The sequence below is a fragment of the Melitaea cinxia genome, chromosome 8, assembly GCF_905220565.1.
Source record: "Melitaea cinxia chromosome 8, ilMelCinx1.1, whole genome shotgun sequence".
NCBI lineage: Eukaryota > Metazoa > Arthropoda > Insecta > Lepidoptera > Nymphalidae > Melitaea > Melitaea cinxia.
Genome location: NC_059401.1, coordinates 7,128,559 through 7,188,156, shown reverse-complemented (window position 1 = coordinate 7,188,156; position 59,598 = coordinate 7,128,559). Strand labels below are relative to the sequence as shown.

Genomic DNA, 59,598 nt, shown 5'->3' with positions numbered 1-59,598 from the left:
CCCGCAACCGCCAACGCAACAGGTATAATCCATAGCTGTAACAGTTGCGTCAACGCGGCGTCTAGTAGCTCGTCTGTTTAAACAAAATTTTAAAATGGGCTATCATTTTTTTTCACGCGGGACGTGATCTATTACACCTACTGAACCCTCCCCCGATTTAAAGGTAAGCAGTTATGAGTCGTACAGGTTATACTAAAATAAATAGAAATTGTTGCTTGTTGTTATGAAGCTTATGACACTATTTAACCCACTTGATAAACGGAGAAGGTATTTCAATTCGTATATACATTTATGTGTGGCGACTAGTGCGTTTGTAAATTCTTTTCGTTCACTTACGTTGTATTACTTGTCGATGTAATTCAAGTCAGTTTTTTTGGTTTGCTAGCAAACAATGTTTCCGAGATGTATATCAGTGCAAAAAGGAAGCAATTAATATTTTAATTATAAGTGGTTCATTGCGCAGTTAGCAGTGAGCTTGCTTTCCGCTCCAATGTTGTTGTTTCGATTCTCCTGAGTCAAAATGTTAGTGTAAAATGATAGTGTTAATGTAAATTGGCAAGAAAGTAATTTCGGTTTGCACCATTAGATAAGTTTATGTTCGTTTTAAAATTCTGCTTACGTAATGTATGTATCGTTTAATTGCGTGGGCTAGAAATTTGATTTTTTCACAGCTCTAAGGGACAGTAGACCTTAGTATTATGAATTTCAGTTTGATACCTCCACGCGAGAAAAAGAGTCTTGACAGACAGACGGACAACAAAAGTGATCCTATAAGTGTTTCGTTTTTTCCTTTTGAGGCACAGAACCTTAAAAAAAGTGACTTTAATTATAAATTTTCAGTGATGAGGCCGCCTTTGTACCTTATGATACTGTGTTAAAATCAATCTGATAGGTATGAATTATTTCTGTTTTGGTGTAAAATAAAGTGTATTGTTATGTTATGTTATTTTCCTAAACTAGTTGTTACATATTTTTTTATTTCTTCTCGCCTGTGTTTGTTTTAAGTCACATCTAATGAGTTTATGAACTTTATTTCTAATGTCGTGTGGTCTAATCTTTTGTCCATATTTGTATGAAACGATTCCCAGGTCCTAAATAATAGGTACCTATGTCTCTGTATTTAGTTTATATTTTTCTTTGGTTCATTTACCCACGGCTGGCAATTCTACCAATTTTCGATATTTTCTGCAACTTGATGATGATAATGAAATATACATATACTCTTATGTGTTACATTCCCAGATTAGTTTATGACCGGACCAGCGAGCCGGTGAAGAGTTAATTCAGCGACGAATGCTATCGATCTTCTCGCTTCCATCCTGTAAAGGACACTTATTCATAGTAGTTTCTTAGTTTTAACAGAAATATTAAAATTAATTATTGTTTTAATCTGTTGTTAAATAAAGTGATTTTGTTTACCAAGAGCTTTTTAATAATCTTTTTACTGAAACAGAGTCTGTTGTGTTGTGCAAAGCAAAATTTCGTCTACACCAAAAGTACGCAAATGTAATTGTTGAGTTGTTTTTGCATCTATTGAATATTTTTAACAAATAAAATTTAATTAAATGTTAGTAAGTTAATTTGTTAAAAATACTTTTGAAGATATGCTTCTTTTAGCGCGTTAAGGAAAAATGATGAAAACAATTTTTTACGATGCGCGCGCACACCATCACAAAAAAACCGACACCCTGAAATTAGCTAGTCAACGAAGAAGGAGTTAGCAACGTGAAGTTAGCTAGCCAGTGAAATACTTTGTCATTAACAGGAAAAGATAGAATAACATAACAAAAAAAAAACATTTGGGAAATTAGAATGTTTGAAGGTACTTGGAAGCAAATTTAATATTCAAATATAAGAGTAAAACTTATAACAACTAGCGAGAAGCATTAAATATAATCATATTAACCAGTATTTTAGGCACTAGATAAATTCATAATCTGGGTTGTTCCACGAAAAAAATAATATAATGAAATTAAAAGTCCTGACTATGAATACCCTCATTCGTCTTACGATATCGTGTACGATATAAACTTCGTTCCAATTTACGTTTTCATCTTGGGCTATCTATCGTCAAAAATTTGTTCAAACCATAATTTTTTGTATTTGTGTTCTTAAAATAGACTTAAAACATACTACTTTTCTGATACATTATTTTACAAAAAGTTGTACAGTCATAAGTGTTAGCGGTTTGAAATTTACGTTACAAATTATAATCATAAAAGGAATGTTGCATGAACCATTGTGCCATTGGATTGGAAATACGAAAATGTCAAAGTTCATTTGTATAGTATAGTAGAGTAGTTATGGTTTTGTGAAAAAAATGTCTTATAATGTTTCTATTTCATAGTCGGATGAATGAAAAATAGTATCAGTTTGTAAAACATGGCTGTGTAAACAATTATTGTCAAAATACATCAGGTAATGATTTTATATTTTCTTTGCAATTGTAGAAAACAATAACGAATTTTGTTGCGCAGCTTTTGCCAAATATTTAATTAAGTTAATACAGTATTATTATTAAATATCACACGGTTACAGGTAAATTACTCTTAATGTCAAATTAAAAAGAGTTTCTACCCTTTCTATTGAATTTGTCATTTAATAAATTGAATTAGTGTGATAGGAATGTTCGATGTTCATAATGTTTTATTTATTTACGTATTAATAAATTTAATATTATCACTATTGTTATAAATATTAACAATTATTTTTAAAGTTAAACAAATCTTATTAGTGATTAAAATGAAAATAAATTTTTGTTTCAGATTATTTTATGCGATAATAACATAAATATTTATCCAAAATGCTGATAAAAGAATACAGAATACCTCTTCCTTTAACAGTGGAAGAATATCGAATAGCTCAGCTTTATATGATTGCTAAGAAAAGCAGAGAAGAAAGCTCTGGTGAAGGCAGTGGTGTTGAGATAATTGTAAATGAGCCTTATGAAAATGGCCCGGGTGGAAATGGTCAGTATACTCAAAAAATTTATCATGTTGGCAGCCATTTGCCAGGATGGTTCAAAAGCTTACTTCCTAAATCAGCCTTGACTGTTTCTGAAGAAGCCTGGAATGCATATCCCTATACAAAAACTAGATACACCTGTCCTTTTGTTGAAAAATTTTCACTGGAAATAGAAACCTACTATTTTGCTGATAATGGCCATCAGGACAATGTTTTTAAATTGTCTGGAAGTGATTTAAAAAATAGAATTGTTGATGTTATTGACGTAGTGAAAGACCAGCTATATGGTGCTGATTATGTAAAAGAAGAAGACCCAAAGCTTTTTGTTTCTCATAAATGTAACAGAGGGCCACTTTCTGAATCTTGGCTAGAAGAATATTGGCGCGAAGTACAAGGCAAACCTCAACCTCTACCAAATGGGAAGTCGCTCATGTGTGCCTATAAACTTTGTAGAGTGGAATTTCGGTACTGGGGAATGCAAACTAAATTGGAGAAATTTATTCATGATGTGGCTTTAAGAAAAACAATGCTAAGGGCTCACCGGCAAGCCTGGGCTTGGCAAGATGAATGGCATGGTCTTACAATGGAAGATATTCGAGAAATTGAACGCCAGACTCAACTTGCATTACAAAAGAAAATGGCTGGTGAAGCAGCTGAAGAAACTGACGTTTCAGAAGAAAATTCTAAATCTTTGGCTGCTACTATGAGCAGCCTTGAAAAGAATGAAGAATCAGCAAGTCCATTTCCTACAAAGAAAAATAACACAGAACAAAAAATTCAAAAGCATTTAAGTCCTGAAAGCACTCCACCATCTGAATCAAAATCAGCCTTAAAATCAAGCCTTAGATCATCTTCTTCTGGTTCCCTCAAAAGTATACAAACCCAAGTGGCAAATTGGAGAATGGAGACATTAGTTAGAGAATCAGAGACTGAAACTGGTTCAGAAGATGAATTTTATGATTGTGAATCTTCTTTTAATAAATGGTCATCTATGTGTTCTCTTGATGAAGCTGATATTGATATATCTCCTACTCAAGACAGAGATCATAATCAAGATGACAGCATTTTTAACCCATCCTTCTTGAAGCGTGTAACTTCGGAAAGAGGTTCTCGAAGAGTCATAACTTTACATAGTCATCACAGTATAGATGGCTGCCCAGAAACACCTGTTCATAGTACATGCCCTACAACAGTTCTAATTCTTGTATTCCATGCTGGAAGTATTCTTGATGCAAATATTGATATGACAGCTAAAAAATCTGATGTTACTACATTTAAAGGGGCCTTCGAATCTGTTATGAGGCAGCACTATCCAACATTAGTTGGTCATATTACTATAAAATTAGTTTCTTGTCCATCAATTTGTACTGAAGCTCTCGGGGTACTATCAACTTTAAGCCCTTACAGTTTTGACTGTTCACCCTCAACAAGTGAGACACCTTCCCTAACAAATGATCTTATACCAATTGGTGCCATACCACTAATTGCAACATCATCTCCAGAATATACTGACCATGTAACTAAAACTATTTTATCTGCAAATATGGTTTACAATGAATTTATAAAATCAGATGATGGAAAAGGCTTTAATGGGCAGGTGTGTATTGTTGGTGATTGTATGGGTTCTGTGCTTGCTTATGATGCACTTTGTCGGACTTTGCAGTATCAATCGCGGCATGACAGTGAAAACAGCATTCTTGACACTGAAATAACTATTCCTAATGAACCCACAGAACATTATTTGAATAAATCCCATCTTCAAGCTCCTACGCCTAGAAGACGGTCATCCACAGCTAGTGACAATCAGACTAAATTAGAATTTGAAGTTAGTGACTTCTTTACATTTGGAAGTCCACTTTCATTAATATTGGCCTCAAGAAAAATATCTGATGATAAATTCAAAGATATTGTAAAGCCACCTGTCCAACAAATATTTAACTTATTTCATCCTACTGATCCTGTGGCTTCTAGATTAGAACCATTACTATCAGCCCGATTTACAAATCTTCCACCAATAAATGTTGCTAGATATGCTAAATATCCTTTAGGAAATGGGCAGCCCTATCATTTAATGGAACTTATTCAAAGCCACCCAACCTTATTTGGAGACCATTTACAAATGCCACCTACTCCTGTTCTTAGAAGACTATCAGAAGCATCAGTTCAGAGTACCGTTAGTGGTTTAGCTGATAATATTCCGTTAATTACTATGAATGCTCTCCAACAAAAATGGTGGGGCACCAAACGACTTGATTATGCCCTATATTGCCCTGAAGGTTTGGCCAATTTTCCGACAAATGCATTACCGCACCTGTTTCATGCAAGTTACTGGGAAAGTTCAGACGTTATAGCTTTCATATTACGTCAAGTGGGTCATTTTGATTTAGCTCTATATAGTCAGTCTGAAGACAAAGAGAGTGCAATGTTTAAACCCGGTCAAGATAAAGAAAAGTGGATGAGAAAAAGAACTTCCGTTAAATTAAAGAATGTTGCAGCTAACCATAGAGCAAATGATGTTATTGTGATGGAAGGCTGTCCTCAAACGTTTGTAGCGCGATTTATGTATGGGCCGCTTGATATGATAACTCTGACGGGGGAAAAAGTAGATATACACATGATAAAAGATCCACCTGCAGGAGAATGGACTTTATTGTCTACAGTAGTTACTGACAAAACTGGAAGAATTACTTATACATTGACTGACAAACAAAGCGTCGGATGTGGTATTTACCCAGTAAGAGTGGTTGTCCGAGGTGACCACACAAGCTGCAATTTTCATCTAGCAGTGGTTCCGCCACAGACCGAGTGTGTTGTTTTTAGTATTGATGGCTCATTCACTGCCAGTGTATCAGTTACTGGTCGAGATCCTAAAGTGAGAGCTGGAGCTGTTGACGTAGTACGCTTTTGGCAAGATTTGGGGTACCTAATTCTTTACATAACAGGAAGACCAGACATGCAACAAAGAAAAGTTGTGTCATGGTTAGCTGAGCACAACTTTCCTCACGGCTTAGTATTTTTTTCGGATGGATTTTCAACCGATCCCTTAGGACATAAAGCTGCACATTTGAATAATTTAATTACCGAACATGGTGTAATTATACATGCTGCTTACGGCTCAGGAAAAGATATAAGCGTATATCACAATTGTGGATTATCACAAAAACAGATATATGCTACAGGAAAAATAAGTAAAAAATATAGCAACATGGCTACGACTTTATGTGACGGGTACGCATCTCATTTAGCTGATTTGAAACAGCCAGGTGCCGTTAGACCGGCCAGAGGAAATGCCCGTCTCCTTGTTCCACGACGTTTGCTGGCACCAGTGAACACTTCTGTTGCTACTCGAGGTCGCCGTTAAACACCGATCTACATCTACCATGTCCCCTATCTGTGTGAGGTAAGTGAAAAACCCATTGCAGAAATGTAGAATTTCATTAAAACGTTTCAGTAACGAAAAAAAAATATTTCTTAAATATATTAAAAACTAGTATTTATCATAGGTATATATTTTCAAAAAGAATATCTTAAGATGATATTTTATCATAGAATTATTCGCGTATTCGAAATTATTGTAAAATCATAGCTTCACTAAAAGAACATCTTAACAATCAAAACGATTTAGTTAGTTTTATCGTCACTGTGTACCTTATATATATATTCTTTATTGCACTTTAAAATAATCACAATTACAAGTCATTTTTACAAAAAATGTTGGCAAGGGCGAACTTATCTCTGTAAGAGATCTCTACCAGTCTACCCATGGTGGTGAGAGAAGATGTTATCGCGGGACTCATAAGTGCATTTGTGATAAAGTGAAAAAAAAAACTGAACAAAAAGTTAAAAATAATAATAAAATGCCATATACTTATTTTGCTATATATACATTCAAAATTAGTGAAATAAAAAAAAAAAAAAAATACATATATACTTAAATACATACATAGTTACATGCACATATACATGCATACATACCCACATACATACCCACATACATACCTACATATACACACACATAAATACATACATACATACATACATACATACATACATACATACATATATTGAGAGTACAACAATTATGAGAGGTTCATAGCTTCGGAGAGAAGATGTTTCCTTAGCCTGTCCTTGAAAGCATAAATTGAAGTGCTGTCTTGGATCACCCTCGGTAAATGATTCCAAAGTTTTGCAGCGCGTATTGTGAATGAATTGAGGAGGAAGTTGGTGTTATGTCTGGGGACTTCGAGCATCGATGTGACGCAAGACCTTCTGGATCGTGTTGGGGTAGGAGAAAGAAGGAAACGGGACCGAAGGTAGGAGGGAGCATTTTGGTCATGGAGTATGTTATAGAGAAAAGAAAGGATATGCATATCACGGCGAAGTTGGATTGGGAGCCACTTAAGTTGAGTGCGAAATTGGGTGATGTGATCGTATTTACGTAAACCAAAGATGAAGCGTATCGCAAGATTTTGTAGACGCTCTAATTTATTAAGAAGCTCCTTTGTCACATCTAAATAGCACACATCTGCATAATCGAGGATAGGTAAAAGAAGGGATTGCGCAAGCAGAATTTTGGTTTGAAAGGGAAGAAAGTGTTGGAGACGCTTAAGAGAGTGGAAGGTGTGGTGCATCCTTCGGCTGACTTCGTTGACATGAGCTATCCACGATAAGTTGTTGTCCAAAATCAAGCCTAGGTTTCTAACTTTGTCGCAGTATGGTATCGGTGTGCCACAGTACAAGACTGGAGGTACTGTTTCCCAGGCAATACGGTTTCTCAAACGGCTGCTACCGATAATTATTGCTTGAGATTTTACTGGATTTATAAGAAGTCCAAACGAATTGGCCCATTGGTAGATTGCAGCTAGGTCCTTGTTAAGGAGATTGATAGTCTCATGCAACTCAGCCAGTCCAAAGTGACGGTAAATTTGTAGATCGTCTGCATACAGGTGGAAGGGAGAAGAAATAGCACTGGAGATGTTGTTAATAAATATAGAAAAAAGTAACGGGGAGAGTACGCCGCCTTGTGGGACACCAGCAGTAAGGGTCAACCAATTCGATGAGTTAAAATCAGTCCTTACAGACTGCTGACGTCCCGAAAGATATGAGTGAAACCAGTCAATGCAAGTGGGGGAGATGTTAACTGCACGAAGAGTGCCAAGAAGTATGTCATAGTCTACAGAGTTGAAAGCGCTACTGAAGTCTAACAAAATCATTGCAGTGAGCTTGGTGCTATCCATAGCCCACCGAATATCCTCCGTCACATTCAAAAGCGCTCCAACAGTGCTGTGGGAAGGACGGAAACCGGATTGATAGGGGCATAGTAGAGAGTTGGAAATAAGGTAAGAATAGAGTTGTTGGTGAACTATAGATTCCAGGACTTTGGATAAAATGGGAAGGATAGATATAGGACGATATTGAGCACCTTACTATTAATTATAAAATATTAACTATGTAACGTTATGTAATTTAACTCGGTTACTTATGAGCTAAACGTTATTGTACGTAAATTCTATTGTTAATCAATTTGTAAGGCTGGACATTTTAGTATTCTATGATTTTAATAAATTATATTTGTAAATCTAGTCTTTCTAATTGATATATTAAATAATATTACCTATAATATCTTTGCTAACTTAACTCATGCTTATCTAAACGTTATAAGTAATTTAAGCTTTGCTATTTGGGTTTTATTATAGATATATGATAATATTTCTAGTGTGTTATAAAATTTACATCAAAAGAATACTGTATTCCTTCGAAACGTTTCAACCTGAACCTGTGGTACTATTTTTGGATCTTTTCTATACTAAGAAGATTATTGATTATGAAATAAAAGTTATGTGAAAAATAATTGGCTATTTGACACATTTTTATACAACTCGAATATAAGTTCGAATTTTTTGTATTTACTTTTTAGTTAAAACAAAATGAAGCCAATTTTTCTTGATGTTAAGATAAAAAAAATTATATATAAATAATATTTGAATTTTTATAATACATCATATATGTATTGTGTCAAATAGCCCTGTCATAAAATAAAAATTAAATATAAGCTATAACAAAAATGCTCCATTAAGTTATTATAATTTGTAATACAAATTATTCCTACAACTCCATGTTACCATAGTAGTTCCTGTAAAGTAATCGGTAGCTTAAGATAGCCTGAATATTGATCTAATTATTCATAATTTTCCATTTTGAAATTTTTAAAATAATTTAAGATAGTAAGATATATTGATATTACATCTCGTTATTTATTTGTATTTGATATAGAGATATTTAATCTATTCACAAAGTTTTTTAGAATTAAAGTTAACATTTTTTCAAAACGCTTATTGTCTGACTGCATGATTGACAGTTTCGACTATAAAGTATTTTAATTGATATAATTATGTCCTAAATCTGTCTATACCTATTTTATGTAGTAGGGAATTACTTTTAGTAAAATTATTTTTTATAATTTTTTTATAGGTAAAAAGTAATTCCGAGGTAACATGCAATATTAATATACCTACCATAAATTAATTATTGCAATATTTTAATTCATAAAATATATAAAAAATATCTTCGAACAATTGAAAGTAAAGTAAAACTAAGTATTAATTTTATGGTAAAATGTTTTTTTTTTTTTATATATACTCTCCTTAAATACAATGATCGAATAATGTAATACGAAAAAATATATTCCAGTCAGATCATAAAACTTACTGTGAATTATTAAATCGATGTTTATTGTATAACATTTTGTACGGTTTCGCCGTATGTGGAAGAAGTATATTTTACAAATAAGTTACGAATTGACTGTAAGAGGACCTGTTTCTCCTCAATTAATTAACGCCTACTTTTAGATTCATATTCGCAAATAGTAATATCTATACAAATATAGTGGAATTATAATATTAAAAAGAATGATATATTAGAAAGCTTTATCTGTAAGATACCGCCATCCGTCAAATAGCGTTCTCCACAACCGGTGAAACAGACTCTTAGAGTATTTTTAAAGCTTAATAAATTATATGTGCATTCTATAACTTATAATTTATAAATTATTCGAATAAATTGATATTAAAACTAGGGAATCGTGATCATGTAAGTAATTTCGCTAAATGGTCTGATTTGAAGTTATAAATTCTAGATGAATTTAAATATAAGAGTTTTTATTGTTATATTCGTCTCTGACAATTGGAGTTATATTAGTATATACGTAAAACATACGTAGAATTCTTTTTTAGTAGATACATACATAATTATTTCGTAATAGTTTGTTATATAACATTCCTGTTTTAGTGTTTTTCTAAACACGTCACTGTTGATAATTATCTCAACAATTTAAGAAATGGTTTGATAATTTATTAAAAATATATATTTATGAAAAAGTAAAGGCAATAAAATGCTACTGCACCGAAACTTAATTTCTAATCTTTTACGAATTATTTATATTATAGATCTGAAGAAACTATTTTTTAAGTTGAATTGTAGTAAAAGTATAGATATTTTTTTAATGTTTATATTTCTTGTGTTATTTTTTTATTTATAATAGTATTTTTTTATTATTAATGAGTATTGTGTATCTTTGCACTTTCGATGCGACTCAGCACCGTTTTAAACACCTTCATGCAAAAACAGTCAGTGTGAGAGAGTAGTACCGGATGGTGTCAATTGTTTTCAAAAGGCATTCTAGTATAATAAAAAATGACAAAATGATATAATTTATGGTGATTTAATATACATTCATTGTGTATCAGTATATTAAGTCACATTAGGGTTAAATTTCGGATATACGCCGAAAAATTTAATTTAAGTGCATGTAGATTCAGACCTGCTAATCTTAGGCACACCACGTTTTTGACAATCACAGTGAAATACCTATATACCGACTATGTTTATGTTCACTAAAGCTGGGTTCCTATATTCCAATAACGATTCGTTTTACGAAATGTTTTATTTCGAAAACAAATTGATCGAAATTTAAATAAAACGAATTGATTTTTTTTTTGAGGAACGGGCTTAGTAATGTATGAACAGATTTGTGGAAAACTGAAACTAAATATGGATGAACTAAAATAGGTTATGATATAAATTGTATACATTAACGCTCAAAACACGCTAATTGTTTACTGCAGACTAACGATAAACCTATTTAAATTCTAAAAATATTCTTTCAGAGGATTTGGAAAAGATTAAATGCTTTAGGAAGTTTTTTCCTTTATTATAGTTTGGAAAACTCAAGTTTTAAATAAGTATCTAACAATCTCTGATTATTAATATCAAACAATATCTTATCTGTATTTGAATAGACAAAAAATAATTATTCAGAAGCAAACAAAAGATGTAATAAATTGTACACGTAATAATTTATACGGTGTTTGTCCTATTTATAATGAAATGACAGGGTTGACCATGGTTGCTGTAAAGTATCCGAAATGTCGGGCATTTAAAAATTTTTATAAACCGCAATAAAATTTGTTTCATTATAATGAGTCAAAATCTCGTAAAAATTAGAATTTTCGACTATTCGGGGTCAAAATACGAGGTACATTACGTATACACAGAACAAGTTTTTTTTTTCTCAAAACAAAATTTTATATATCCAAATATAATCCAATTTATATTTTTCGGCTACTGTGGATAAAAAATACTTATATAGATTTTTTAACTGTTCGTGTGAACGCGTCGATCTCAAAAAGTACTGTACTGATATACCTAGATGAAAATATTGATGATGACATCTCTTGATTTGTTATCACGGAAAGATAGGGTACCAAAATAGAACAAAATTTTTGCAATGACATTTTTTTAAAAAGATTTTTAATGCATTTCGCTTATAAGTTTTGCCTCCTAGAACTGCTATAAAAATATATATATATCTATACTAATATTATAAAGCTGAAGCGTTTGTTTGTTTGTTTGAACGCGCTAATCTCAGAAACTACTGGTCCGATTTGAAAAATTCTTTTAGTGTTAAATAGCCCATTTATCGAGGAAGGTTATAGGCTATATATCATCTCGCTAAGACCAAAAGGAGCGGAGCGACAATGAAGAATGTTTCAAAATCGGGAGTTATTTTTTCCTTTTGAGAGCTTCCGCTGCGTGCGCTGTGAAAACAGTTAAAGTTTCGCAAAAATCATGTACTTATGACAGAATTGATCCTCTTTAAAAGTTCTAAAAAAAAAGTCCGGGACAGCATATATCTATCTTTTAAGGTTGGCTCACTATAACCTTTTTTATGCTAACCAAGTTTGTTCTAAAATAATGCATTATTTGCGAAGATGTTTTTATAAACATGATATTAATCCTTATTTAAATAAATACGTTATTCATCACAAGTATTTAATTTAAAACAAAATAGCCCTTTACATAATTCGATTTTAATGAGTGTCTCGTGAGATATCGCAGTTTTTAAATAACATCGCAGCAAATTAATGATCAAGTATTGCGCGCGCCTCTGTTCCACGCGGACGAAGTCGCGCGCAGAAGCTAGTCTTAACTAAATCTTATTCTAGACCACTTTAGACTGACACCGCAAGTACAATTTTCATTATGTTCATTATCAGACTTAATAAAGAACGATGTTCTCAATTCTATTGTATTTTTATGCGTGTTCATGGCGGAGGCGATTTGAAATAATTTTTTGTCAGTGGAAAAAAAAATCGTGGTGATTTTGCCCCCTTTCGTGTGCTTCCCGGGTCATGACCCCAGCACCCCCAATCCTACACTACTGCTACATCGAACTAGTTTTTTTTATGTCACTATTTCGGCAAATAAGCGTACAGCTCACCTGATGGTAAGAGATTACCATAGCTTATAGACGCCTGCAACACTAGAAGTATCGCAAGCGCGTTGCCGACCCAATCCCCAATCGCTCCATCCCCCCAGGAGCTCTGGTCACCTTACGCATCAACAGGAACACAATACTGCTTGAAAGCAGTATTATTTAGCTGTGATCTTCTGTAAGGTCGAGGTACCACCCCAGTCGGGCTGCTCCATATTTATCCTTCGCATGTTCTCCAGTTTATCTTTCGCATGTTACCTAGGTAACTTATATGCTTAGGTGTAGGTATAAATTTTATTTTACATAGGTGTAGTAGTTTAATTAGTTTGATCTAGGATGAACTCGGTAATTGAACAAAATAATAATTAAATTAAGAATTAAATTGAATCGTATTTCAATTATACAACTATGTTATAATACGAGAATAGATAAGGGTAAACTACTACTCTTATCAAAAATAAATCTTTTCAAAAATGAGTTAAAATGGATTTAAAGGAAATCGGTACCATTCGTTTTAATAAGATTTTCCATTGGCTTCAAAATGTTTGAAATTGTTAATTTAAATGACTTTAACACTTTTAAGGTACTGTCAATTAATATTTAATTATGTTATTCATTAATGTGTAGGTACAATCTTGTTTTTTAAAATGTACCAATATCATTGTCAGGATTTAATTTAGAATAGGGGGAAGAGTGAGTAATTTGGATTCAATTGTTAGGGAACAGTTTAACTGAGCGTAATTGCAAAATTGTTTATGGTATTGGAGGCCAAAACACTAAAAAGGAATTTACTCGAGCCTCGTGGGGATTTATTTTAGTTTATGAAGATTAAATAAAAAAAGGTTATATGTTGTATGGCCTTTTAATGTGGGCAGAGCGTATACAAGTTTTAATGGTCGATTCATGACAATGCAAAAATTTTACCTGTGACCTTTTTAAATTTTTTTAGTTTAAGTTTTCTAACAATTACTTTTATTTTCGAATAAAAGTAAGTACACACAGTTTTTATTTTTCGGACCGTCAGATTAATAAATTTCGTCCACATAAATTAGGATGTCTTAAAGACCTTGAATCGGGGGGAATTAGGTATCAACGTCAACGGCGAATACATCTCTCACCTTCATTTCGCCGACGATATCGTCAACTTCAACGTATCGTTGCGGAGACGTTGGATGAGCTAGGCCAAATGCTGGCTGGCCTAAACGAGTCCTTCCAACGAGTCAGTCTCGGTATGAACTTGGACAAAACGAAAGTTATATTTAACAACCAAGTCATACCGAGACCGGTTTCGGTCGATGGTACCCTTCACGAAGTTGTTCAGGATTATGTTTACCTAGGCCATACCATCCAACTAGGTCGCAACAACTTCGAGAAGGAGGCCGATAGGAGGATTCGGTTGAGCTGGGCGGCGTTTTGCAGGCTTCGTTGAACAATGCATCCTGCCTCTGTTAACATATGGAGTTGAGACGTGGACACTGATGATGAGACTGTCCCACAAGCTTAAAGTCGCTCAACGTGCAATGGGACTGGCTATGCTTGGGGTTTCTCTCAAAGATAGGATTAGAAATGAGACTATCCGCGAAAGAACGAAAGTAACCGACATGTCCACAGAATTAGCAAGTTGAAGCGGCAGTGGGCTGGTCATCTGTGTCGCAGAACCGATGGCTGTTGGAGCAGATGTGTCCTGGAGTGGAGACCGCGTCTGGGCTAATGTAGTGTAGGACGTACTCCGGCCCGTTGGACCGACGATCCAGCAGTGGACTGCAATAGGCTGAACTGGCTGACTGACTGTCTCCACATAAATGCCAGACTATGGGTCACAGTACGTCAGTCGACGAGAACATCAAGATGAAACGTCTGTATAGCATAATAATTGACGAGCTCGAGTTTTTCTAACAGTTGATCGGCTGCTCTAGACATGCGACACTATACACAGAGCCCAAATATGGTTGAAGTACTTCACAAGCTACAAGACTACCCACATTATCTTATTCTGACGCTCTCGATTAATTACCAAAATCCCCGGTAGAGATTTCTTGCCATTACCTACTATTATTTGATCGATTTAGATTTATTGTGAAAAAATCACATCACACTTACACACTTTCTACAAAGTACACATTTGTCTATTTTATGATTTTCTGTTTCAAAAAATAGTATAGTTTTATTTAAGGCTGCCATAATAATAGAGTTTCTGATGAAATTGATAAAGTTGAAAATGTACTCATGATATTTTTTTAATATAGTAATATTGAATATTAACAAAATAAGATTAAAGATATCTTTAAACGTAGTTATTGATACTTTTAAATATGGCTATTAAGATCTCACTCGTTTTCGTTTTTGTACGGCTTCTTATGCGAGGCCGCTCGATATTTATATAAAAAGGTATCTCTGCGAAGAAGTACGATCGATAAAGATTTGTAATTGAAACCTTATTCCACTTTTAATCTACTCGCGTGTTAAAATAACAAAACATGTTTTTTGTAGGATATTGATGTTGTACTAGACTAGAGCCGAATTGACCGTCTAAATCTAAAAGGCTACATAATGCAAAATTTCTATATATTTTTTATTTACTCGAATAGTATTTTGTATTAAACGTATGAGTGGAATTTACCAACTGGCTTATGTATGTGTAGATGTGAGTCGAGATTGTTACTTTGAATTAGAGATTTTTGATGTTCTAGTAAATTTATTTATAGGTAAAACGTATATGTGTCAGTAAAGTTATTCTAAATAATTATAATGTTTAGATTTATTTTATAAAAATGCAATATTGTTTTATTTACACGGTTAAATATTGTACAGTTAGGGATGTGTTAAGTCTTTTAAAATAAGAATCAGGAATCTGGCCAGTGAAAAGATAGGCAAATGCAATCTACATACAGTGTTATAATGTCTGTGGTCAGGATGCTGATTATTATTTTAGAGTGCATATTACAAATTAAATAAATTATTTTTTTCAATTTAAAAAGGTAAACATAGTCTATAATGTGCAAAGCATGAAAACGTTTTGTATCACATACATTAATTTATGCTATTTAAATTTTTATTCAAATAAATATTAAACTTTATGTAAATTAAAGATTATATATAAATACATGATTATTTGATCTTTTAATAATTGATGCGCTAGTTCTAACTCATTTTGTAATTTGATGTATTCATTATAACTATGTGTGGATAAATAAACTATTGTTGTTGGCTCTAAAAAGGTTTTTTTTGTCCTTGTACTATAAAAAAATTGTCATTTCAAAGGTGTAAAATAAAAATCCAAACTGCCTATAACATTTATTTATAAAAATGTTTGTATAATAAAATATATCTAAAAATGCAAAAGTTAAATGATTTACTTTAATATTTTATCTACTATTAGTCTATCGGAATAAAAACATTTCCGAATAGTCACACAAATATGACAAAAATACTAATTTAAAACTATTACGCTTATTCATCTAAATAACAATATTACCATATTATCTAAATATGTATATTATTTATTTCACTTAAAACATATGAAATAAAAATAACATAGGTACTGTAATTGGGAATCCTATCTCAATATAAATCTTAATTTACAAAGCACACGATACCATTATTTGATATAAATATATTTTTATTTATTTATGTAAAAATTATTTGCAATTAGTACGCCTTAAAGCATATTTTATTTAGAATTATTTAAAAACACAAATACACAAGAAAATAGATTTCAGTACAGTATGAAAATAGATTAGTTTTACATTATTAATAATATGTTATAGTTTTGGTTATCCCGATAGAATATGTGCGATATCAACAAACGACTTATGTAACGCCTCAACAAACTGTGTGCTGCTGTTATGTGCCTTGTAACTTGTTACCGCTGCTCCAAGTTTATCAGGAAAAGCAGAGTACCTATAATTTAAAATAATTTTTAGATATATTATATAGACATAAATTACACAACATAAAGTTACTGTTAAAAATGTTAAAGTCAATGTGCTAAAATTTCAAAAACTAGAAGCAATATTTATATTAATTATTAAAACTCACTAACAAAATTAAAGTCACAACTATAGTTATGTCAAAAAATTTATAAATCTTTTAAAATAACTTAATTTTTCTAAATATCAATATATTTTAAACATAATTGAAAAACTGACAAGTAGGCAATAAATATTTAAAAAAGTATGTTACCCGATGCCAAAGCCTTCTTTCACAACTGGACCGAAACCGCCAGCCAAAACACTCGGTGCGGACAGAGTACTTGTACTTAGAATAGATTTATTTAGATATTTATATTCATAGGAATCATATATTTCCGGTCTGGGCATATTATTGTCTTCTGCAATCTTCATTAATGCGAACATGTGACGGTCGAAACCTTGACCCAACGAAGCCTGTTTCACTAATTCAGAGTGGCCAGAGGAACATTCCTGCATAATTGCACGAAGTTCTTGCTTGGACGGATTATTTGAGTGAAGTTTTTCACAAAACGCCTGTAAAATAACATAATAATCTATATAAAAGGAGAGAAATTACTTTCCAAGATTTACTTGTCAGATTTTAGAGGTTCATTTTACATTAGAAAGTTTGAATACTGAGAAATATTATCGGGTTATAAATACTATGATTAGAAGTAGAAAAGATTTAAAAATAGAAATGTCCTACTATTAACAAAAACGTAAACATGACAATATAAAATCACTTATATATTATTCATATTAATATTTATTTATTTATACGAAGTAATTTTTAAATGAAGATCGTATTTTTTTTTCACTAATTTTTATCACAGAAATGACAACAAAAATCTCTTCGCCAAATGTGCTTATATTACATTGCAGATTGACAGTTAAAGGAATTTTTTTTTTATTACATATTAAGCAGCATATTAATTTAAAAGAACAACTAAAGACTCAGAGACACTAGCTTAAATGGATATTTGCGATTTTTTACGATACGGTAAAAAGCTACAAATAGAATTTAACATTTACCTTTGTTTTATCAGTGCAAGGCCTCATTGTTTCTGTTCTTCCGTGCTTGAAGGCGGATGTGCTGCATGATTCATAGGTGCCCACAAATTTACTGTTTATAAGATGATAAGCAGCCTAAAACGATAACTTTTGTTAAGTAAGTTAGTTAAATAGCTTAATTTGTTACTTTAATACAAATTAAGGGCCATAGTTTTTAGTAGTGTTTCAATTTTTTTTTTATTATTATATATGTATCTATATTTCTTATATTTCACGACTAAAAAATATAAGAAAAATCGTTAAAAATCGCGATTAAAAACCAGTCTATCGATTCTTTCTCCGTGTACAAGAAGGGTTGAGCTTAATCGACCACGCTACGGGTACTACGGGTACTACGGTACTACGGGTTAGCGGATATATTCTTTACTATGAGTAAAGATTGCTATCAGGTGTCTATGATAACAATCGGAACAACTGCTTAACGTGCTCTTCAAGGCTCGGTGAGGAGACCCACAAGGACCGACCCAGACCGGTAAGAAATATTTTGTACAAATACAAATATCCGTTCCGAACAGGAATCGAACCCAGAATCGCCGGTGTTTGAGCCCATACACGACACACGCACTACTACACCAGAGCGATGAGCGAGAAAAACCACTCTGTTAACTTAATATTGTAGACTACGATGTAATTTTATTAACATCTATATGAATGTTTTTATGTTTATATGTTTAGCAAGGAAGACATTAGTATGAGTTGAATATCCTAATCTTTATAAGATGTTTGAGTTTACAAAAAATGAAACCAACCAACTGTTGGCATAACAAGGAAGATATAACAGAAAACGTAACAGAATTCATAACAGGTTCAGGTTTCAATGATATTATCACTCAGTCCATAATAGGGTTGCCATAGTTATGCTTTTTGTGTCCAGTTTTTATTAAGCTTTTTAATTTTGACCAGTCACCTCGCTATCCCCCTAATCCAAATGTAAATTCAGAACTGATTCAGAAATAAGTTTCCCTAGTACAAGGAGGTCTTGGGTAGAAATAAGTAATTGATTTTTTTTAATTAACCTATTTTAATTTATAAAAATAATTTTTTGGCTAATAGTTTTGTTCAATAGTTCAGTAGTATCCTATATCTTTATAATAAAAATGAATGTTGCTAAGCGCATAACTCGAGAATGGCTTGACCAATTCCGCTAATTTTTTTTTATATGTTCCTCAAGACCCACAGAAGGTTTTTATAGCAAACAAAATAATAATAATAATAAAAAATTAGTCATCACTCGGAAAACGTTACATTTATTTTAGTATTAACTATTAATAATAATAATAATAATATCTTTATTTCACAAACTTAGAACTATATTACAATGATAATGTGGCAACAATATTAGAAGTAATGAGATTAGCATCTGTAACCGAACTAGGCATAGCCTGTATTTCGGCTATCAGCACCATTCCTAATCCGAATGAAATTCCGAATCGTTCCATGTCGCCGAAATGGAGGTATTTACTTAAGGTATTAACTTCCCAACGACAGACAAATTGGATAATTCTTTTTTTTTTGTATTTGCTATTATCTGGACAAGATTTATACAAAGGAAATATATTAAAAAATGGCAGTACGAAGTTTGCTAGCTAGTTATATAGTACTAGTTATATTGAAAATAAGACCATTACTATCCTTACTTAATAAAAAAAATTATATTACCTGAAATCCCAATTGCATAATACAATCAGGGCTAACTTTAAATTTCTTACAAGCTCCTTTTGTTAAGCCTTCGAACAAAATGTAGTCAATGCTTAAAGAATTACACCAATCATTGTATTCCTTTCTGGCCTTATTGATAAAACTTTTTGATTTATCATCAAGGTTAAATTCTGAAAGTATAAATATTTTGTTATAGTAAGTATAGATAGTAGTCATACAACTTGTTTATTAATGTTTTTTCCAATTAAATCCTATTAAAGTTTAATTAAACGAAATGTAGGACTACTAAAACATAAGTTTATTGTATTGTTTTATTTATTAAACTAAAAAAAAAACATAACTAGTCTAAATATTGCTGAAAAATGTGCATCAAGGAATATTTCTTCTGTCAGGACTTATTTGGAAATTGGCTTTAAGAATGTGTATTTAATTTTTGATAAAAAAATTCAAATTACAAAAAATTAAAAAATATATCTACTTAATATAATGTTTTAGAAATTGATTTTGTTTTTTATTTCAATCTTCACAATATTGTTTTATTGCCTACAAAATGGTAACTACATATTAATATATTTTTGTACAAAAAATATAATCTTATCTCCGCTATATATTAATACGTGAAGCAAGAACTTTGTACACCTTTTTACGAAAATTGTGCAGATGTAGGAGAATGAAATTTCGCACACTTATAGTTTATATAGAGAAGGAGTGCAGAATGCTAATATTTTTTTCAAATTATGCATAAAAAATACATTCAATCAATAAAAAGCATTACACATACTACCATATATTTGACACACACGCGGCAATCAAATTGAGAATAGATTATAGACTATAGATTAATATGGTTTGTCTTTACTGATTGTCAAACATAATAACTAATATATATATGTTCAAACACAAACCCACACACATCAGCCTATCGCAATCCACTGCTGGACATAGGCCTCCACAAGTTCGCGCCAAAAATGGCGTGATGTCATGTGTTTTGCCCATAGTCACCACGCTGGGCTGGGCGGGTTGGTGACCGCAGGCCTGGCTTTGTCGTCGGTCTGTCTATTTCAAAGCCAGCAGTTGGATGGTTATTTTTAAGTTCCAAGGTGGTAGTGGAACTGTGTTATCCCTTAGTTGCCTCTTACGACAACCACGGGAAGAGAGGGGGTGGCTATATTCTTTGCTGTCGTTACCACACAGCTTGCCGAAACCACACAACTTATAGCTATATGTTCAAAATTATAATTTGAATTAATTATGGTCGAATTTCGACCACTGAGCGACTACTAGTTGTTATAAAAATATATCACATGTAATTTAAATAATAATTGTGTTTGCAGGCAAACGAAAAAAAACTGACTTCAATTATATCGACAAGTAATAGAAAGTAGGTAGACAAAAAATTAGTCAAGTAAATACGCATCATCAAAGATTACTCTAAAAGTTGTGATCAGATCTCGATGAAATTTAACTGTGACCACATGATATATATGACTTTTTTTATTTTTTATTTTTTTTTATTACTATTATTGATATATATGTATTTGTGTATGTATGTGTATGTGTATGTATATTTATGTATGTGTATATGTATATGTATATATTTGAATGTATGTATATGTAAGTAAGTATTATGTATATGTAAGTAAATGTATTTGGTGTTCATGTACGTTTGTGACTATAATATGTTCATATGTATGTTACATAACATTTTTGCGCCCCATCCCACACTTCTTATTTAGTCCTCTGCCCAAAGGTTGCCTGGAAGAGATCGCTGTATTAGCGATAAGGCCGCCTGTTGCAGCTGATGCAAATTTTATTTTTATATTTCATTTGTTATGCTATTAAAACCTTGTATTAGTGTGCGAAAGTGTAAATAAATAAATAAATAAATAAATAAATAAACATCGGCTTTCGATTAAATCAAAAATTATCAAAATCGGTACACCGAGTAAAAAGTTATGCGGATTTTCGAGTGTCCCTCGATTTCTCTGGGATCCCATCATCAGATCCTGGTTACCATATCATGGTACCAAACCAGGGATATCTCCTTTCCAACAAAAAAGAATTATCAAAATCGATTCATAAACGACAAAGTTGTCCCCGAACATACATAAAAGTCGATTAAGAAATAAGTATAAGAAACAAGGAAAGTGAAATATACAAGTGTTAAAAACTTAAGAAGAGGAAGCAGATACATACGTAACTTCTGAACCGTAACATTATTACTTGAAGGCTTCAAGTCTGGACTGACAAAAGGTTTAGTTATAGTTTCTGCATAAATATCTTGAAAGAATCTCAGAACAGCTACACCATCGCCCCATGAATGTTCAAAGTTAACACCTGCCACTCCATCTTTTGTTACTATAAGACTAAATGACTTATCAAACCATCTGTAATAAATTATAATTAATAACAATTTAAATACAATAAATAAAATATTTAAAATAAAATATTTAAAATAAAATTAATATGCAACTCAGTCTGTGAAGGTACTGTATAAAATAAAACCTCTTTCAGTTAAGATTCACACACATTCAACTAAAACATGAAGACAAGTTAACTTTCATTGGGAAGCCAATGCTATTCAGAGAATGTATCTGGATCGAAATCGATGTGCGGTGATAATTAAAATAAATTAGTTCTAATTATACATAAAAATGTAAATTAATAATAAAAATAATGTTGACCTGTTTGTTCCATCCGAATGTAAAAACTCAGACAAAATTTTGTGTTTATTATTTTCAATAATCGTATCATCTAATACTAAATTGAAAATAGCTGTATCAATCTTCCTTAATACATCATGATTTCCAATTTCTTCCAAATGTATTCTTTGTTTAGCCCATTGATCTCTGTTTTGAGTTGTTAATACACCTAATGGATACTCTGCTTTTGGAGTATTATCATTAAGAATTTTTGATAAATTTGCTAAAATTTCAGAAGGTAGCAAAAGATTCCCTGAAAATAAACAAAGCACATAGTATAGTGTTAAAGTAAACAACATTGAAATATATGCAAATAATGTATTGTGTATACACATTTACATAAAAGGTAAAGAAACTTTGATGGTACGAGTGACCTGGTAGAACTTTAACATAAATTTCTTTTTTTTAAAGCATAAAAAATAAGTTTTTACAAAAACATTATTAAAATATTTACCGTCAGAATCTAAAACGTCAAATATATAAAAATTGCCATTCCTTTGAACAACAACATGATTACAGCTATGATCACTAAATATTTTGTCTTTGTTTAACATGGGAATACGAGTGGCATTGAATAAACCACCAAATTGACTCATGTCTAGAGGAAAAGCCTTAAACAGGTATGCACCATACCTGAAACATTTAAGGATGATTTGAGTTTTTTTTTTAAATGTACATGAAAAGTTTTTAATTTTTTAAATATTTTTTAATCTATAAATTTTCAAAAAAAAGATTACCATGATAAGCTTTCAGGAAGTAAACCTGTAATAGTTCTAAATAATGGTGTATTACTTTTTTTTGGTTGCATGTGGAATACTTCAGGTTCAAGAATTTGGTCTCTCAAAGACAACATAAATCTTACAGCACTTACTAATAAATTTGCTGTTCTAACCAGCTGATCATTGTATTCTGGTTTAGTATCATTTTGGAATACCAATATGGGATTATAGTTTATTGGAAGAGAAACACGGTCTCTTAAATAGAGATTAAACCAGTAGTCAGAGATGTAACTTGTATGTTTGTTAGCTTTATCCTTGGCAATGAGTTTTGATTGTAATTCTGCTCCTTCTTTTGTTACAAAATTATCAGTTCTCTTGATAGCTTCAGCGTACTGGTCACTGGTAAGCAAAGGTCTCAGAGCATTGAGATATCTGTCTCGAGTATCATTTAATTGTGGTACTGGTAGTCGTGGTAGTGACTTTTGAAAATGCATCGTAGGCAATTTACTTCTTTGCATATATTGATAGGCGATATCTCTAATTTTTTTCGATTTCGTCGCAAGGTTTCGTAATTCTTGTACATTTTTAAACGTACTATTATTACTTTTTAATATTTTACTGACTGAGAGCATTTTACTTAATATTTAAATTTATATACTTATTTAATGTATCATAAGAAATGATAATTAACAGGCACTTATTTAACTTTCACTCATAATATTAAAATTCAAACACGTCCAGAGTGCAGATACTTATGTCTGTAGTATCAATTATTAATACGTATAAACCGTGTATGATATCAGAGACGACCCTTCCAAAAGATATAAATTACGAAAGAATTCAATGAAATTCTTTCCAAATATTTGTTACATATATAGTTACTTAGTCAGTTATAGTTATAAAAGTAAAAAACAGAAGACTGTAACGTTACGAACGTATAGGGCAAAGGTAAATAACAAGTAAATAACTTATTAATCATATAAAAATTTACCCATTGACGCGTGACAGACGTCACTTTAATGTTGCAAGTTTGCAACTAGGCGATCTGAAGTCGATTCGGTAGACGAAAGAATAGTCAAGTAAATACGCATTATCAACGATTACTTCAAAAGTTGTAATCAGATCTCGATGAAAATGTCAAAAATCATCAAAATCGGTACACCCAGTAAAAATTTATGCTGATTTTCGAGGGTTGCCCTCGACGTCTCTGGGATCCTATCATCAGATCCTGGTTTCCTTATCATGGTATCAAACTAGGGATATCCCCTTTCCAACAAAAAACGAATTATTAAAATCGGTTCATAAACGACGGAGTTATCCCCGAACATACGTTAATATATATATATATATATATATATATAATTGGAAGTTGGTGAGAATAAGGAACTTTTTTTGGAAACATAATATAAAGTCTTTATACAGATCAACCATTGTTTTGTCAATGTTGAAATAATAATTTAAAAATCATTGTATCATAATTCTATTGGAAATATCATTTGTTAAAATGTTAAATTATACTACACTTTAAAGATTTTAGCTTATTTCTGTAAAATTTTTAAAAGTATATAAGCTTTAAATTTATAATTTTGCCGAAAGAAAAAAAAAATTAACTATAGCATTATAGAGCTTAATTCCACCACGCTGCTCCACTGCGGGTTTGCGGATATATTTCCCCACTATGAGTAACAAGTGTTTTATATGTTGTTGTATTTTAAATAAAAGACTTCTTGCAACGAGCCATCTTTATTACGTCTTGTTATACATAGTGTTCATATTCTAACTCTTATAATGTTGCCAGTGCCATCAACCTTATTATTAACACTAATAATAATAGAGGTGTGTTGCCATATACAACATCCCCCCTTTTTAGTTTTAAATTTAACTTAAACATAAATTCAACTTAAATTAAATTAACAAAATAAAATTTTAAGACAAGACATATTTTTTTTTTTTTTTTTAAACATTACTATTGTGTGTAATCTTTGAAGTATGAGGGTTGTTTTATTAATCTACCATACCTACTGACTTTATGACCAACATTTTCAGAACTCTTACTATTTTGTGAAGGAACAGTAATCAACGGAGTATTAAATATTTCTGATTTGACATTAAATTGATTAGGTGAATAATTTATGTGCTTTTGATTCCTCCTGACTTCTGTTCCATCCTCCCTTTTGACAATAAAAGATCTCGGGCCCTCTGGCTTTATAATTTTGCCTGGATACCACACCCTGTTTGGTCTATTCTGCACCACAACATTTTGACCTGGTTTAAAATTTACATTTCTAACTTTACAAGTTTTATTATAATAAAATTCTGTTTTTTGTTTGTTGAGTGACATTTTTTCCTGCACATTAACAACTTTAGGTTTTAAATGATCTTTAGTACAAGGTAAGTTAGTTCTCAAAAGTCTAGACATTAATAATTCTGATGGACTATAATCCAATCCTGCAACTGGTGTAGATCTATAATGTAACAGAGACAAACAAAAATCATAGTCATTATTGTTTTCACATTTTTTCATCATGTTTTTTACAATTCCTACTGCTTTTTCACTTAAACCATTAGACTGAGGATATCTAGGACTTGAATAAATTAATTGAATATCTAATGAATTTGTAAACTTTTTAAAAGAGTAACTTCCAAACGGCATATTGTCACTTACAATATATTTTGGTATGCCATGAGTAGAAAAAATAGTCAATAAATTTTTAATTACACTATCAGCTGTTTTATCATTTAAATATTTTACTTCTATCCATTTTGAATAGTAATCAACAACAACTAGGTAATCTTTTCTGCTGTAAGTACATATATCCATACCTATCTTGTAGAACGGTAAGCTAGGAATATCATGAGACACAAGAGGTTCTTTACTATTAGACGGTCTATACTTTTCACAAGAACTACATGACAACACAAACCTCTCTATATCTTGTGACATTCCCGGCCAATACATAACATTTCTAGCTCTCTTTTTACACTTCACTATACCTGCATGTCCTGTATGTATAATCATAAGCATTTCTTTTCTTACATGTTTTGGTATAACTATTTTATCCTGTAAGTACACTATATTATCTTTTACATGTATATATTCTTTTAAACTGTAGTATATTTTTAATTCTTTATTATGTATTAGTTTATTATTTTTAGGCCAACTATTTTTATACCAATAAATTACTTGTATTAAATTTATATCATTTTTAGTTTCTTTTTGTAACATTTCTAATTTACTATCTGTTATAGCTAAATCTGTTTCAAAGCAATGCACTGTCTCCTGTGTTGTTGGATCTATCTCAGCATTATTTTTTATATAATTTCTTGACAAGTAGTCTGCAATATACATTTTATTACCTGGTATATACTTTATATTTATATCGTATTTTAACAATTTCAAGATCATACGCTGTAGTCTAGCACTTATTTTATTTATATCTTTATTAATTATTGTGACCAAGGGTTTATGATCAGTCTCCACTGTTATGTTCCTGCCGTACACGAACTGATGATATTTATCTAATGCAACACAGATAGCGAATAATTCCTTTTCTATTGGTGCCCATCTAGTTTGACATTCGGTATAAGCCCTTGAGTAAAAAGAAATAGGTTTACCATTTTGTAACAAACACGCTCCCATGCCAGATTTAGAACTATCAGTTTGCAACACTATAGAACCTTTACTGTTTAAGACAGCTAGTGTAGGTGTATTACTTAACTTGGTTTTTAATTCTTTAAATGCTTTATCTTGTGGTTCAGACCACTCCCACACAACATCTTTTTTAAGTAAGTTTCTTAAAGGTTCTGTAATTACAGAATAATGAGGTATAAATCTACTCAAATAGTTACACATGCCTAAAAATTTTTGTAGCTGTTTTACATTACTAGGCTCCTTCAACTCTAATATAGCTTTTACATTATCGGGATCAACTTGTATACCTTCCTGTGATACTATTAAACCCACATACTTAACATGGTCCGACTTATATTGTATTTTATTTTTATTAAATTTTACATTATATTTTCTGGCTCTTTCTATCACTTTATTTAATATATCATCATGCTCAGAGTTATTTTTCCCTGCTATTATTATATCATCATAGTATATTTCTACTCCTTTAATATCTCCAAAAATGTTAGTATTTGTTCTTTGCATAACTTCTGGAGCAGATGATATACCAAACGGTAACCTCTTAAACCTATATCTCCCATATGGAGTGCCAAAAGTACACAATTTATCCTTATCACTTAACATTATCTGAAAAAATCCATCTTTCATATCTAAAACAGTAAACACTTTCTTACCTGCTAAGTTATTATAAATTTCTTCTGGAGATGGAATAAAATATCTCTCTCTTACTATATACTCATTAAGCTCTTTAGGATCTAAACATAACCTCAAAGATTTATCTGGTTTTTCCACTATAACTAGGTTATTACACCACTCAGTAGGACCTTCTACCCGCTCTATAATATTCCTGTTTTCATAATTATTTAATGTTTCCTTAAGTCTATCTTTTATGGCTAAAGGTATTCGTCTTATAGGTTTAACAACAGGTTTTGCATCATCTAAAATTTTTATTTGGTAAGTACCTATCGTCCCTAGACCCTGAAAAATATCTTTATTATCTTTTATAAATTTTTCCTTTTCCGTCAACTTATCACTTTGTATTTCATCAATCCTTTTTAACAAGTTTAACCTAATACAATCTGGTAGTCCTATTACAGGTTGTACATCTAAATCAATTACAGTAAAACATACCTTTTTATTTATCCCTTTTACAACACAGCTTAGTTCTACTTGTCCCGCTGTCTTAATTCTCTCTCCATTATAAACAACAAGAATAGCAGGTGTTTGTTTCAAACTTAACTTATTATTTTTATTAATACACTTGAACAACTTTAAAGACAATGTATTACAGTCCGCACCCGTGTCTAGCTTAAACTCTATATTTAAACCTAGAATATTTATTTTTTCTCTCCACTGTAACTTAATATTGTCTATATAGTTTAAACTTCCTATTGTATAATTATGATCGCTGTCACTTTCACTTTTATTTTCCTCCTTTTCCAAGCTGTACGCCTGCTTCTTCTTCCTGTGTATGTTTTTATTCCTACACATCACAGCGAAGTGATTCAGTTTATTGCACAACACACACTTTTTACCAAACGCTGAACATTTTCTCGGTTCATGTACTTTACCACATTTCCCACAGTTATTTCTGTAGTTCTTCTTCTCCTTCCTGTAGTTTACTCTCTGTTTATGTATACTGTCTATTTCTTTCTTTTCATTTAATGCTCCTACCTGTATCTTCCCTATTTCTGCTGCTCTTCCAAACTGGATGGCTTGATCCAAAGTTAAGTCACTCTCCCGTAGTAACCTTTCTTGTACACCTTTGTCCTTTATTCCAATCACTATCATGTCCCTCACAAGCCTGTCTTCTTCTTTGAACTCACATAGTTTAGCTTGTTTCTTTAATTCTGTTACATAGTGCTCAAAGGTCTCCCCTTCGGCTTGCGACATGTTAAAAAACTTATAACTGTTAGCGATTATGTTTTTTCTCGGTTTTATGTGCTTTTCAAATAATTCTAAGAGTTTTTCTAAGCTTTTTACCTTTAAACATTCCATCGACGTGGTATAGACATCCATGGCGTCATCCCCCGCTAAATTCAGAAACAACGCCATTTTTCGCTCCTCTGACTTTTCAGTCAAGCCCGCAGCTTCTATGTAATTTAAAAATTTTCTTTTAAACGTATAAAAGTTTTCTGATGACCCTGATAAAATCAGATTAATTGGCGGCCTTAACCCCTCCATCTTTGCGTATATTTTTACACAATTTTAACTGTTTCTTTCTCCTCTCTATGTTTCTCCCTGTCGATTTCTTGAATGTTCGGCTATTATTTCTTTTGTTTTTACACCTGACACCATGTTTTATATGTTGTTGTATTTTAAATAAAAGACTTCTTGCAACGAGCCATCTTTATTACGTCTTGTTATACATAGTGTTCATATTCTAACTCTTATAATGTTGCCAGTGCCATCAACCTTATTATTAACACTAATAATAATAGAGGTGTGTTGCCATATACAACAAATTCCACCACGCTGCTCCACTGCGGGTTTGCGGATATATTTCCCCACTATGAGTAACAATCGCTATCCGATATACAACCGGGACAGACAGCTTCACGTGTTCTCCGAGGCAAGGTGGAGAGACCCACAAGGACAGACATCCAAACCGGAAAGAAATATTTGTATCCAGCGGGATTCGAACCCGCGTCTCCGACTGACCGTGTCGGCGCTCTAGCCAATTAAGCTATGGAACGATGTACCCGCCAGAGCGAAATTCTTGATGTGATGATTTTTATTTTTCGGTTTAAGCGAACTTTTTGAACATATACTATTACTAGCTGTGCCCGCGGCTTCGCCGGCGTTGAAATCAGTTTGTCACAAAGTTTTCCCGGCAAACTTCCAGTGAAACTCTCATCAAAATTGGCTTAGACATTCCGTAAACCTTCCTCTTGAAGCCCTCTCCATTTGTGAAACCGCATGAAAATCCGTCCAGTAGATTTTGAGAGAATCGATCACATACGCTTTTGGGGACTTTGTTTTATAATACACTAACTGTTGCCCGCGACTACGTCCACGTGGTTATGAAGATATGCATTACTATTAAGATGTTTAACGCAAATTATTTTTTTATTTCAGTCACTTGAAATGCTTATCACTCTGAGTAACTTTTTCAAAGGCACAATTTAGTATAATTTAATAGTTATTTTTATAAAACCTCTCTATACACCACATTTTTAGTTTTATTTTAATGCTGCTTAAATAACCTATCAGTCGAACTTATAGCTGCTGTATATGTTTCATATAAACTATCAACTCCAATTAAACCTCCTTAGCGGTGGAATATCGCAAAACCCATTCTTAGCGGACGTCTAGTAACTATAATCTACCTCCCTGCCAGATTTCATCTTTGTCCATATTGGATGGATGGACCATCCAGCGGTTTTTGAGTCCTCGTGATGAGTGACTCAGTGACCTTTCTCTTTTATATGTATTTAGATTACGATGCATTATTTAGACACCTCCTCACCATCTATAGAGCATACATTTTAAATTTCAAGTACATACATACATATAATCACGCCTCTTTCCCGTAGGGGTAGGCAGAGACCACTTCTTTCCACTTTCCACGATCCTTACATACTACATACTATTTCAAGTATCTTACCTTAAAAACATAGAACTTTCATACAAACTTCCAACCCCCGTTTTATCCCTTTAGGGGTCGAGTTTCGTTAAATTCGTTCTCAGCGGATGTTTACGTCCTATAAGGAACCTATCTGCAAAATTTCAAGTTTGTAGCTGTTGTAGTTTCGGAGGTTTTGTGATGAGTGAATCAATCTACCATCCCCCGTTTTAACCCCAAAAGGGAGTTTCTTTCTAAAGATACATTATTCGGACACCTTCTCACCATCTAAAGAGCGAACATTTTAAATTTCAAGTCTCTTACTTCAAAAACATAGGACTTTCATACAAACTTTCAACCCCCGTTTTACCCCTTTAGGGACCGAATTTCGTAAAACCCGTTCTTAACGAATGCTTACGCCCTATAAGGAGCCTATCTGCCAAATTTCAAATTTGTAGGTGTTATAATTTCGGAGATTTTGTGATGAGTGAGTCAACCTACCATCCCCCGTTTTAACCCCAAAAGGGAGTTGATTTCTAAAGATTTTATCAATTAATTAAGACATTATTTGGACACCTTTTCATCATTTATAAGGCATACATTTTAAATTTCAAGTCTCTTACTTCAAAAACATGGGACTTTCACACAAACTTCCAACCCCCGTTTTACCACCTTAAGAGTCGAATTTCGTAAAATCCGTTCTTAGCGGATGTCTACGTACTATAAGGAGCCTACCTGCCAAATTTCAAGTTTGTAGGTGTTATAGTTTCGGAGATTTCGTGATGAGTGAGTGACCTTTCGCTTTTATATATATTATTATAGAATATTATAGAATATAGAATATTATAGATTATAGATAGATTGTTCACCGAATTTTTTGTTTAATAACAATAAAATATTGCCTATATCACTTCTGAATAGTGTAGCTTTCTGTTAGAGAAAGAATTTTCATGATAGGAGCAGTATTTGCGAAGATTACTCCCTACTAACAAACAAAGTTAGAAACTTTACCTCTTTATAATATCAGTATAGATTACTTCACGTTATTATTAAAAGGCAAATTCATAATGCTATAGCTGAACATCCATCAGAATTCAAAGATCCTATTAAAAGTGGCTAAGGAAGTAAAAACAACACAATTTTTAAGCCGTTACCTAAACCTGATAATAAAAATTAATGACTAATAATTGTAATGAAAAGAAAATTGCAATTCAAATTACTTCAATTAATTTTAATTTATTTTTTTCTTGTGCCTCGGAATGTATCTGCTCCTGTCTATACAAAATACCAGTCCACGGTCTCTGCATTCGCGCACATGGCGGAACGTAAACTAAACGAATAAGGAGCTTATACTGTACTGTATTAAAAAAAAAAACTTGTAAGTAAAAACATGTATTTCATAAGAATAATAAAAATAATTATTTATTAAAACCATAATACAAAGAAGAGTACTATTAAAAATAATAATTTTAAGAAAACTTGAGACTAAATACTGAGAACTATACTTAAAAGATTTCCAAGAACTCAAGTTAAAGCTTACTTAATACATTTTTTTTAAATATTTTAATTCAATCTAAATCGATATTATATTTGTGTATAAAATTTTAATATGAAATGGTAAAAAAATGAATGGTCATAAAATACAACTAGTTTACAAGGAATCACAAGATATAAAAAAAAAATAAGAGTTTGATCTATTACTATTCATACTTATTTAAACTATATAATAAAAAATTATCTTTGGTTAAGTACATAACAATTAAATTGTTAATAAGTAAATATTTTAAAGTTTGTTATTATTACATCTTTGGTTAAAGAGCTACAGAATAAAATTAAGTTTGCAAATAATCCCTATTTTTCCAACTTGAAAATAATAGCAGAGTTTGGAGAAAAGGTTATTTTGTCAAAGTACAACACTTCACCGACTAAACTAATATTGGTTGCTGCAACAACTGTTCCTCGGTAAAACATTGTTGACAAATCAGTTGTTATAGGTGAGTTATCTAGATTGCCTACAAAAACACATGTGTTTCTTCGTGGATACCAACGTTCTATAACAATTAAATTATCTTCAGTTTTACGTATCTCCATATTTTTTAATACATTACCATCTTTATATATTTCTCTTAAGTATATTGTTGGAGTATTCAATCTCAGCTCTATAAACTTTTTAATAATATTTAAGTAATAAAACCTAGGTTCTAGATTAGATTTTGAATTCCAGGGTAGAATGGAAGCACTATTTTCATTTTTAATATCATTTGCGAAAGACATTGGAACCAAATTGTGAATATGTGTATGTTCATGGAAATCACCCTCTATTTCATTTTCAGATAAGCCACCAAATCCTATTTCATCCCCATAAAATATACTAACTGTACCTGGTAGTACCAACTCAAGTGCTGTTAATGCAAGAGTATTATTTTGATATTTAGATGACACTCTCTCACTGTTTATGTTACCGATATTCCAAAGTACCCAGGGGTGATGGGGTTTACCCCAGAGGACATTAGATACAATGTAATTGATATGATCTTTTAAACCATTTATGCCATCTTGTAAGTCCAAATTAATATCAATTAAATCAATTCTATTAAGCAAGACTGTAAGACTTGTGCCTTTAGCTCTATCTAATACTGCTTGACTTGCTATAAAAATTTTGTTATTCCCTAAAATTTGTTTCCAAACTTGAAGAGATTTTCCAAAATTTTTATTGTCGACAAAGTTTTCCAAATTCTTTAAATAAAACCCATCAACATTTTGAGCTTGTGACCAATAAGCAATTGCTGCAGATGTTGGATCAAAACTATTTTCCTGGGGCTCGATTGAGAAAACAAAAGTATGGTTGGTATCAAACGAGGCTTGCGATTCAACCATACTTTCAACTGGAATATCTAATATTACTCCCATGCCTCTTTTATGTGCTGCCGTCATTAACTCCTGAAAATCTTTTAATACTCCTATACTTCTATCAATAGACAATAATGAAGTTATATTATAATAACGTTCTGGATAATCAGAAGATTCAAATATATAGTTTAGACGAATTGATGAGGCTCCCAAATCCTTTATATAGTCTAGTTTTTTTGTCAAGCCCTTTAAGTCTCCAATACCATCATTGTTAGAATCTTTAAAACTTGCTGGAAAGACTTCATAAAACACTTTACCTTGGTACCACGGTAGATCAGGGTTGCAAGTTTTGGGTATATTAACAACCATTGCCACAATGGCTCCCAAGCAAGCAATAAGTCCCGAAAGAACACACCAAAGTAGAATTTTTCTAATAATACCCCAATTCCAGTTTATGAAATTTGGTAATTTTCGGTTGCTGACACTAAGACTTCCGTTCAGTTTGCAACCTTCAGGCTGAAATGAAACAATATATTTATTATTGAATAATGTGTTAATAACATTAGTTTCATTTAAAAATAAATATTATTAGACATACCTGACACATGATTATGTCACCATTTTTACTTAGAGTTTGATAATCCAACATGCTTATATTATTAATAAGTTGTGCGCTAACAGGATCTTGAACAACGGAGTTTGAATCTGCCGATGAACTAGAATCTCCTCCACAGGTGTCAGCTTGAATAATTTCAAAATGTATATGAATAATAAAATACAATAAAATACCGTCAAGATAATAATGGAAAGGTACTTACCTGAATTTTTTATTTCCATTTTTTGATCATCACTTAAAGTTAAAAACGGTCCTTCAGTCATTTCTTCTGAGAGAGGATGCTTTAAATCTAATTGAGTAGGGCTAGGGGTCATCGGTAATAATAAGCACGTAGAAGACTTGACTTCACGAAGATAATCCAAAGTCTCGAGATTGTTGGCATTATTGCTACTGGCCTCTGGAAGGTCGTTCATCTTCTACTTCCCCTAAGGTTTTGTTTTTATATCATTAAGACCTAGATTTCACCTCAATCATTTTTAAGTTTTTAACGTGACAAATGACAATTTATGTTAGAATATTGATTTGACATTGGAATTTGATATTTCAGGAGTAGTGTCGCTGTACTCTGTGGTGTCGGCTGAGCTGAGGTAAATTTTATAATCGATTATAAACCATGATTATAAAAATCGAAATATTATTAGAACTATCTTATAATTGGTTGATTATTGTTTTAGAAAAATTCTTTGTAGTTTGTATCTTAAATTATGACAAGAGATTTATTTACATCTAAATCAATAAGTAATATCAACAAGTAGGTATAATGTGTTGGTTTTAAAAATTTACGTTCAATATGTGAAGAGAATCTTATAATTCAAGTCAATCCAGCTCTGCAAGCATTATATCTGTCGAGTTAAGTAGTTGTTAGATCGAAAAGTAGTTGTTAGATCGAAAAGTAGTTGTTAGATCGAAAAGTAGTTGTTAGATCTCAAATAAATTTAAATGGGACCAATTGACACACACCACCTTTCGATTAAAACAAAATTTGTCGAAATCGGTCTACCCGGTCAAAAGTTCTGATGTAACATACATGAAAAAAAAATACAGTCGAATTGAGAACCTCCTCCTTTTTTGGAAGTCGGTTAAAAAAGAATACATCGCGGACCGCTCCTACTTATTTATTACCTACTATTTATTTTTTCATTAGTATCACATGCCCACCTAACTCTTTTACCCGAGTCTTATTATTTTATACGGTCGTTGACGGTCGTATTCAAAACGCAATATTTTGAAGTAATTTTATAAAAGTTTTCTTTTCTTAAGTTTTTTTTTAAATTCATCTATGTTTCTTAGTTAGGTTAGTTTAGACTATTTGTCTTTGAATTGTTGAATCTATTTATTGTATGCATTATGATTGTGTTCAGTAAAGATAATCTACAATATATTAATACGTGAAGCAAAAACTTTGTACCCCTTTTTACGAAAATTGCGTGGACGGAGGAGTATGAAATTTCGCACACTTATATTTTATATACTGAAGGTCTGCAGAATGCTAATATTGTTTTAAAATTATGCATAAAAATATATTAAATCATTATAATTGTGTTTGCAGGCAAACGAAAAAAAAAAAACCGACGGTAATTGACTTGACTATTTCCTCAATTACCGTAGGTAAATGAGGAAATAGTCAAGTAAATACGCATTATCAAAGATTACTCAAAAAGTTGTAATCAAATCTCGATGAAATTTAATAAACATCGGCTTTCGATTAAATTAAAAATCATTAAAATCGGTACACCCAGTAAAAAGTTATACAGATTTTCGAGTTTCCCTCGATTTCTCTGGGATCCTTTCATCAGATCCTGGTTTCCTTATCATGGTACCACACCGGGGATATCTTCTTTCCAACAAAAAAAGAATTATCAAAATCGGTTCATAAACGACGAAGTTATTTCCGAACATACATAAAAAAATATATATACGGTTGAATTGAGTAACCTCCTCCTTTTTTTGAAGTCGGTTAAAAAACATTACAGATACTACCATGTATTTGACACACACACGCATATTATACTATTTTGTTGATTGTTAGTCTGTAGTCAAATTGAAATTTTTTAAAAAGGTTCTTGCTTTTCATAATTTTTTGGTTTTCTTTAATTAATTTTTTTGGTAATTCCGGTATTATATTTAATTATTATTAAAGTTCTAGCGTATTCATTAGTCAAGTCCCGGGATTTTCGGGGTTTGAAATAAAACAAAAACGTAAAATTAAGAAACAGGTCAGGTGATCAGACATTGGATTCTTTGTTGTTTTTACGTTCTTATTTTCGCTATATCAAAAAAGAGATACCGTAATAGTACCTATTTACTAGTTTATTGGAACAAAGTTCCTTACGGCAGGCTTGACATTTGGCTGGGCGGCCGAACTGAAAAAAATGTGATACTTAAACCGTAAGAAAAATTTATAACGGAAGTGACGTAATATCAGTCACACGACTGTATAATATAATGTTTGTAAAATATTACTAGTAAACTTTTTTAAAATTAATGTAATTTTATACTGTCGACAAAAATAAATAAAGACATGTTTTTTTATTTCACTTAATAGTTTGAATTATTATTATTTTGTTTGATTTATTTTATTTTACGGTATTTTTTATTTTCTAAAATCCTAAATTTCCTAAATACTTTTATGTACTTAATTCAACCAATCAACAAAATTAAGAAAAAAAAAACAAGAACTAGAAAATATATACAAATTTCAACATTTTATTTTTATTTTTGGCCGAATTTCGACCTCTGGGCGACCATTACTTATTATTATTATTATATTTGATTTGTGTTGATTTTAGTGAAAAATAATTTAAATGGTAGGTAATAAAAATAATCTCGAAACTGATATTTTAATTCAATAACTTCTAGTAGCAAAAGTTGCAAAATATGTAATGTCACACTAGGTAAAAATGAGACTTATAAATGTGGCCTTCTTTGATAGGTCATGTGACGTAATTTATGGGTGGTTCCATACCTACTGCATAGTAGCAATTATACATATCGACGCTTGAAAGGCAATAATTACTAGGGTAAAAGAGGGTAATGGGGGTCACTTAAGCGAGAATTTAAATAAAATTGTAATTAAAAAATAAGTATTTATTGCAACCGCCCTTAAAGATTTTGAACGTGTCACTAAGTACGTCTAAATACTGCAAGATATTCGACACTTACCTTCTAATTTGCATTGACGTAAAATTACATCAGCGGAGTACAAAAACAAAAAACGGTAGTTTCTCAGTGGCGCGGGCGCTGACTGGCGCAAGTCGTTCGGGACTACGCCAAGGGCCAGAGCGGGGGATAAGGACACTGTTTACGCGTAGCTCGTATGTACTGTTTCGTGGATATGGGGGTGATTCCCATTGCCCGCTGACTCCCATTACCCAACTCTCCCCTAAGCGACATGTTGGCAACTTTACACTAGAGCATTTCAAAGGTTTTTTTTTTTTTTAAATTCATCAAAAATCGCCTATTAGTCATTGTTACTCGATTCTAACGTATTTTAAATGCACTTTGAAAGCTTTGTAAGCTGATATTTAAAGATTATTAATTTTCTCAATATTTTAAGAAATAGTCAGTTAAATTTGAATCAAAATCACAAACAGGTAAAAATTACTTACCGACAAACTTTTTTTCATAAATCATGTAAAATTAACTAAGCCCCAGTATTTCATAACGGTGTTTGAAGCAAAATGATACATCCAAAAGAAACAGATGTTTGATCCATAGGTAAAATGATCGAAATAAAAACCAAAAAACTTTTCTGTCTGGCAATTTTAAGCATAGTACAAATTAAAGAAGGTAAGTATAGAGCTTTTTAGAACAAGTAACTAAGGATTAAGGTTTTATTACACAATATTAAGTACTTTTGGATAAAGGTTTTCGATGAATATCGTCTTCATCAATACCAAAATAGCCTTTGTAGTAGTCTACAATCACTCACTACGGAGTATGTACCTCCATCTGACGAGAGACGAATTAGAGCACACTCCGCAACGCTGTCCTATTGAAGGTTGGTTTTTAGGCCTGTAACTAATAACTAATACTGAATATTGCAGTCAAAACTCTTGCAAAGTGGGTGGTATAAAGAACATGTGCTGTCGTTGTAAATAATTAGGACATTTTATTTTGATATAATACAGTATTTATTAAAAATTTCAAAATCAGTATAGGTGTGTACTGCTTGCCGCGTGGCAACCGGCTTAAAATAGAGCCACCCCATCTCCTCCCGTGGGTATCGTAAGAGGCGATAGAGGAAAACCACTAGAGGGTGGGCAGCAGCGCCTTCTAAACACATGGTTGCAAGCGTGGCGATTACGCCTAATCTCCTAAATGACAGACACGACAAAAAATTGTCCTCCAGTCCGGGGCAGGGGGCCATAACCTCCGCCAAAAGCCAGGCCACCAGACCCGACGACGATACTTGGCCCTGGCAACATATAACGCTAGGACGCTGCGGACCGACGCGAAGCTTATTGAGCTGGAAGAAGCTCATAGCAGGTTGAGCTGGGATATTATAGGGTTATCTGAAGTCCGAAGAGAGGGAGAGGACACGATGACCCTCAAGTCTGGCAACCTGCTGTACTACCGGGAGGGCGACCAACAGTCCCAGGGTGGTGTCGGGTTCCTCGTCCGCAAGTCTCTCGTCAACAGCATCGACGTCGTCAGGAGTGTGTCGAGCAGGGTGGCATACCTACTCAGAATATCCAAGCGGTATTCGCTAAAGGTCATACAGGTTTACGCACCGACCTCGACACATCCAGATGATGAAGTTGAAGCTACATATGTAAGAGGAAATCTCTACAGTTATACATAGCTCTAAATGCCACTACACTGTTGTGATGGGGGACTTTAACGCGAAGCCGGGCAGACGATGCGGTGATGAGTTGAGAGTGGGGCAATTTGGATACGGGCAACAGAACTCCCGGGGCTGGCTACTGGCTGACTTCATGGAGAAGGAGGGACTCTTTATGATGAACTCCTTCTTCTGAGGCAGAAAATACTTTATGTATAAATGTATTATTTCGAGTCTAGCCAAAAATTACTAAGTGAAAACTGTAAAAATTTATTACTTACTAAGTGATAAATCGGTAAAATTATTGTCGCCTGGAAGCCGAAAACTGTGAAAATGTGTTTTTTTTAAGTTACCAAGCGACAACAAACTTCGTCCTAGCGCCATGAGAGTAAGACCAATCGACGCAGAATTTTTTTCTGATTTTAACGTTATATATATATATATATATATATATATAACTCAATATTGCCCAAAATGTCGCTTGGTAATTATTGCCTTTCAAGCGTCGATATGTACTATAATTAAACGTTATCCAATAACTTTTTTCGTTTTGCCTTCCCATGTAAAAGGCCAATTAAATATGCAAGGAATATTAGTACCTATGTTTTATTTTTATCTAGCTAGACTCTTTATAGATACACCGTGCTTGCATTATTAAAATAATAATTCAGTTTAATGTTGTGTCAGAATACAGGAATGGTAAATAAAAAAACGGTAATCACCTGAAAAAATTTACTATACATTTGTACACGTTGAACAATATGATGTACTTAAAAAACTAACTACCTTTTATGTACATGATTGTGAACAAAAATAAATAGATGTGAATAATTAAACAATAAACATTTATATAATTAATAAGGACTTAGCAATGACTTCAGATGTTACAACTTATTACAAGTTATTTTTACCTCCGGTAAATAATTATAAAGAAGTGAGTATTTATCATTATTATTTTCTGATTATAATAATAATTAAGCATTTGATAGAGAATTTAACATTTAGTAATTTTCTCTCAATAAATAAATTACTTTTGTACACTTTACATCTGAATTAATTGTAACTTTGATTTTTATAGTTTATTGTTATAAAATTAAACAATTTATTTTGCAATGATCACATGAATATTTCTGAACTCAAAATCCTAGAGCAGAATTAGAAATATGAACCTTTGCTTAAGAATGCCATAATCTATAAATCGAAGTCCTTTAATTAAAGCGTGGTATCCTTTTTTTAATATCTATAAATACAGCAGTAATTTTAATCTCTTGGTTTTTATTTTAATTTGTAACATTTTAACTAAATTCTATTACTTAACATCAGTGGGATCATTTTAACATCTAATTTCAGTCTTTTATTACAACAACGTTATTGGCGGATAAAGGGTGAGCTATCATAGCACTGGAAGGATCTACAACCATTAACAAACCATAAGTCCTAACGCCGTTATGAACTAGGCTGACTTTTCTTTAACTTAATTGCGCTTGGATGCATTACATATGTATTGGATAAAGCTCTAGGAGTGTGAGTTTCAGAACCAGGCAGTGCGGGAAGTTTATCAGTAGGGTTTCTTCCCAAAACTTTTTTCTGCGATCCTATTACTGCTTTCCTAGGATTTAACTCTGGTTTGCTTTTAAGATCTACATTGTTGGTGTTGATAGTGTTTTGTGAAGCCTTTACACCTTTTCTATCACTTTCACAATCACTACTACCATTTTTATTTGATTTTGTAACACCAAAAGCTTTCGTTTGCTTCAACAGCGAACGATCGTTACACAATGCAGCAATCAAAGGCAAATCAAGGTTTTTACTTTTTTCTCTTAAAGTTTTTATATCTAAATCACAATTTGAAGGTTTTGCTTTAGAAACACTAGTATTACTAACACTGCAGTTTAGATTTTTCGGTTCTTTCAAGTAACATGGAATTTTTTTCTTATGCTCATAAGGTGGCGGTGGCGGTGGCGGTGGAGGCGGCACTCGCCTAGTTTTTATCGGAGGTGGATCCTTGGCATGAAGTATATTATCGTGTGATTTTGTACGAGAAAAAATAGATTCTGTTACACTCATAGGCATTGGTGGTCTTTCTAAATGTATTGAGCGGTTACTGAATGAAGCTTTACTTGTCAATGAGTACCAGCTAGTTCGATTACCTGGTATTTGGACATAAGAATCAGAAAGATTTTGTATTGATCCATACGTTGATGAGGCGGATAACGAGACTGAGAGGTATGGCGTACTTCTGTATTGTATACTATTTTTATGTATATTAGATATTCGTGATTCGGTTAGTTTATGATCTAAATAATTCTGTTGTGATATCGAAGGGTCCTGGAGAGGATAGTAAACATAATCAACATCACTATACAATTGTTGATGAAAAGTTTGGTTGTGAGGAGGAGGTGGAGGCGGCACACGAGTTACTGGTGGAGGAGGTGGTAATCGCGGTCGTCTCGGCGGAGGCGGTGGAGGCGGTAATTTCATCATTGCGACAAGAACATTTGAATCCACGTGTTGTGATGGTTCCCTTGATGGGGAAAGATTATTGCTAAGACCTTGTGCTAATTTTGACCGTTCTGCTCTACGACTTGAGGTTTGATGTCTTTTTGATTTTTGGAAACGATGTTCGACAACCATTGGACTAGCAAATGTTCGCTCACCAGATACATTAACCTCTCCCGCTTCGGCTGTAAGTATAGTAATCATAGGTTTTGAAGTCACCACTCTAGCTGCTACTTCTTCTTTTTCAGTTACTTGTTTTATGGAATTTGAAACAATTGTACCAGGGTAAGCTGGTGGTGGTATGGATGGAGTGACGGTTGGTGTGAGTGTTAGATGTTTATATTCATAGGGTGGTGGGGGTTTATCTGGACATTTAGGTAAAATAGGTACATTTTCATCTAAGTCGAGAATATTTGGTAGCGATAAATTGAGTCCAACACGACTGTCGATTCGTTTTGGTGGGGTCGGAGGTCGGTCAAAGAAAGAATTATTAGGATAATTATCATCAGAAGGAGCCGTGTCTTCATGCCCTTGAAGGTAACTATCACCAGAAAATGGCAAAGGTAATCTAACATAATCTGATACTGAATCAAAGGTGTCACTAACCGATTGATTTTTAGGATAAACTCCCCTACCTACAATTAAGTCACTTAATTCACTTGCACTAAGCAAATTGTGTTTATTATCTGTTGGATCACTTCCGTCACCATGAAATGATGCTGCACTAACATTGGAATTTGTTCGCTCCCGAAATAAATTTTCTTTGTCTTCGTGTTCTTCATGATTTAGCTGGGCTACTCCATCTACGCAATCGGTGTTACTTGAGGTCACTTTTAATCTCAACTCCTCAGGTCTGAGATGAATTCTTTGAGATTTATTTTTTAGTATGGACGAAACACTATCAATATCAGCTAAGTCATTTTCTTTGGACATTTTATAACTGTCATAATGTGAACTACCATATTCTGTCCTGCTTCCTTCAGAATTAGTATACATTTTAGAATGAGCTGTTAATTCCGAACTACCCATTGTGTAGACACCACTTGTCTCACTAGATGCAGCTACAGTAACTGGTTGTCCAAGACCATCATATAATGCTGAAGCCGTATCTTGAGTATATTCCCCGTCTATTTCTGTAACACTGTTATCACTTATCATTGAATTTTGAGCCGTATGACTATATCCTAGTTCTAAGCTGCTTGCATTAGAGGCTCTACTAAGAGTGCTTAGTCCTCCACGAGCCATTATGACAGTACTACATGATGATGAACATTGTGATCCAGTGCACTTCATTTTGCTAGAACTTGGACTATCTGTATTTTTATCACAAACAATTTGATCTGGTAACGAACTTGTTTCTTCTCGATAACTCGTCGAACAATTTCCCATTTCTAGTAATATGTCTTTTTTAGGAGTCTTTTCATTGTCTTCTTTACTTTTCTTCACTCTCATTTTACAAGTTTGCAAAAGTGGTGATGACATTGTATTTAAAGAACGAACTTCTTGAGGAATGTGACGAATTAAATACGAGTTTGAGTCTAATAAGTGAGCTAATGCTAAGCTTTCTGTCGAGGGAGCGGGAGGCGAATCAATCATAATTTCTAACTCATCTTCTGACTGTACCCTGTCACTTACAATACCCGATGTTGTGTTCGAGCTCGTAGAGGATATAAGAGAAATTCTTTGATCACTTTTATTTTGACAATATTGAAAGTTAAAAGATTTTGAATATGTAAAACAATTTTTTCTTTCATCTTCTTCTTTTATTAAAATTTCATTTAATTTAGGTGAAATTTTCATTGAAAACTGATGTGTCTCCTTACATAAAGCAAATAAATATTTACATTTTTCCTCGCTAGAAGAATATAATGTAATTTTACCCTCTTCTGTCCTAATTTCAAACTTTTTTCTATCAAAACTAAGTTTACCAATAGAACTCCATATAAAAGTTGATACAGAACCATTGTCTGGTAAAATTTTAATGCCCTTTGCTGTCACTAAGAGCCATACTGTGCCTGGTTCCGATTCTGATTTAGATTGTTTTAATCGGTATCTGTGAGAGTTAATAGTATCTGGAAGCAGGCAAACTTCACGAATAAATCTAATTTCTGCATCATTCTGTGAAAGGCCTCGATGTTCCCGATGACAAGCACGCACTGCCGATGAAACCCAATCACCAGATAAGGAGGGTGGTGCAAGTTCTTCAACTTTAAAATATTCTCGATCTTCATAAAGATCTTCATCACCAAATTTAGCTTGCAGAGCTAAGCCGATAAGTAGCAAAAGTATTTCGGCGGGAAGAGCATCTCTTAAACGGATATTTTCCAGCAGTTGTAAAAAATATAAGTGTCGTCCAATTTCATCGTGTATTAGTAGGGGACTCTCGACATGAAATTGAACGACCAAGTAAAGCTCCAATAATGGTTTTCCATTGCCGTCTAAGCCCTGAAAAAAAAAATATACAATTGTTTAAATGTTATTTTATTACAATATTATTTTTATGAAGTGAATCTAATAGCTCAAATTTGTTAACAACTCACGTGTGTATGAGAAGATCGCCAGCTCTTTGGAGCGTATTTTGAAAGCTTACTTTCTAAATCGACGAACAAGTATTCGCCATCTGAAACATATTTTTTATTATTAAAATCACGTTAGCAAGCTAACAAAAAAGTAATTGTAGACAAATAGTGTGTTACTTTTATGAATATCTAGTACCTATGCCTCGTAATTTTATCTGATTATATAACTAACTATTTACATATGTAAATGTTTCGTCATTTCGTCGCAGTCAGCTTTGAATTTTATGATAGAATGCTATCAATCAATTCTTATAATAATTCGCATTTATAATGTTAGTAGGAAGTAGGATTTCTTTTAATTACCCACATTAAACTTCAAAAACGACAACAAATTACCGAAACAAATTGATATTATTTTCATTTTATTTGTCATATAAAATAAGACTATAGTATAATTATATTCTTATGTTTCAATGGAGTTTTCAAAATATGTTTTAAAAAATACTTACTTTGCATAACAGCTAAACCGAAAAGTTCTGTATCGGTCATGCCTCGAAGTTGTGAATGAGTTTGTGCTAAAGCTTTTAACTCTTTGACCCTCGATTTGGCTTCCACGACGAAGTGAAGAGGCTGAGGCTGGCCGGGCATGCGCAGGGATAGGAGGCGCGCGCCTGCACCGAGCGCACGCGTCTCGCCGCCCAACGGCCCGCGAACCGAACACAGAGCGCGCATATCGCATCTCGATACGACTATTACTCTCCCTGTAATCAAATAAAATATTTATTTCGTTAAACTACGGAATAGTTGAGATATTTTATAATTATGTCATTTGCTTGGTGATGACATTAGTAAGTATTTGCTCTTTCTAATTTATATTAACTCCCTAAGTAGATTGAGACTCAACGGTGATCTATCACTATATGCGGATGATACAAGCCTGTTTTATTTCGGTGGCGAAATTGAACCAATCATTCAAGACGCGCAAGGTGATCTTAATATATTAAAAACGTGGTTTCAGTCTAACCTACTAACTATAAACCTATCGAAAACAAACTATGTCATTTTTACAGCAAAAAATAAAATAATACCTAATTTCGCACCTTTGAAAATTGATGATTTTGAAATAAAAAGAGTTACTAGTGAAAAGTATCTAGGGCTAATTTTGGATAATCAGCTGACTTGGAAATTACAATTGGAAAAAGTAAAATCAAAGTTAACATCACTTACTGGAGCACTACGCGGAATTGTTCACTGTCTACCACAAAAAGTACGCCACTTTATTTATAACTCTTTGGCAAAGCCACACATAGACTATTTGATAGAGATCTGGGGATCAGCTGCTAAAACTAATCTTAACACTCTTCAAGTCGCTCAAAACAAACTGGTTAAATTACTATTTCATTACGATTTCCTAACACCTTCAACTAAAATATATAAAGATACGAAAATACTTAACATTGAACAATCATACAAATACTATTCTTGCATACTTATAAGAAAAATTATAAATAAAGATGTACGTAGCACTTTAACTTTTACTAAAAAGAAAACTATACAAACAAAAATGTTGAGAAGTTCTAATGACCTAGTTCTACGCCCACCGAGAACAAATTACGGGAAAAGGAACATTACATATGAAAGTGTACAAATATATAATAAAATACCCACAGTTATTAAAGAAGCTAAAAGCATCCTGAAGTTTAAAAAATTGCTAAAAAATTATTTACAAAATATAAAAATATAATAAAAACAATTATCACAACTACAAACAAAAATTATCATCTAAAATAATGAGTGGAAGTAATAACGTAAATGAAATAAATAAATAAATAATAATAATTAAGAAATAGGTTGTAAAACAATAAAAAAAAAAAACTACAAATTTATACATAAAAAAAATATACCTACAAAATATCAAAATAAAATTCTTAGTCTGCAAAAAAAAATATTATTAAAAAACAAAGTCAATTTAATATTATTTACATATGTATATGTTTAAAAGACTCTCACTTTAAATCAAAGTAATAACGTTAAAATAACTAGGAAATAGGTTACAAAATCTCAATAAAAAATAAAGTAATTAATAAATAAAAACCTTAATTATATAATTTTAAAATCACACACATACGAGTAAATATATATTTCGCCTGGCCGCATCTAGTTTAACATTTGAAGATCTGTGTATTTGTTTTGTGTTTCGTCGCTTGCTGCTTTTGTTGCTTTTTTTTTTTTTTTTACCACATAGTGACCGGTCTTACCATTGATGTAATGCGTTTCTACCCACTTTTTGGTTTTTAACCGACTTCCAAAAAAGGAGGAGGTTCTCAATTCGACTGTATTTTTTTTTTTTTTTTTTTTTATGTATGTTACATCAGAACTTTTGACCGGGTAGACCGATTTCGACAAATTTTGTTTTAATCGAAAGGTGGTGTGTGCCAATTGGTCCCATTTAAATTTATTTGAGATCTAACAACTACTTTTCTAGTTATATCTAATAATGCGTTTTTACTTGACGCTTTTTTCGTCGACCTACGTTGTATTATACCGCATAACTTTCTACTGGATATACCGATTTTGATAATTCTTTTTTTGTTGGAAAGGGGATATCCCTAGTTTGATACCGTGATAAGGAAACCAGGATCTGATGATGGGATCCCAGAGAAATCGAGGGAAACTCTCGAAAATCTGTAATAACTTATTACTGGGTGTACCGATTTTGATAATTTTTAATTTAATCGAAAGCTGATGTTTATCATGTGGTCACATATAAATTTTATCGAGATCTGATAACTACTTTTTGAGTAATCTTTGATAACGCGTAGTTGCTTGACTATGTTTTCGTCGATCTACGTTGATTACTTGTCGATGTAATTGAAGTCGGTTTTTTTTTCGTTTGCGAGCAAACACAATTATTGTGACGATATTGTATAATGAACTTTGTTTATTACCGACACGCTCGGCTAGAATTATTGTAAACTTGTAGATATTTAAAAATGTATTCTTTCTAATGTATTTCTCATATAAGTGAATTGTTAATTCTTATGAGAATAAATATCTCTTTGACCTGAAGTATATTTAGTATCAGCACTGCACCCGTGCGAAGCCGGGGCGGGTCGCTAGTATAACATATTATGTCTCTTGGTCTTGACAATTGTTGTAAACTTCAGGAATATAAATGGATTGTTAATTATTGCAAAAGTTAATAAATATGCATTATATATCTAATACCTATTATTATAAAACATTTAGCATGCTCTTTATATAATTATAATCTTTTGTAAGGAATTTCATGTGATCACTAAAATTTGTGTAGTTTTAACAGGAATGCGCGGATCTGCACCATCTGTTCATTCCGAAATCTTTTTTTCTTAAATACGATTTATGTTAGCTACCTGCTGGCATAGAGACTTGCATGGTTCTTCGCTTTTTATTTTAGTAAGTTTAATGCGAACGACGTTTAAATTGAATCTAGCTTATTATTGTAGACCAGACACTTAGAATTATTACAGGAAATAAAATTTAAAGGAGATACAGAAATATCTAGACAGTATTTTGATATAACTTGAAATTATATTTTACATCTTCTGTTTAATTATTAGCGTGCACAAACGCACAGACAAACAGACAAAAATTCTAACAATCTTTGTTTTGGGTGCTATTTGCGTAGATAAAGCTCCCAATAATATTTTTTCTCATATATTTTCCATGTTCAGATAGCGATCCGTTACATTTTTATTATATGTATTGATTAACATATTCCATGTATATGTATAACAAAAGGGTTATTTATCTCTGTGTGTGATGTCAAATTAATTATTTTTTGTGTTATGCTATGAAGTCTAAAAATATACTCGTATTATTTTTATTTTAAGCTAACTAATAAAACGATAAAATTAAGAATTTCATCCTTTAAATCAAAAATGTATGGCCTGGTCAAACTTGTTCATAAAATTGTGTAGTTGGGAGACATTTTTTGTAAATATTAAATCACGTTTCCTGTCTAAAAAACTTCATATTATACAAAGTATGTATATTATGTAGATATAGTTGTAAGTACATAGTAATAACTTACATTGATTGTTTTAAGTATACTTATATCGCAATAGCAAAGAAAAGTAACATGAGAATTAAATTATCCTAAACATTTTTTTAGGTATTGGAGCGTTACAAATGTCATGTTTTTCAGTTTTTGTATACAAAATTTACTGTCTTATGAATACATTATTTAAAAAGAATCTACGGATCTGCTTCTTACGTACCTACATTAGCTAGGTATATGTATGTTGGCAACTTATTTGCGTACATTATTAAAATGTAAGTAAAGTAGTAATAAATTGTTACAAATAATTTTAAATATGTAATATTTGTAAATATGTGCCACAAACATTCTTCGCAAATACTTTATTTCAAGCGATAATTTTTTTAAAGTACATATTAAGTAATTATGACTGAAATTTATTTGACTGTCTTATAACAATAATAAAAATTTATAAGAAATGAAATTAAAGATTTTATTTAATTGTTTTAACGCTCGAGACAATTAACAGAATAAAATGCAATTTTAACAAGAACATCATCAAAACATGACCAGATTTTATGAAGTGGTATTTCCGACAGTAAGTACAAAATTCCTATTCCCCAGACAAACTTTTAATTTATAATAATAATAGCTGCCCTGGCGAATTTCGTACCCTTTTCTTTTCTTAAATTTAATATAATAATTACTTTGAAGATTCCGTTCTGCCTGTGTTAAACATACGGAGCCGAGACGTGGGCACTGACGAAGGGACTGGCCCACAAGCTTAAAATCGCTCAACGTGCAATGGAACGGGCTATGCTTGGAGTTTCTCTCAAAGAAAGGATTAGAAATGAGACTTCGCGAGAGAACCAAAGTAACTGAGATAGCCCACAGAATTACCAAGTTGAAGTGGCAGTGGGCTCTGGTCATCTGTGTCGCAGGACCGAGAGCCGTTGGAGCAGACGTGTCCTGCAGGCCTAGCATGCGCGCCACGACAAAATTTTGTCTACCCCTTTTCTCGTATTATCTCTCTATGTCTACAGTAGCTAACATGCGTGCACGCGATACTCTTCTCGTTACGTCAAGAAGAGATAATCATTAAATTTTAGTGATCTGTGATTTTTATCTCTACGGAAGCTAACATGACATGATAATTTTGTCGAATTTTGTCGTTTTAGGAAGAGAAACTTCTCGTCTTCAATATTATCGACGAGAAAGACGATAAATAAAAAATAAATAAAACCGGGTGCCTATTTTTTGTATACAATGGCGTTTCCCTATTATAATTATATAATTTCGGTATACGAAGAGCGGGAAATGCGAAAAGTCGAGTGAAGTGTGCCATATAATGACACAAAAAACGTATTTGCGCCCTGTTGCTTCTTATTCTAAATAATAATAATAATAATACTTTATTTCAGACCAAAGTATAAGTCCATATTGGGTTAGTACAACAAGACAAGACAACATTCAGAATAAAAAACAAAACAAAATTATATTAAAAAAATCAATAACTAAAAATAAAATTAAATAGAATAAAAGTAAAATCAATAATCAAAAAAAAAATATCAAAAATTCAAAAAATTTAAAAAAAAAAAAAAAAAAAAAAAAAACAATGCGTGATAGAATTACAATTATCTAATGTGCGACAAGATATAATGCACAACACGAGCATATTGTTTTACATATATAATTAAATTCATTTACTTACGCCGTTTTATTTTCCATATTAGATTTTTTAAATTAGATATACACTTTTTATCTTAGCCAAAAGGCCGAGAACATTGTTAAATAAAACATGTGTCACTCGTTTGAAATTATACAAACGTTGGCTCATCCCGGTTTGGCACGATTGGTCAATAACCTTGTAAATTCAACTTTACGACATAAGAAATAAGAATGATATTCAGTTGTGATTATGGTTGATAATGTTTCTCTACTCGACAAGGCGAAGTCTTCGGAAGAGAATGTTGTCTCTCGTAGTGCGCATGTTAGGGTAATCGAGAAAATACTCGATGTAGACATCATCTCTCTCTCTCGTCAAGAGATATCTCGTTGTATGCATGCTAGGCCGGCTGGAGTGGAAACCGCGGCTTGACAAATGCAATGTGGGACATTCTCCGACGATCTTCGTAAGATTGCCGGTATAGGCTGAATGAGGATTGTGGAAAACCGGGATGTCTGGTGCGAAATTAGGATGGCCTATGTCTAGTAGTGGACGGCAAAGTGCTGAACTGTTTGATAATAATTACATAGGTATATCAAAATAAAATATAGCATATCTTTCAAGTAGGATCAAACTGCACACAGTGTGCAATTTGATTAAAATCGGTTAAGTAGTTTAGGAGTCCATCGCGGACTAACAACGTGACGCGTAATTTATATATTTTTTTATGATTCGCAAACGCATTCAGCCTGTAACATCCCACTGCTGGGCACAGGCCTCTTTCTTCATTTAAAAATAAAACCGAGGCATTACCTATAGTTTTCGCGTACTACAAGTTATCGCGTGTATAACAGTTATTGCTTACTAGGTAGGTATAAACAAAATATTGCGTTATTTACTCGTCTTTGACTCTTGTTTATTGACTTGTTTTATAATTAATAATTTTTAAAATTGATAAAAAAAACAAGTTTAAGTTATATCCGAGGGTCAAATTTTGCAGTGCTTTGAACTTAAATACTTGTTACAACATGTTTCTTGGAATGTAGCACCACGAGTTCACTTCAAAAAAACTAGATGCGAATAAATTTCATCGCATCCGGTACCTCTGCGGCTCTTCAGCTCTTGATAGCCATAATATTTTTTTTTTGTTTTAATAAATGCGCGATAGTTTGAGATGGCGGTCAGGCGTAGTGGGGCGGGGGCATACCGGTTGGGTGCGAAGCGCGCGGCGGGGTGTGGCGCGGTGGTGCGGGGCGGCGGTGAGGCGCGGACGGGGGCGCTACGTAAGCGCGGTAGCGGCGGACGGCGACGCGAGGAATGCGGACGACCTTCAGATGCCGAGCGCCCCTCCTCCTACGCGAGCCGCATCTTGCGTCCTCGCATACCTATGGACGTCGTTGCCTCCACTTTTCGACATCTCGCTACGACTTTTGACACTCGCACATTGTTACATTTATGACGGTAACGTAAAAGAAATGACCTTAGAACCGTCATATTATTCTTGTTTCAAAGAATTATTTACCAACGTCCTAAAACATCCATTGTAATAATTATTAAGTATACTATATAGTATATACCTAGGTGCCTAGTTAAACGTGTTTATTAATGACATCAACGATGATACCTTTTACTGTTTTTCTTTGGACGACAGCAACAGCACACTGGAACATTTTATATTGTTTTACTTACAATAATAATTAGAAGTATCACTAAAGTTAGTCACCCTATCAATCCGAAAAGAGGATATATTTAACCGACTTCCAAAAAAGGAGGAGGTTCTCAATTCGACTGTATTTTTTTACCGACTTCCAACAAAGGAGGAGGTTCTCAATTCGACTGTATTTTTTTTAATGTATGTTACATCAGAACTTTTGACCGTTTGGACCGATTTCGACAATTTTTTTTTAATCGAAAGGTGGTGTGTGCTAATTGGTCCCATTTAAATTTATTTGAGATTTAACAAGTACTTTTCGAGCTATATCTAATAATGCGTTTTTACTTGACGCTTTTTTCGTCGACCTACGTTGCATTATACCGCATAACTTTCTACTGGATGTACCGATTTTGATAATTCTTTTTTTGTTGGAAAGGAGATATTCCAAGTTTAGTACCATGATAAGGAAACCAGGATCTGATGATGGGATCCCAGAGAAATCGAGGGAAATTCTTGAAAATCCGCAATAACTTTTTACTGGGTGTACCGATTTTGATAATTCTTTTTTTGTTGGAAAAAAGATATCCTTAGTTTAGTACCATGATAAGGAAACCAGGATCTGATGATGGGATCCCAGAGAAATCGAGGGAAACTCTTGAAAATCCGCAATAACTTTTTACTGGGTGTACCGATTTTAATAATTTTTAATTTAATCGAAAGCCGATGTTTATTAAATTTCATCGAGATTTGATTACAACTTTTTGAGTAATCTTTGATAACGCGTAGTTACTTGACTATTTTTTCGTCGATCTACGTTGTATTACTCGTCGATGTAATTGAAGTCGGTTTCTTTTTTTTTGGTTGGGAGTAAACACAATTATTTTATGTATGTTACATCAGAACTTTTCACCGGGTAGACCGATTTCGACAATTTTTTTTAATCGAAAGGTGGTGTGTGTCAATTGGTCCCATTTAAATTTATTTGAGATCTAACAACTACTTTTCGAGTTATATCCAATAATGCGTTTTTACTTGACGCTTTTTTCGTCGACCTACCTTGTATTATACCACATAACTTTCTACTGGATGTACCGATTTTGATAATTCTTTTTTTGTTGGAAAGGGGATATCCCTAGTTTGGTACCGTGATAAGGAAACCAGGATCTGATGATCGGATCCCAGAGAAATCGAGGGAAACTCTCGAAAATCCGCAATAACTTTTTACTGGGTGTACCGATTTTGATAATTTTTAATTTAATCGAAAGCTGATGTTTATCATGTGGTCACATATAAATTTTATCGAAATCTGATAACTACTTTTTGAGTAATCTTTGATAACGCGTAGTTACTTGACTATTTTTTCGTCGATCTACGTTGTATTATTCGTCGATTTACCTAATTGAAGTCGGTTTTTTTGTTTTCGTTTGCGACAAACACAATTATTCCATTAATTATTCTAAAAAGATTACGTAGCTGACAAAAACGCGTGGATTCTGTACCTCTTGAATTTGAAACGAAGACGATTAACTTACTATATCATGAACATATCATGAACATTAACATATACAACAAAACAAAACGATTACATAAATATTATCTTTATTTATAAAAAAAAAATATCTTGTAATAATTCTTTTTTTTTTAAGTTTCATTATTTTTAGGACAAGGTTTGTAAAAAGGAAAATTAAGAAAAATCAATATTAGAGTATCGTACAAAACAACACAAAATCTAAATAGATAAAATTATTGTATAAACGTGTCTACAAGGAATGTTGGCAAGAATGCTACATTTCCTGGTTGAAACGTAAACGGAAACCAAATATTTGTAAACGTAGAATCAAAACTAATAACTTCTTGAACTGTCGATTTTAATACGATACCCTTTATAACTGTATATGAAATTAATGCCATTAAAACGGTTCTTTGGATGTTTAATATTTTTAAACGCGAAACTTCAAAAAAAAACATCGTAAGTATTGCTTTCTAATTTCCCGTATTTCGTACTCATACAATTGTTACACGTACATTTTTTTTTGAGTTTTTAAGTAGGTTAAAAACAGATAAATTAAGAATTTGACTAATATACATACGACACGTCTTTTGTTGGAACATTTAATAATTTAGTTAGACTGACGTTTAAAAATATAAAAACCTACTTTATTTAAATTTATTTAAAAAAAAAATAACAAATAATTGTTATTGTAAAATTATAGGTGATTAATAAAATAATTTTACGATTTCTGATGCACAACACCAAAATCCTATGTGATTGTACAAATTTTTTAGTCGTCTATATTTTAAATTTATTATTGATATTATTAAGACATTTCATTAAAATTTACAAGCTAAAAAGTTGAATACTGATTAAAAACTTTTTTTTTCTAACATTCAAATCAAAATTACAGCGTCATATTTATTTCTATTAGAGCTCTTGAAATTATACCTAACAACAAGCAGCGGACCACATTCCAATACAGTCTTAAAAATATTGCGAGTTAAACAAGTTTTGATAATAATTAGCTTATACATACATATATTGGTGTGTAATTCACAGGCAGTATAATAACTAGGGCTTGTTTCGAATGTTACCTCTACATCCTGAACTGTGCGAATATAAACATGTACTCATATTTTAATTGAAATAATTTATTATTTAGCCAAAATAAAATGTTATAACGTGGATAGTTTTTGTTGATTCTTTCTGAAGACAAGCTTACAAACGCAAAACTCGTATCGACATAGAAGATTCACTTTATAATAATACTTAAATTATGTTTCGGCACATAGTTACATATATGTATCATGGAATATTAGTTATAGTATTTGTTTGTTTAATAAATTTTACTTGATAACTTTTTAAAAAGTGTGGCAAAATAATCTTTATTTAATTTAATTGTATTACTTTGTAGCCGGATAAGCAAATAAAAAGTGATGTCATAGATTTTCTAAAACTTATTCGTCTTTTAAAATATTAAATTCGCGTTCCCAAGTTTGCGTCAGACATCGCGATTTTCCGCAATCCTCACCTAGCCTCCATAGGCAAAAGCATTTATAACGGAAAACAATTTAAGAATGTAGATCCCGACAACGAGCATTACAAAATTATTACAAAAGTATCAAACTAAAACAAAAAAAAATTAACTTATAAAATTAAGAACAAAGAAACGAGAATAACAAACACTCAAAACTCAGAAGAAGCTCTCTTTACAAAACCGACCATTATTGAAGCTTTGGCTACTACTATTCTACTCAAATCGAAATGGTTCACGAAACTAAGCTTCCTATCAAGTTGTACACCTAAGTCACGGATAGTATCAACTTTCTGCAAGGACACAACATTTAAATCATATGCTCGTACGATCCTGTTACGTCTGAAATAATGTGATAGCATTTACATGCATTGAGAATCATCAAGTTGTTATAACACCAATTATGAATTGCATCCAAGTCTTGTTAAAGAAGTAAGACAACCGAATTTGTTCTAATTTCCCTATATACTTTTAAATCATCTCCATATAAGGAACATTTGCAGTGCTTTATGGAGTAACGATGTCATTTACGAAAATCACGAATAAAATCGGCCCCAGGATGAGAGCCCTGTAGTACCACACAGGTAGACAAATACAGTGGCGACTAATAATCTCTCAACACCACTTTTTGTTGCCTTTCCGATAGGTTAGATGAAAATCAGTTAAGTAAGGAATCAAATATACAGAACTGCTCCAGTTTCATTATTAGCAATCTGTGATTGAATCCCGAACAACTTAAGAAGGGTACCATCGACCGATACCGGTCTCGCTATGACTTGGTTAATAAACACAATTTTCGTTTTGTCGCAAATCTCCGAGACCGACTTGTCGGGAGAACTTATTTAGGAGGCCCAGCATTTAACAGTGAGCATCACAAGAGTGTCAAACAGTTTCGGTGATATTACATCACACTGTCAATCCTAGCGACGGAGGAAAATGGGTCTAGTTCGCTAGTCTTGGATATGGAGGGTCATGGATTTTTCTTGAATATTATATCTTTATTCTTGTGACGAAACGATTACAAACGACCCCCGAAAGCAGCTTATAGACGTGGATCAGAAGTGTGGTGCATAGGTTTACCGGTTATTTATTATAATTTTTACACTGTGTGCACAAGATAATTTTGCAATTTTTTTTAAGGTAACTACACTTATTGTTATAATTATGTTTATTCATTCAGACTGACTTATAACAGTGGAAGCGGAATTCTAACACGCCATCATCATCATCACCCATGACTGCGTCAGTGTGTCTATTCTTCAAATAAAACATACCTAATGGTGGAATGTATCCGAAATGAAGATATTAGAAATGATATGCTGCAAATAACTCAAAATTTTAAAGAGATTGGAGCTTGAAATTCAATTTTGGCGTATTTTCTCTCAGAACCGGCTAAATTATTGTACAAGATTGTAAACATTGGTATGTGGCGACGACCTCATTAATTTCTTGTATGTAAATGTGTGATGTTCCTATGGAGTGCGTAATCCTTATGGACTAAAACTCCTTAAATAAAGAGAAAAAAAAAAACATACCTATACCTATAACGCCGATTAATTTTTTGAATACACTGGTGAAGCTCGTGAGCTAATTACAAATTTTAAATGATTTGTACTTTTTACCGTTAACCCTTTTGTGACAGTTTTAAATAAACTAGTGGTCACCCTGAGGTCGAAATTCGACCTAATTAAAAATTTAAATTAAAAAACCAAAAAATAATGAAAATAAAGAACCTTTTTACAAATTTTCAATTTGACTACAGACTTTGACAATCAACAAAACAGTATAATATGCGCGTGTGTGTCAAATACATTGTAGTGTGTGTAATGTTTTTTTCATTGATTTGATATATTTTTAACCCCCGACGCAAAAAGGGGTGTTATAAGTTTGACGTGTCTGTTTGTCTGTGGCTCCGTAACTCGCAAACGGATGAAGCGATTTCAATTTAGTTTTTTTTTATGAAAGGTGAGTTATGGGCGAGTGTTTTTAGATATGTTTTATGAAAATCTGTTGAGTCGTTCAAAAGTTGTGGGGGGTAAAAGTGGGGAAGAATTACCGAATGTCTGCAAATATAATCTAGTGGGGTCTTAAATATGAAAGCGCATCACGCGCGCATTACAAAATAATGTGTTCAATGAAAATCGGCTAAGCCCTGAAAAACTCTGGGGGTAAAAGTGGGGAAAATACCCAATATCTTCAAATATATGTGGTGGGTTACACATACTGCACACTATTGCCGTGCCGCCCGCTCCGTAGTATTGCTTTGTTCCGAGTTGTAGTACTTGTAGTTATGTACTTTAACATCAATTTACTTTAACTTTAAAACAAAAAATAATAAGGCTCGGGTAAAAGACTTAGGTAGGCATGTGATACTAATGAAAAAATAAATAGTAGGTAATAAATAAGTAGGAGCGGTCCCCCGACGCGATGTATTTTTAACCGACTTCCAAAAAAAGAGGAGGTTCTCAATTCGACTGTATTTTTTTTTTTTTTTTTATGTATGTTACATCAGAACTTTTGACCGGGAAGACCGATTTCGACAAATTTTGTTTTAATCGAAAGGTGGTGTGTGCCAATTGGTCCCATTTAAATTTATTTGAGATCTAACAACTACTTTTCGAGTTATATCTAATAATGCGTTTTTACTTGACGCTTTTTTCGTCGACATACGTTGTATTACACCGCATAACTTTCTACTGGATGTACCGATTTTGATAATTCTTTTTTTGTTGGAAAGGGGATATCCTTAGTTTGGTACCGTGATAAGGAAACCAGGATCTGATGATGGGATCCCAGAGAAATCGAGGGAAACTCTCGAAAATCAAGTTTATCGAGATTTAACAACTACTTTTTGAGTAATCTTTGATAACGCGTAGTTGCTTGAGTATTTTTTCGTCGATCTACGTTGTATTACTTGTCGATGTAATTGAAGTCGGTTTTTTTTTCGTTTGCGAGCAAACACAATTATTTTTAGAATTATTAATATTCGTACATACTTAGGTACTTAAAGATTGAGTTTCTTTAATTATTTTTTACTTTTCAAAGGCAACTCAGGTTATAATATCGGGGTTTTTTAAATTTTTTATTATTTTTTATTATGCATAATCATAAAACAATATTAGCATTCTGCACTCGCTTCTCTATACAAACTTTAAGTGTACGAAATTTCATACTCCTCAGTCCGCGCAATTTTCGTAAAAAGGGGTACAAAGTTTTTGCTTCACGTATTAATATATAGATTAATAAAAAATATACTAAAGGAATTAAGGGAAATAAATGACAAATTAATTTTTCTTGACGAATAGTAAGTAAGTAAGTAACCTCCCGGCCGATTACGGCCACGCCGATTGCATTCAACTCTGGTTTTGTCTTTGGTGTGCGCGCATGTGGCTTATGTAGCCAATTTTTCGTGTAAAAATTTTCGCACACGGGCACGTTAGCACGAAGTTTACATAATTATACTAAAAGGTCGCTGGTGATCGAATCTTTAGTTCATCTCGCTTAGCGTCCAGCACATAGAGCCGCCTATCCTCAATGTTTTCATCATCATTACAGCCTATACAGTCCACTGCTGGACATAGGCCTCCACAAGTCAGGCCGTCCGGCTTCCTCCTGCTTCCATAGGAGCGGGTTGACGCTGCGCTTCTTCAAGTGCTGCTTAAGCACATCTTTGTACCTGAGGAGTTGACCGCTATGCTTACGCTTACCTTCCTCAAGGTCCGAATAGAGTTGCTAACAACTCTTCGTTCCGCATTACGTGACACGTGTCCGCACCGAAGCTGACGCCGCCGGTCTCTTCGATCGGATAAGTAACCTTATTCTTAAAATTCTTTCTCCTTCTTCTTTTTATACTAAATCTTTTTCGTTACAAGCTGTTCGGTTGTGGAATGCTTTACCCGTAAATATAAAGCGTGCACAATCACTAGACACTTTTAAAAGTTACTGACTTAAAGAAACACTATTTAAACTCATGAGTCACGTTATAAGTTTATAAATTATTTTACCGCAAATGTATATTATTGACAATGACTTTAGCCAGTCCTTCCTCTTTTCTGTCGTATGTAAATTGGTATTTTTATATTTTTTCTATATTATTTTTATATACAATATTTGAGTATATATATGTATATGTATGTATATTTACGTGTATGATTATATGTATATATTATGTATGTACACCTCCATGCCGTCTAATTCATTTGTCATGTCCTAATTAACCGACTTAAAAAAAGGAAGAGGTTACTCAATTCGACCGTATACATATAATTTTTTTTTATAAATATATGTTCGGGGATTACTTCGTCGTTTATGAACCGATTTTGATAATTCTTTTTTTGTTGGAAAGTAGATCCCAGGTATGGTACCATGATAAGGAAACCAGGATCTGATGATGGGGTCCCAGAGAAATCGAGGGAAACCCTCGAAAATCCGCATAACTTTTTACTGGGTGTACAGATTTTAATGATTTTTAATTTAATCGAAAGCCGATGTTTATCATGTGGTCACATTTAAATTTCATCGAGATCTGATTACAACTTTTGACGTAATCGTTGATAATGCGTATTTACTTGACTATTTTTTCGTCTTCCTACGTTGTATTACTTGTCGATGTAATTGAAGTCGGTTTTTTTTCGTTTGCCAGCAAACACAATTATCATGCTAGAGGTTGCCTGGAATAGATCGCTCTTTTAGCGATAAGACCGCCTTTTGTATATGTCTGTTTTTTTTCGGTGTAAATTTTTTTCTCTGATAGTGTACAATAAAGAGTATTGGTTAAAATATATTATTATTTGTTACTTTTAGTTAAAACATTATTTAGTAAATTCTTGAATAGCCTGTGTATGATATTAATCTATCCTTACTTTTAATTGTTAACGTAAGACGAGCTGAAAATTCCGGTAAATGTTTGTTTTAATAAGGCTTTGAATACCCTTGTTACATAATTATGTGACTTCGTTTCATGTGCGACATCAGAGACATTGAAACAATGATAATGGCGAACGAGGTCACTGTTAAGTGATTGATAAAGTAAATGATTCATTAACTCAGGATAAACAATTGGCTATGAGTGCATTCTTTCGACGGCATGCCGACATATGTATAAAAATAAAAGTTGTATCTATTCTATGCCTAAATAACTATTACATATACATGTTCATTATAATTTATATTTTTTGATTGTTAAATTTATTTATAATCAATAATCCATTCAATGATAGTACCTGGGTGACCGAGCTTAGCTCTGTATTTTTAGTAAATCGTCTTTTTTGAAAATCATATTTACATACGAATTACATATTGATAAAATATGATTAATATTTTTTGATTTTAGCGAGATAATAATAAAAAATATGAACTGGTTATTTAAATAAAAAATCATGAGTGTAATTAGAAGAAAAAAAAAGGAAAAAATAGTCGATCTAGAGACATGGGGATTTGAACCGTGGTCTTCTCGGTCGATCACGACCGGCCGATTTCCCACCTGAGGTATGACAGCTATATCATAATATAGTATATAATCTAACTATATTGTAGCCATTTTTTCATTGCCTAAAAACCAGGGATAAGACGACATTTTCTAAAAATGAATCTTAGCTATATCGATTTATTCATGAAAATCGTTGGAGCCGTTTCCGAGATTCAGATTCATATATATATATATATTGTGATCAAGAAAACCTGCGTAAGTAACATTTGGATGACAAGAAGGTAAGTTGCTAAGTTAAGTCCTTCGGATAAGTATTGTAAAATTTATGAAATTAAAAAATTATGCAGTTTTAAAAGTAGGCTTGACAAAAAAGACATGGGATATTTAACAATAATTAGACGCTTGGCCGACTGAATGAAATATACGTGGTTTACATTATAAATATTTACACAACCATATGGCGCATTATTAAATAATTCACACTCAAGAATACTAAGGACACG

At 32.6% G+C, this 59,598-nt stretch overlaps 5 protein-coding genes across 5 annotated transcripts; 1 reads left to right on the top strand and 4 right to left on the bottom strand.

Moving 5' to 3' along the window:
* The first annotated feature begins 2,803 nt into the window (after positions 1-2,803).
* LOC123655609 (protein retinal degeneration B) lies at positions 2,804-6,626 on the top strand. The gene has a single exon (XM_045591373.1). The coding sequence runs from the start codon at positions 2,804-2,806 to the stop codon at positions 6,323-6,325; it is 3,522 nt and encodes a 1,173-aa protein (XP_045447329.1). The 3' UTR covers positions 6,326-6,626.
* Positions 6,627-16,065: 9,439 nt separating this feature from the next.
* LOC123655646 (carnitine O-palmitoyltransferase 2, mitochondrial) lies at positions 16,066-23,798 on the bottom strand. The gene is made up of 8 exons (XM_045591407.1): positions 22,856-23,798; positions 22,573-22,751; positions 22,101-22,371; positions 21,613-21,803; positions 19,417-19,586; positions 17,719-17,832; positions 16,919-17,220; positions 16,066-16,636 (listed from the first exon to the last, which is right to left on the bottom strand). The coding sequence occupies exons 1-8, from the start codon at positions 23,467-23,469 to the stop codon at positions 16,510-16,512; spliced, it is 1,968 nt and encodes a 655-aa protein (XP_045447363.1). The 5' UTR covers positions 23,470-23,798; the 3' UTR covers positions 16,066-16,509.
* A 577-nt stretch (positions 23,799-24,375) lies between these two features.
* On the bottom strand, positions 24,376-28,652 carry LOC123655840 (uncharacterized protein K02A2.6-like). Its single transcript, XM_045591592.1, has 5 exons — positions 26,246-28,652; positions 26,062-26,173; positions 25,661-25,944; positions 24,864-25,102; positions 24,376-24,381 (listed from the first exon to the last, which is right to left on the bottom strand). Exons 1-5 carry the CDS (start codon positions 28,650-28,652, stop codon positions 24,376-24,378), a joined length of 3,048 nt encoding a protein of 1,015 aa, XP_045447548.1.
* A 2,591-nt stretch (positions 28,653-31,243) lies between these two features.
* LOC123655525 (alpha-amylase 3-like) lies at positions 31,244-34,082 on the bottom strand. The gene is made up of 3 exons (XM_045591299.1): positions 33,702-34,082; positions 33,482-33,624; positions 31,244-33,399 (listed from the first exon to the last, which is right to left on the bottom strand). Exons 1-3 carry the CDS (start codon positions 33,910-33,912, stop codon positions 31,885-31,887), a joined length of 1,869 nt encoding a protein of 622 aa, XP_045447255.1. The 5' UTR covers positions 33,913-34,082; the 3' UTR covers positions 31,244-31,884.
* A 4,918-nt stretch (positions 34,083-39,000) lies between these two features.
* Positions 39,001-44,052, bottom strand: LOC123655524 (protein expanded). The gene is made up of 3 exons (XM_045591298.1): positions 43,810-44,052; positions 43,322-43,401; positions 39,001-43,226 (listed from the first exon to the last, which is right to left on the bottom strand). Exons 1-3 carry the CDS (start codon positions 44,030-44,032, stop codon positions 39,729-39,731), a joined length of 3,801 nt encoding a protein of 1,266 aa, XP_045447254.1. The 5' UTR covers positions 44,033-44,052; the 3' UTR covers positions 39,001-39,728.
* Positions 44,053-59,598: the final 15,546 nt, after the last annotated feature.

Coding starts and splice junctions, on each gene's coding strand:
- LOC123655646 (XM_045591407.1), bottom strand. CDS start 23,469: ATGCTCTCAGTCAGTAAAATATTAAAAAGTAATAATAGTACGTTTAAA. Junction 17,833..19,416: donor TTATGCAATTGGGATTTCAG/GTAATATAATTT, acceptor TTATCGTTTTAG/GCTGCTTATCATCTTATAAA. Junction 17,221..17,718: donor CTTGCACTGATAAAACAAAG/GTAAATGTTAAA, acceptor GTTATTTTACAG/GCGTTTTGTGAAAAACTTCA.
- LOC123655840 (XM_045591592.1), bottom strand. CDS start 28,652: ATGGAGGGGTTAAGGCCGCCAATTAATCTGATTTTATCAGGGTCATCA. Junction 26,174..26,245: donor AATAAGTGCTAGACTACAGC/GTATGATCTTGA, acceptor TGTATATTGCAG/ACTACTTGTCAAGAAATTAT. Junction 25,103..25,660: donor CTTACCGTTCTACAAGATAG/GTATGGATATAT, acceptor ATTTTAAACCAG/GTCAAAATGTTGTGGTGCAG.
- LOC123655524 (XM_045591298.1), bottom strand. CDS start 44,032: ATGCGCGCTCTGTGTTCGGTTCGCGGGCCGTTGGGCGGCGAGACGCGT. Junction 43,402..43,809: donor CGGTTTAGCTGTTATGCAAA/GTAAGTATTTTT, acceptor AATATGTTTCAG/ATGGCGAATACTTGTTCGTC. Junction 43,227..43,321: donor GGCGATCTTCTCATACACAC/GTGAGTTGTTAA, acceptor TTTTTTTTTCAG/GGCTTAGACGGCAATGGAAA.
- LOC123655525 (XM_045591299.1), bottom strand. CDS start 33,912: ATGAACGACCTTCCAGAGGCCAGTAGCAATAATGCCAACAATCTCGAG. Junction 33,625..33,701: donor AATGGAAATAAAAAATTCAG/GTAAGTACCTTT, acceptor AAATTATTCAAG/CTGACACCTGTGGAGGAGAT. Junction 33,400..33,481: donor GTGACATAATCATGTGTCAG/GTATGTCTAATA, acceptor GTTTCATTTCAG/CCTGAAGGTTGCAAACTGAA.
- LOC123655609 (XM_045591373.1), top strand. CDS start 2,804: ATGCTGATAAAAGAATACAGAATACCTCTTCCTTTAACAGTGGAAGAA.